At 47.5% G+C, this 70,853-nt stretch overlaps 2 protein-coding genes across 3 annotated transcripts; one reads left to right on the forward strand and one right to left on the reverse strand.

Annotated features, from left to right (window-relative positions):
* Positions 1-4,597: 4,597 nt before the first annotated feature.
* Aqp6 (aquaporin 6) lies at positions 4,598-8,964 on the forward strand. The gene is made up of 4 exons (XM_034517244.2): positions 4,598-5,483; positions 6,174-6,332; positions 6,571-6,651; positions 7,340-8,964. The coding sequence occupies exons 1-4, from the start codon at positions 5,091-5,093 to the stop codon at positions 7,535-7,537; spliced, it is 831 nt and encodes a 276-aa protein (XP_034373135.1). The 5' UTR covers positions 4,598-5,090; the 3' UTR covers positions 7,538-8,964.
* Positions 8,965-22,776: 13,812 nt separating this feature from the next.
* Racgap1 (Rac GTPase activating protein 1) lies at positions 22,777-53,373 on the reverse strand. Of its 2 annotated transcripts, none has more exons than XM_034517022.2 (17): positions 53,243-53,373; positions 43,634-43,731; positions 40,804-41,009; positions 39,465-39,601; positions 37,908-37,977; positions 36,213-36,266; positions 34,551-34,631; positions 34,232-34,349; positions 33,066-33,196; positions 30,875-31,039; positions 28,353-28,448; positions 28,071-28,269; positions 26,031-26,136; positions 25,756-25,888; positions 25,396-25,519; positions 24,402-24,507; positions 22,777-23,825 (listed from the first exon to the last, which is right to left on the reverse strand). In XM_034517022.2, exons 2-17 carry the CDS (start codon positions 43,725-43,727, stop codon positions 23,750-23,752), a joined length of 1,896 nt encoding a protein of 631 aa, XP_034372913.1. In that variant the 5' UTR covers positions 43,728-43,731; positions 53,243-53,373; the 3' UTR covers positions 22,777-23,749. The 2 variants fall into 2 exon arrangements, with proteins under 2 accessions (XP_034372913.1, XP_076768189.1); XM_076912074.1 differs by having other exon boundaries at positions 43,634-43,727; positions 53,243-53,359.
* Between the last annotated feature and the right edge of the window lie 17,480 nt (positions 53,374-70,853).

Below are 70,853 nucleotides of genomic sequence, written 5' to 3' on the forward strand. Positions count from 1 at the left end.
ACCTGCCCTGCCCTGCCGGCTGTAAAAAGCCAGGTCTAGCCAGCAGGGGGCAGACTCGTCCACCAAATCCATGCTCGACATTTGTCTGGGACTGGGCTCTAGCTGGGCAAGGATGGGGCTGTTAAGAACACAAGGGAGTCTCTTAAGGGCTTAGGTTCCCAAGGGCACCAGGGAGCAACCTCTCACCAGCACCCTCACCTCACTACCCAGAAGAAGGCTCAGAAGAGAACAAAGTCTCATTCCAGCTTTCAGACAACTCTGATTTGCATAGCCCACTCTAATGGACCCCCAAGGGATGTGTGACAGGGTGCACAGGGGACCTACAAGAGACAGGTCCTCAGCAGGGGTGGGGTATCTAGCCAGAGGGAGTTACCGTCAAGTCTGCAGCTTTCTGCAGGTGACATCTTCCTTGATGTTTGGGTGAGGATCCAACCAGGGCTTAGGGCTGGTAGGGTGCTGTGGTTGGGCTGTTTGGCCAGCAGGGGGCACTGCGAACCTGCATGTAATGGTTCATGGCCTGACAAAGGCCCATGCCATCACACACTTACACAAACACTAATCCTGCACGCCTCTGGGGCTCCAATCCGTGGCACTGGCTGTCAGCTGTGCTTAGGAAGATTATATCTTCCCTGTGTGTTCCCCTTCTCTCAGCAAGGGCATGATCATTCCAGGTGCGCAGAGCCACGGTCCTGGTGCCCCCAGCCCCCCACCCCCACCACTCACTCTCAAAGAGCCAGGCAAGGTGTTCTCCAGCACACCTGTGTGAAGCCATACCCAGGCACACGTGCTTAGTCAGCTCTCTGAGACACTTCTCTGGCTGAAGATGGGAGTGTAGGGAGAACTCAGACTCTCCATTTAAAGGCTGTCCCTCCTCCACAATCTACGCCTCCCTCCAGAAGCTAGCTGCCAGTTTCCATCAGGGCTGGTCGGACAAGACACTGAGATAGATGGGAGAGGGGGAGAGCTAGACGTGGGTAGTGGTGGGTAGAAGGGGGCTGGTTAGATGGTTGGGCTGGAGAAAGGATTTGGGGGAGGATCTGATCTCTGCTCAGCCCCCTCCCTGGTCAACAGTGAATGAGAGAATCTATCCGACCTAGCAGCCTGCCAGTGTTTGGTCGGAGTCAGGGAGGTAGTGAGAAGCTGTCTGAGCCCCTTCCTTCCCTTTGCTCTGTCTTTCAGGCCTCACCTCCCCAGGGCTGAGAAGGCTTCAGTGGAGGGTACACACAGAAGGAGCAGCAGGCAGCAGGGGTGGGGCTGGGACAAAAGGCTTCTGAGCTCTGAGCTTGGCACTAGAGTCAGGACCGTCTGGGCCCAGGAAGGTGCTGGTCGGGGCAGGAAAAAACAGGAACTAGGTGATGCCTGCCTGCCCGTAGGGGCTAAAAGACCTTGTCCCAGGCTAAGCAGGATCCAAGGAGGCTCTGTCCTATGTGATCTTGAAAGAAGCCGTCGCTGTGCTTAGAGCCTTTTGCCTCTGAAACCAGAGCAGGACTGCAGGTAGTACTTGGCCCTGACCTGCCACAGAGGTCAAGACCCCTCCCCTTCCGGCTAATATTCACTGCTGTGTCCTGGAGGTGAACCTGGTAGCATTTCTGACTAGAGGCACTTTCCAGGTGTCTGTTGCTGCTTCTTCCAACTCGTGGGGACAGAAGAACAATACCTGTTTTACCACCGAAGTGCTGAGATTACAGAAGCCAAGCAGTGGGTGAAGGGCGCGGTACACATGGCCACAGTCAACGTGCTCCTGTTTGTCTAACTCAAGCTTTCCACACAGGCACCACTGCTGCTGGAACATGTCCCAAGCCAGGCTAGGGGACTGTGGTAAATGCCCTTCCTTCTACTGGGCCCGACCCAGGTGAGGGCTGGGAAGCAGACCTTTGAGGTAGGCTGAGGGTGCCCCTCAGATGCCCTCATCTGTTACTCAAGTCTACTTTCTCTATGTAGTTCACTCTGATTCTGCTGGGGGGTGGGAGGGAACACAAGGCTTCAAAGGGGGAACTGCACTTGAGAACTGTCCTGAAGAAGACATAGGAGAAATGGCCCTTCCTGTGTGGGGGGCCTCAAAAGCTCATTTAGAGACACTGTGAGTGTTTGACCCTTGGTAGTAAACAGGTCAGGGTGGAGATTCAGGCAGGAGGAAATGATCTCTCCTGGCAGGTTGGACATAGATGTTCAGACTTGAACTTGAGGTAATGGGGGAGCCACTGAAGCTCTGGTGGGCAGCGGGGTGATGTGACCAGTGTGGCATTTTGGAAGGATCTCTGACAGAAGAGAAAGGCTACCTCTGTTTAGCACCATGGGCCCCTGGGTAGGGTACGAGCGACAGTTAAGCTGTCAGATGGGAGAAGGCTTGCTGATCACCTGGCTTTCTGCATAAGAGGGGAGGAACTCGGGGGGAGCAAGGAGTTTGGGCAGAGTGCAGAAGTTTGAAGGGTGGGGGAGACAGGCAGGGGGATGGCTCAGTGAGAGACATCTGCACCAAGCCTGACGGAAGACTTGAGTTCAATCCCTAGGATCCACATGGTAGAAGGAGAGAACTGACCCCTAAAAGCTGTCCTCTGAAACTAGATGTGCACATACTCATATACACACAATAAAATGAAAACTTAAATAATAATTTTTAAGAATGGAGAGAGTGGCCGGGTGGTGGTGACACATCCATTAGTCCCAGCACTTGGGAGGCAGAGGCAGGCAGATCTCTGAGTTCAAGACCAACCTGGTCTACCGAGTGAGTAACAGGACAGCCAGGGCTACATAGAGAGACCCTGTCTCAAAAAACAAACAAATTAACAAAAAGGGGAGAGAATCATCTGGGGCCAGCAGAACAGTGGAAAGATTACTTTGTCTCCTGATGAGGCCAGGGAAGGCTTGGCATGCCTGGCCCCAGCAGATTCAGCCGGGGGTTGGGGGGGTGGGGAAAGATGTATTTATTGTCCAGCATAAAAGAGTCTGGAACTGACTCTAATCTGATATGTCCCACCAATCCTGATTATCCAGCATTATATCAGTAAGAAGCTGGGGAGGTGGGAATGGCAGACACAGAGACCTCCCAATACGGCTGTGCCTGCCCTGCGTCCAGTCCCACCAGCTGGGCCTGGCAACACAGACCGGGCAGAGAGGTGTGGACAAGAATGAGAATGGGCAACGGAGGGGAAGAGGGGGGCAGCGGGGCACTGGCAAGAGCATGCTGTACCCAGTAAGAAACCAAGGGTTCCTCTGAGGAGAGGAAGGGGAATCCAGGACAGAGTGGGAGAGGGAGGGGTCTGACTGGGACTCGGATGGGGGACAGGAACAGTAGAGCCTGTGGTCCAGAAATGGATATTTCCCTTGAAGATGTCAGAGTGTTCAGTCCTATGAGGGGGCAGGAGGGCAGCCGTAGAAACAGCAGACAGGAATGAAACCAACCACACAGTCATCTGCTCTGTTACTGAGTCTCTCCTGTAGCCAGTCTCCGTGCAGGACACTATATATAGAACAAAATGTGATTCCTCCCCCTGAGGGCTGATCACCTCGTTTGGGAGACATAGTATCACCGTGGCGGGGATGTGTTGACTTGTATTTGTAATAGGTATGGCGACAACACACAGAGATGTCCTTAGGACAGAGCAGGTAGCACTGGAAGCTGTCCTCAAGGATGGGTTAGGAGGTCCAGGAAAAGAGTATAAAGGCTCTCCATGAAGAAGGGTGTGTGTGGGAGATGGCAGGATGCTCATCTCAGGATGTCAGGGGACAAAGGAAGAAGGTCAAGGGAGGCAGGAGGAATGGGACCCCACAGGACCTTGTCCTTCTGCCTCAGACCTCCAAGGAGGGTGGCTCAGCCTAGCAGAGACTGCAGCAGGGTGGCAGCCGGCTGAGTGCTGCATTTTTTAACATCATTCAGATTGCAGCATAGAGAACTGACTAGGGCAAAGTGGGGGCGGACAGGCTAAGGGCTGCAAGGTGTCAGGAGGAGGGCACAGCCTGGACCACAAGGGATTCAAAACCAGCAGGGTTAGACGTCTTCGTAGGAAAAGGGGGTCAAGGACGCTTCTTAGATGCCACCAATTGCACTGGAGAGAAGCGTGGGAGACAGGGAGGGTTACATTTTGAGACAGACTCTGTTTGAGAAGCCTGCAGTTAACCAGGTGCAGCCAGGGTTAGGGCAGGATGCAGGTATTGCTTGGGAAGTACCACAGTACCACGCCTCTGAGAAAACTGCATCTTCTACGGCTGGGGGCAAAGGCATGGGTGACACTTCAGGATGGACACAGCCATGTAAGTAGATAAAAGACATATAAGTAGATAATCCATCTGATCTAATAAATCACGGGGTGGGGGGTGCTCTGAGAGCAAGGCCCTGTGGGAGGCAGAGAGGCAGGAAGTGGGGGAAAGAACACAGGGGATCCCCACTGGAGGACGGTAGAGCTGTTCAGGGCCACATGCTGCAGCTGTCACAGTTTGAGCGTCCGTGTGACAAGCCCCAGCTCTGTGTTCCTTTCCACACAGCCAGGACCACATCCTCAATCAAGTTGACCGCTCGTAACTGCCGCCTGCAAGCGATGTTTTAGAGCGAATGGTAGAAAGAACTAATTTCACACCTATGCTTATGGGGCACAGAATATACCCCACCTATTTAGACAGAGAGGCTAGGCAGTTAGGACACAGGAGCCCCTGAAGCAGGCCTTGGACTTCGGCTTCTCAGTGATCTTGCTGTGTCTAAGCTGACGTTAGGGATCTGACTTCTACTCCCTAAGTCCCGAGCTCCCAGGCTAGACATTTTTGGCACCCAGTTCTAGGATGTTCCAGCTCAGTGCCCAGCTCAGACTTACTGACCTGGCCCCCTCATGTCAGGTGAGCTCAAGCTGGAGCAGACACGTGAACACTCTGGACCTCCCACCCCCAGACGCGCACAATACCATCAGCAGGGTCTCCGTCAGTTTGAGCAGCTTGCTCCTCAGGCTAGCAGTGTGCTGGAGGCACCTTAGCTGGGCTGGTGAGGCTGCCACAGAAAACGAGGCCAGTAGAGTAGGGGAGGGGTCAAGAGACCTGAGGGGAACAGAGAGAATCAGGGAGGAGAAGAAGAAGCAGACCTGCAGGCAAGCAGGTGACAAGACATGGAGACAGGGCTGTGTAACAGAGCTTACCTGCTGGTTGGCGGGCTTTGGACCGCCATCAGCAAGGCTCTTTTTGCTGAGTTCCTGGCCACAGGGCTGTACGTTTTCTTTGGTGTGGGCTCCGTCCTGCCCTGGCCTGTGGCACTTCCTTCTGTACTGCAGATTGCCATCACCTTCAACCTGGCCACAGCCACAGCTGTGCAGATCTCCTGGAAGACCAGCGGGGCCCACGCCAACCCTGCTGTGACTCTGGCCTACCTCGTGGGATCTCATATCTCTCTGCCTCGGGCTATGGCGTACATAGCTGCTCAGCTGGCCGGGGCCACAGTCGGGGCTGCTCTTCTTTATGGGGTAACTCCAGGAGGTGTCCGAGAGACCCTTGGGGTCAACGTGGTAGGTGCAAAGAGGCCCAGGCATGTAGCTAATGATAGGGTACCTGAGGGAGTCAGGTGGTCGAGGTGGGAGGCCAGACAGGAGGAAACAATGTAACTGTGCACCTAGAGCTGCTCGGAGCAGGTCCCGGGGTTCTAGAGGAATGGACTTAAGCATTCACCTAAGCGGAACAGAAATAGCAACACAGTGTGATAAACAGATGGGACGGAGAGAGGCTGTACGAAGAGGAGGGAATCAGAAGGACTGGACAACTGAGAGCTGGCAGAACAGAGCCAAAAAAGAGCTGGGCTTGAGAAAGGGAGAGGGCCCCCTTAACTGGCCTCGTACTTTTTCTCTCCATCCTGCCGGCTTCCCAGTTTCCTAGGCTGCTTCACATCCCTAATCATCTCTTCTCCATCCATCTGCTCCTACCGCTACCCGCAGCCCCTCCGTTCTTTCCTCAAGCTTTCTCCTTTACTTTGGTGGCACCCCCTGAACACCGAGCTCACTCAATGGCAGAGTGGGAGATGTGCTAGGCACTTGCACGGGGAGCAGCATCCGGATGTGATGTGAGCCAGCTACACACTTCACAGGCCTCCCTTAGATTCTGATGCGGTGTCAGCCCTGAGCAGAGGAGACTCGGAAAGACTAGGGAGTCTCACTGTCCTGTGCTCAGAGCCCAAGTCCACTCCGGTGCAATCCTCTCCAAAGGTCCACAACAGCACATCGACTGGCCAGGCGGTGGCCGTGGAGCTGGTTCTGACGCTGCAGCTGGTGCTCTGTGTTTTTGCTTCCACGGACAGACGGCAGACCATGGGGTCCCCAGCTGCCATGATTGGGATCTCTGTGGCACTGGGCCACCTCATTGGGGTAAGGGTCAAAAGGGGACACCTCGCATGTGAGCATACTAGAGCGCTTCCTGAAGAACCCTAAGGCCCTAAATAAAGCTCCTCGTGTCTTGTGGTTGAAGGCATGCCCTCTAATATGGGGTGTGTGTGTGTGTGTGTGTGTGTGTGTGTGTGTGTGTGATCTGAGCCAGGACAGTGGGGAATGTCCTCCTCCAGGCTGCCTCAAACCTCTCATTCTTTGTCCTACACTTCCTTACCAGATCTACTTCACTGGCTGTTCCATGAACCCAGCTCGATCCTTCGGCCCTGCTGTCATTGTTGGGAAGTTCGCAGTCCATTGGGTGAGGTCCTCTACTGGTAACCTTGAGGGTGTGTGTGTGGTGGTGGTGGTGGTGGTGGGGTTAGGCAGAACAAATAGAGATAGCAGGTTTTGCCATTAGGAAATCCACACAGAGTTGAATAAACCAGCTCCTACCCCCAGGCTATTTAAACCACCCAGGAGTGCAGATTTCCCTACGTTCAAAAAGCCAAGGTGAGCGTCCTGGCTTGCACTGAGTTTCAGCTCCAATAGCCTGCAGTATCCAGGGACTCACACAAAATGGGCCAGGGCAGAAACTGCAGCCTTGGCCCAGGCTTCTTGTTCTGGCTGTTTCCTTCTTCACTTTCTCCAGCTGGACCAAATTTCAAACTTGAATAAAGAAAAGACAAACAGAAATAGACCACACAGAAGCACAGACAGAAACAGCAATACAGTCAGAGCTAAACCAGGAGAGGTGAGAGGAAGACGCAGGAGTGGGTGAGGAGACTGGAGCCCAGCTTTAGCTTTGGCTGCACCCTCCAATGCCCGACTCCAGGGAAGTCAAGGTCCCCTCACCTTTGGGCTCATAGTTCTCAGGTCCTTGCCTTGTAGGCATTTGGTGAGTCTCTGGAGCTGGGGTTGAGGAAGCCAGACGCCAGTCACTGCTGGGGAAGCAGGCAGTTTCTGAAAACTACCTTGTGCTCACTGCCTGCCTACGTCTCTCTCCTCAGATCTTCTGGGTAGGACCGCTCACAGGGGCTGTCCTGGCTTCGCTGATCTACAACTTTATCTTGTTCCCCGATACCAAGACTGTAGCCCAGCGACTGGCCATCCTTGTGGGTACCACAAAGGTGGACAAAGTGGTAAACGTAGAGCCCCAGAAGAAAGAATCACAGACAAACTCAGAGGACACAGAAGTGAGCGTGTGACAGCCTCTGGCCCCTTGGGCTTCCAGGGCAGCTGCAGGTGGGCAGCACGCCTTGTATGGCCCAGTTTGAGGTGTCCCTGGTGTGTGGGATCAGGAGATTTAGCCACATGTCCTAACAGTAGGTACCAATCTTTATCCCTGGCCATTCATTCTCCTCTCTTGACCTTGTGTAGGCTGACCTTCCATTTGCAATGGCCCCCAACCCTGCCACCCCAGCGCTTGGCCTGGGAAATAGCTGAGCCTTAGGCACACCACCATGACTAGTTTCCACACTGATAGAAAGAATCTGGAGGTAAATCCATCCAGTTAACTTTCCAAGGCCTTCCTTGCCTTCCCTTTTTTCTTCTCCCTTCATTCAGTGTTTAAATTTAAATTTCTCCATGTGACGCATTTCGTCTGGCCATTTTTACTCATGCTTTGGCTTTGTAGATCCCCTCCCTGGATTCTCTCCCCAAACCTCCTGGCCACTCCCTGCTGGTCCTCACCTTACCCTCCCAAGGTCCTCCACTTCTGCTGTAATGTTGCTTTCGTGTTACATGTTTTCTGTTGTCCTCTCTCCCCAGTGCCCCCATTCCCTTCTGCCTAGTCACCCAGTCTACCCCAGTCCCCCGGCCCCTCTCCCTAGTCCCCCGTTTCCCCCACATGCCTTCTTCTCTCTCATGGCCTTTTCTGTTACCTAATGGCAAGAGCAAAGGGAGATAGAAATCACACAGCGGAACCCAGTGGGCACCCTAGGCCTCTGAATCTCTGTCTTGGAGAAAGGGGAATTGGGGCTCAAGTATCCATTCTGCTTGGATTCTGACGAGGGAGCTTCAGAACCCCCAAACTTTCCCCCTGAGAATTGGGGAATACCAGTCTTTGGGACAGCCTGAGCTTCTCCAAAGGTTTCTCTGTTCTAGGTGTGGTTTGGTGTTTCCCTGAGGACAAAGGTCACTCTTCCAAAAGGCCACTGGTCCTACCTCCCAGATGCTTAGGAAGGGCTCTACCTGGGACTAGGTGACACAGAGGAACCTTCTTACAGGAAGCCCCCATGCCCCCTTGTCCTCCCTCCACCCCCCACCATGCCTCACTCCCTCAACACCCTAGACCAGAAGCCTCTGAAATCTGATTTTCAGAATCATGACCCCAAAGAAACTGTTAAGTCCTGTTAAACAATGAGACCACAGAAGGACCCAGAAGGTGGAGATCACAGACTTAGTGTGTCTAAAAGGCCCTGGGAGTTGGATTGTTTTTGCTACATGGTGAAGGCCACTGTACATCTCTGCCAATCAAAGGAGGCCAAGGGGTAGTGGGGTGTCCACTCTGGATTTCAGCTTACCCACTGTAAAATGGGCACACTTCTCCCTCGGGGTGCTGTGGCATCGATGAGTTAGAGAACACTCTTGGGAATTAAATGCTGGTAGAACACTCCAATAAATTGTGATTATTGTTGCAGTTACTGTAATTATTGGGTTTGGATACAATTGCTGTTGGTAATGGGAGAGAGGAGGGGAGGGGAGGGGAATGCTTGAGAGGGAAGAGAGAGGGAGAGAGGGAGAGAGGGAGAGAGGGAGAGAGAGAGAGAGAGAGAGAGAGAGAGAGAGAGAGAGAGCAGAAAAGTAGACTGTTACGTTTCACTGGTCAGTTTACCTGGAGCCCTGCCCTCTTCTTTCTGAGGTCTACTGACCTGGGAGCTTTGTGGGGGTGGAGTGGGGAGGGGCCCTGGAATGAAGAAATAAGCCAATTCAAGTCAGTTCTCATCTCTATGGCACCCATCACCATGGTACCGTGAGATGCAGCAGCCAAACCCATAAAAAAAAAAAAAAAAGACAACTGCTAAAGTCCTTTTCCGAATTTTCCAGTGGCCAGGATGAGGGAGGGAGGGAGGGAGGGAGGGAGGGAGGGCTGCCAGTCTTTCAAGGGCAGGTTGATGGACCAGACTGCAACCTATGACTACTGCAGTGGCCGATGGCCGTGGCCTAGCATCTATGTTCTGCATTCTGTGATATCATTGGTACCAAGGATTATCCCTATCTCTCAAGCTGAGTCCTCATCATCCATCTTCACAATCTCGAAAAGCCCCAGGGCATCTTGCTTCTTGTGCCCTTTTATAAACAGGGACAGCGGTGTGTGTGTGTGTGTATGTGTGTGTCTGTGTCTGTGTGTCTGTGTGTATATGTGTGTGTATCTGTGTATGTGTATGTATGTGTGTATGTGTATGTGTGTATGTGTGTGTCTGTGTATGTGTCTCTCTGTGTGTCTGTATGTGTGTGTGTTTGTGTGTATGTGTGTATATGTTTGTGTATGTGTCTGTGTGTGTGTTTGTGTGTATGTGTGTATATGTTTGTGTATGTGTCTGTGTGTGTGTTTGTGTGTGTTTGTGTGTATGTGTGTGTATGTTTGTGTATGTGTGTGTGTATATGTCTCTTTGTGTGTCTGTGTGTATATGTATGTGTATATGCTTGTATGTGTCTGTGTGTGTGTCTCTTTGTGTCTGTGTGTATATATATGTGTGTGTATGTTTGTGTGCGTGTCTCTTTGTGTGTATGTGTGTGTATGTGTCTCTCTGTATGTCTGTGTGTTCATCTGTTTACAAACACATGATCGATTTGCCAAGGTCACTTGACCCCATCTCATAGACCCCTAAGGTGTCCCTAGCTCCCTCGATTAGAAATTTCTAAAATAGAGCTCCATGGGGTCTCAGACAAGCTGCAGCCACGGAAGGGGCAGGGGCTAGTGTTGTAGTGGGAAGCTCCTGCTGTAGGCTTTTAAGCCTCTTGACAAATTATCTCTGTGGCCCCAGAGCCAAGCACACCCTGGGTGCTCAATAAAAATCAGATGAATGAGTGACTGAGGCCGGGCAGCTGGGGAGGGAGACGAGGCAGTAATTGATCAAGAAGAAGAAAATCCAGAACTTGCAGCTCCAAATGAGCCAAAATGAGGGCAGCTGAGAAGCCTCTGCTTCCATGCAGGGCTGGGAAGAGGGCGGCAGCTCGGGTTTGTTTCTCCACCCACCACTCTGGAGGCATTGGCAATCCTGGAATTTAGGTGTGAGAGGCACAGAGGTCCTTGTGATCACAGACAGGCACTGGGAATCAGGAGTGTTAAACACACAGGTTTGTTCCTTCAAAGGGAGGGATGCAGCCAGGTGATGGTGGCACAGCCTCTGATCCCAGCACTCGGGAGGCAAAGGCAGGGGGATCTCTGAGTTAGAAGCCAGCTTGGTCTACAGAAGGCGTTCCAGGACAGCCAGGGCCACACAGAGAAACTCTGAATCAAACAAACAACAAACCAAACAAACAAAAAATATGATGCATAACCTGTTACATGCCTAAAGTGGAAGTGGTTAATGACCTGGTGACCTGGTGACCTTTGCAGTGGACGAGACCACACCAGCTCACCCTAGATCCTTATCATAAGCTTTATGGAACATGTCACATGTACTCTACAAAGAATTCCAACATAGTTACATCCTAAGCTTTGCGTGCACACAGGATTGACTTATCGTCGTCATCAGGGAAATTTTCACCAAATTGTGCTGTGCTTATATGGCTGCTACTCATGTCAGACTCAAAGTTTGACCCAACACCAGCTACTTAGTCACAGTTAACCAAACTGTCTTCTTGCCTCCCACAGACTGTTACTCTGCTGGACATGGTGGTCACAGAGATCCCCCAAAGGGACCCAGAACAGCAAGGGGGTGGTGGCTTGAGGGAGAGCTGGGGACCGTTTTTTTTTTTTCACTGATAGCTCTTTAGCACCCTCTGGGGAAGGACCAGAGGAGGGGCAGGCGGCCAGAGAAATGAGGAACTAGGAATCAGGTTAGAGCTGAAGAGTGTCAGAGGTTGGACAGGACGAGAAAGCGAAGGTTAGCCTCTCCTTCCCTGGAGACTTTCCTAGGATGACAGGCCATCTGTTTGGACAAGGGAAGAGTTGGCCTCCGGCGCTCCCGATCTCAGGGGCTCCAGCTGGAGAAGTAGGCTTCACCACCATCACCACCACATTCCCTGGGGCTGGCTGGGGACAAAGGGTCTGGGGAGGACAGAAACCCACCAGGCAGGCCCTCAGTGCGTGTGCCTCCTGTCTCTCATTTGTCAGGGGAAGTTTTTAATTAATGGTGTGTAATCTGATCTGGCCGTCTTCCTGCTGAGTACTGCTTTCAATCAGTGGGGCCATCTGCAGTGGCAATTCATAATTCTCTCGAGGGGGAGGGGGACTCAGGATGGGTGCCTTGGTGATTAATACAATTAGTCTTTTATGTTGATGATTGTCTTAGCGGGAGCAGATGATACAAGCCCAGAGCCCAGGCAGCTGCTTCCGATTGGCTGGCGGGAAGCCCCTTGACACCCCACCCCCACCCTGCCCCTACTGCTGGTCTTTAAGTTACAGTCCCAGGTATAAAGAGGACAGGCCTCATGGGACACATACTGTGCAAGGTGGGAGAGGCCAGAGAGGTGCCAGACACTGGGACACATTAGTCCGCAGGTCTGAGGAAAAATGGGGACCAAATCAGGGATTTACTTTCCAAGAAAATCGCTTTGCCTTAAGGAATTCTTCTGCCAAGGCTGAAGAAAAAGATAGGGCTGGCGTGTGGCTCTGCCTGCTGAGTGCTTGCCTAGCCAAGCGTGTCCAAAGCCCTAGGTTTGACCTCCAGCACCACATAAATGTGGTGTGGTGGCATGTGTCTGTAATCCTAGCACTTAGGAAATGGGGACTGGAGGTTAGAACGTTTACCTTACTCTATAGCCTGAGTTGGCCCTGAACCTGAAGAGAAATGTCCTCCTGCCTCAATCTCCCAAGGGACCGTAGGCTCTCAAGCTTTCTGGGTCATGGACTCATTTACTCATACGGAAAACTCAGTGAAGGGACAGCCAGGATAGCTTTGTGACACCTGTTGTTACCACATGTGACACAGAGTCGAATTCCATGGCTCCTATCACCACTGTGGGGGATGCCATTTCATCCATGAGAGCACGGCTGCTTCCTGTGTGGTTCCCGACTAAAGAAGACACCATCGCCTCCTTTCCATTCCCTGGGCTTAGCTGAGCCATGGAGTGGTGTGTGTGTGTGTGTGTCTGTATGCATGTGTGTGTCTGTGTGTGTGTGTCTGTATGCATGTGTGTGTCTCTGTGTGTCTGTATGCATGTGTGTGTCTGTGTGTGTGTGTCTGTATGCATGTGTGTGTCTCTGTGTGTCTGTATGCATATGTGTGTCTGTGTGTGTGTGTCTGTATGCATGTGTGTGTATGTGTGTGTGTGTCTGTATGCATGTGTGTGTGTGTCTGTATACATGCGTGTGTATGTGTGTGTCTCTGTGTGTCTCTGTGTGTGTGTGTCTGTGTGTGTGTCTGTATGCATGTGTGTGTCTGTCTGTGTGTGTGTCTGTATGCATGTGTGTGTATGTGTGTATCTGTGTGTGTATGTGTCTGTGTGTGTCTGTGTGTGTATGTGTGTGTCTGTGTGTGTATGTGTATGTGTGTGTCTGTATGCATGTGTGTGTATGTGTGTGTGTGTCTGTATGCATGTGTGTGTCTCTGTGTGTCTTTGTGTGTGTGTGTCTGTGTGTGTGTGTCTGTGTGTGTGTGTCTGTGTGTCTGTATGCATGTGTGTGTCTGTCTGTGTGTGTCTGTATGCATGTGTGTGTATGTGTGTCTCTGTGTGTGTGTGTCTGTGTGTGTGTGTCTGTATGCATGTGTGTGTATGTGTGTCTCTGTGTGTGTGTGTCTGTGTGTGTGTCTGTGTGTGTGTCTGTGTGTCTGTGTGTGTATGTGTCTGTGTGTCTGTGTGTGTCTGTGTGTGTGTCTCTGTGTGTGTCTGTGTGTGTATGTGTCTGTATGTGTGTCTGTGTGTATGTGTGTCTGTGTGTCTGTGTGTGCATGTGTGTGTGCGGCATGTGTGTTCCTGGAAGTGAACTCCAAAGGAAAGGTGACATGTCACACACAAGAAGAAAAATAAATAACAGTGACCTTCTCAGAGCAGAGAAGCAGACCACTGGAGAGATGGTGGCTAGGAAAGCTGGGAAAGCTAGGAAAGCTGGCTGGGAGGAGCATCAGGACTGAAGGTGCAGTAGTAACTAAGTGAGAAGGAGGGTTTTGAAGATTGGAACTTCATATGAAAGAAAACAACAGGAATCAAATGTGATGGTATATACCTATGGTCCCAGTACTCCAGAGACTGAGGCAGGGGGGTACTCATGAGCCAAAGGCCAGCTTGACCTCTTATCATCATATCTCAACACCCCCCCCACACACACACACACACTCATTTAATAAAAGAGCCATGGGGTGCCTCAGAGCTGGATGCGCTGTTCCTGGGCTGCTTGGTGGCCTGGAGGAACTGGAGATGGGAGGGAAGCTGGCCACGCAGTGGATGTCATCAGCACAGTCCCCACATATGCCTGCCATATTGAACCCCAGGCCTGCATGTGTACTGGCAAGGCCCAGGACAGACATCCAGACTCCAGGAGAGGGAAGCCTGTGAGAGCTCTGAGATTGGACGAGCCCCATCAAGACCCCAGAGTCTAGCCTTCTGCACCCTACAGAATTCCCTGAGCTGGCTTGCAATCCTAGCTTCTCAGTCTACGGTAGGCCTCAGCCAGTTTCCAGGATAGCCTAAAGCTGCTTGTAGCTACACCCAACCTCTCTGGGTCCTCATCAACTAGAAAAGTTAGCTTGGGGGTGGCCTCAGAAGAAACTCAAGGCACTCAATCCTGGGCTTCTACCCTGTGTCCTTGGGGTTGGGATTGTGTGTGTGTGTGTGGGTGTGTGTGTGACTAATCCTTCTTCCTTCACAGACAGCCCCTCCCCCAGCTAATTCCTACTCCATAAAATGACCTCGGTCTTCTGGGTTCCTAACTTTGTGAGGTGTGAAGTTTGCAGAAGATTTGAAGAGTGATTCAGAGAGCCATTTCCAAAACACCTCTTCCAGTCGGAGGTTCTGATAGGACGCTCTCCCATCAGCCAGGGACAAGGCTGTTTGTGTCAGTGTACAACTGGCTCAGATGAGGACTGTCCCTCCTGTTGACAGCTAGAGAAAAACCGCACCTAGATCAGGACAGTACAACATCAGCCGCAAGCACACACACACATCTAGTGGGGCACAGTCAGCACACATGAAGTCCCAGCCACTCTGGAGGCTGAGGCAGGAGAATCCCTTGAGCCGCACATGCCCTGAGTGGAGTCTGATCTCTTCCATGGTCCTACCTAATGGCCTGACTGCATTTTCAGTGGGATTACAAAGAGACCTTCCAGGCTTCAGAAACTTGCCTTGGGCTCCAGCAGTGAAGCCCAGCCTCTCCCTGCCAACAGTTAGTTGTATGTCTTCGCCCAGGACCGCTGCTTCTTGCTTCACTTCCTGTTGATTGTTACAGTCACAGTAATTTCTGGGGACCTTTTCCATTTGGGAATGTAATCTTTTGTTCAAAATATGTGGATGTTTCTTCTTTGTCTTCTCATTGCTCCGGTAGTGATTTTTTTTTTTTGTTTTCAAATTTATTTTTATGAATTTGAGTACAATGAAGCTGTCTTCAGACACCCCATAAGAGGGCATCGGATCCCATTACAGATGGTTGTGAGCCACCGTGTGGTTGCTGGGAATTGAACTCAGGTCCTCTGGAAGAGCAGTCAGTGCTCTTAACTGCTGAGCCATCTCTCCAGCCCCTGGTAGTGGTTTTTATAAAATAAAATACATTAAATTGCACAGAGTTGGATGGTTAATGAGTAAAGCACCAGTGATGTCAGACACAGATGGAGAGAGACAGACAGAACCAATATCAGATCCTGGTTTGAAGAATAGCATAGAGCAATATCCTTGCCATCTTAAACAAAGTCAAATATGACATGTTGATCAGGGTGCTTGCTAGTGACTTTGAACTCCTGCTGGGAGACTCCACGGGTGAGGAGAAAGGATTACCCACAGCACTGCCCCACCTGCTCTCCTCCATGGCTCAGAGCAACACTGGGGAGTAAAGGGGAAGAGAAAAACCAAGCTTGATAGATTTTTTTTTTTTAACCTACAACTTCGGGCCAGCTGCAGTGGTGTCAGAGAGAAAGGCAGAGAGGAGTTAAGAGCTAATCAAGGCAAAGCATCTAGCCAGCTGTGGCCACTCTGGGCAGCTATGGCAGGGGGTCAGCATAGCCAAGATCTGCAATCATGTCTCAAGGAGAGAGCCTCACAGGGAAGAGTCACACAGAGTCAGCAGAGCTGCGGAGACCAGGCACTGTCAGAGGGGGTTACGGGAGTCTGACGATGTTAATTAATAGACTGCAGTTAGTGGACAGAAAAAAAAAGAGAGAGAAATAAAAAATGGATTTCAGAGCACTGATTAGGGCCGATGAAGAAGTAAAGACTCTAAGGGAGAAGGCCAGAGATGGGCAGAGACCAGTATCCTAACTCTAGATATGAAACAGGGCCCAGACAGGCCACAGCCCAGCCCAGGATGGAGGTCTGTGATGTCAGAGACAAGAGCCATGTGCTGAATGGTCTCCACCTGGAAACAGCATCCAGGCCCCCAGCAGCTGATCTCCTTTCTCCCTGGATCCCAGCCTTACATCATCACTGTGGAGACTGTCAGCTCCCGGCTCTCCCTCCCCTACTCCCACCCACTCCACTCCTATTCTGCCCTGGCACTGAACACCTTTTTGCTAGATTATGTGAGCACCTGTCACAGAAAGGCCTTTTAAAACAAAATGATATTTTTAGTCTACTAATTGCAGGACATGTTCCCCTGACTCTAGTGTCTGTCCCGAGCTAGAGGATTCATTTTCTTCCCATCAGTTTTCCAAGTCACAGCTTTTCCTCTCCCTCTCTTGGTCTCATTTTGTGGTAGCACATAGCCCAGGCAGGTCTCAAACTTGTAATAATCCTCCTGCCTTGGCCTCCTCTCTGGAGCCATCCAGATGTACGTCAGTGGGAGAGGACTTCCTTGGGTATTCTGGACTTGACAAGCAAACTGGACAAAGATCATATGAACACTCCCAACGGCCTTTTCAGATACAATGCCTTGCCACCTCTAGACAATTTTGTGTCCATGACTGACCTTCATCACTGATCTCCGTTCAACAGTGTTTCTCCCCTTCTTGATTCTTTTTGCTCTGGGGATAATGACTGGGATACATCTCGATCCTGTATTACAAGCTGCCTGTCGGCTCCTTTGTGCTAAGGCATCTTGTAGATTCTTGGTGGCTCTGCTCTCCCTGGAGCAGCTATGCTCAAACAAGGGATGCCCTGGGGTTTTGCTTGTTAGTTAGTTCCAGGGCCTGAACCCCTGGGTTGAATCCCCAGTCTTCGCCGTAAGCATGCACCAACTCACTGTGTCTTAGTTACATTTCTATTGCTGTGAAGAGACCACCAACCAAGACCTAAACAACTCACAGAAGAGATCATATAACTTGTGGGTTTACGGTCTCAGGGCGTTGGTGTCTGACTACCATGGTAGGAAGCGTGGCAGCAGACAGACAGCTGCCGCACTTTAGTGGAAGCTGTATGCAGACAAGAGGATTCAAGAGACAGAGAGCTTGACAGGCTTCTGAAGCCCACCCCCAGTGACACACCCCCTTCAGCAAGGCCACACCTCCAAATCTTCCCAAACAGTTCCACCAACTGGTTGTATGGTCAAACATACAACCCGACGTGGGCCATTCTGTTTTGAACCACCACATACCAGAACTGTTTTAACGTGTTTTTGATCATGGTAAGGTGGCAGGTTAGTTACCCACTAACAGAACAGCTTATACTTCCAACCAAAACAACACTGAATGTAGGAATATATGGCATTATCTTATGAGCCAACCAGAAAAAAAAAAAGCATACATTGTAAAACTCCATTGATTATGAGGTGCCTCCAGTCTCCTAGGTATTAGCGAGGCATTTTAAAAGCACATCTTATAATCAATGAAATGATCGTTTCTCCTTCCAATCTTGGGTCTTTAAATCAAGGCTTAAATCAGGGAAGCCTCAAGTCGTCCTCTCAGAGGGATGGCTATCACCTCCCTGTCTTCTCACACTGCCCGTGTGTCGCGATGCCAGCTTTTAGGTTGTACAGACTATGCCTTGGAATCCTTTTCACAGAGGCAAGACACACATACGTCATGCCAGTCTGGGAGCTGTATTCTCTTTCACAGCAGATTATTTCCACATTATTGTCTGTAAACTTTCCTTCAGTGAGCACAAAGCCAGGACACCCAAAGAGAAAGGGGGAACACCGTAAACAGACAAGAATGGGGAGCACCCTCCACACTCGGAACTCCAAGCAGACAGCCGCACTGTTGCCACTTTGGTGGACAGAGCATGATACTGGGGTGGGATAGCCTAGCAGTCAGCAAAAGAATGGAGTCCTCCACTGCACAGAAGCCTGAGCCTTGCAGGAAATGGGCTGACCCGAAGCACCAGAGAACCAGAGAAGCTTCACTGTGGCCTCCCCTCCTCCGTTCCACTGATGGCCCATGGCAGCAGAGCTGACACCTACTCAGGGTTGGGTTGGATCAAGTTCAATGGAGGCCAGTGAGCTTCCCACCCTCCTAACTCCTGACTTGCCCTGTAGGCAGCTGTGCAGAGGTGAGGGAAGGGAGGTCTTGCTCTCTAGGCCCAGGGAGAAGCTTGAGAGCAGAGGAGCAAGGTTTGAGGGAGATGGGAAAGCAGTCCCTCCTCCCCCATTTATATGGTGGCAGGCATTGGGGTGGGGGTGGGAGGGTTGCAGAGTCGTCTCCTGGTCCTTAGGCACCTCAGCTAAGGGTATGCTGCTCTTCTGTGGTGGTGAGCCGTCAATCGGGTACTCTTTTCAAGGCACCCGGTGTGTTCTCATCGACATAGCAGCTCCTGGTCTAAAGTGTCAAGAGGGTGGCAGACTCTTCCACACTCAGCTCCTACAGTCTGGGTGTGTGCCTGGAGCTTAGGCCTTCTTGCACACCCGACCGAGCACGTCGGCTTATGCACTGGAGCCACTCTGTCCCTGTCACACGTCTGTCAAGTTTCCATCTGGTCTGTGCTGGAGCACACTGGAGCTCTCTGGAGCCAGCATGCTGCCTAGAGCATAGGAGACGATGTCCGGCTGGCAGGGCCTGTGCCAGCTCCACTATCTCGGCTGCCCCTGCCAAGCTCTGCATGACCTCCCTTCTCTCTTCACTCTTTAACATCGTTCTGGGGCCTCTTCAACCCTTGGGGAAGCTTTTCTAGTCTTTACCTTCACGTTTGTGCCTGTGCCAGAGTCTGAGTTTTCCCAGGAACTGGGGTGTGGGGCAGTTAAGGGGACAGCAGCCACTGTGGGCCAGAGAGCTTGGTTATCTAAGTCTACTTCATGGCACTGCTCAGCTCTGGCTCTCCCAGGACCACAGTTTTGAGACAATAATGGCCTAGCACTCTAACAATGTTAACCAGCCACTTCCCACCCCACCAGGTTATCTTTCCTGGAGCCTCCAAGCAGCACCATGAGAAGATGCAGAGATTAGTCCTCTAACCCATCGAAGACGGCTCCCTTAAGCCGCCGACCGACCGCGGGAGGTTCCCTGTTAAAGCAAAGCAGCTGGAAAGGGCTTAGCCTTTTAATGCCAGCAGCTGTATCTCCAATGTGGCTGCTCTGCTGAGGGGCTGGATGCTGTCCAGGAGCATCAGGCTTTTAGCCCTAGTCAGTGCACATTAGCCCAGGAGGGAAGAGCAGCCAGCTCCCTGGGAGGAAAGGCGGTGCTTTATTCAAGCACCCCTGCTCCTAAGCTTTGCTTTCCCAAGAAAACTCTCAGCCCCTTTGTATCTCTCTAGCTACTGCATACTGGATGGAGCATATCCTCTCACAGGCAGTGTCCCCTCTGTGGCAGGAACAACTCACCTAAGGACAAGGCCACTTGTTAGTTTTGACAACAGAAAGACTTTGGACCATTAACCACACTGACTCCTTGGGCTGGAGTCATTTCCCCTCTCTAAGGTGTAAGGAATTCCTCTGATCCCGGGTATGCAGACATGTGGACATAACTCCGTGGAGAGCACTGGGCCCCAGGGTTGATGAGGGGGAAGCTGAACAACCCTCAGAAAGCCCTGGCACAGCTCAGGCTGCTGAAGAGATCACTCGAAGACTTCTTACTCAGAGCCAGATGGTAAACATGAGTTGGAGTGAGAGCTAATGCCACTCAGAGGGAAAGTCAAAGAGCTAATCCCTTGACACGTTCCTCAAAGCTGGCTGATAGCTTGGCTCAGACTTGTCTGTCTTTGGCTTTGAGCTCCATGGCACAGACGCCATGCACGGGTGGCAACACAGAGTAACAACCTCACGTGCTCATACCTGTTCATTCTCCTCCTTCCATACAGAAAACTTCCCAGGACCACCAAGTCCTCTGTTCTGTTGAGCAATACCCCACCCAGCAGAAAGTCTGTCCTCAGTCCCCTGCCAGTAGTGTGGCTGCCCCCGTTCTTTCTGTGGCACGTCTTAGAATGCTGAACTGTATTCACAGTTTCTTCACTTAGAAAGCTGGGCATGGTAGCATCCTTTTGACTCAGGACTGAGATCTAGTCTCAGATAAGTTCTTATAATGATGGGAACATAAAACTCTGAAATGGGAATGATTGCTAACTGCTTCTTACCACAGGTGTTTTTTTGTTTTGTTTTGTTTTGTTTTTTGGGGGTTTTCTGTCTATTTAATATACAGGTGTTTGTCAGCAAGTGTCTGAGCACCACACAAACCAGGTGGATCCCCTGGAACAGGAGCTGCAAACAGTTGCAAACCCTTGTGTAGACACTGGGAATTGAACCTGGGTCCTCTGGAAGAACAGCCAGTTCTGTTAATCACTGAGCCATCTTTCCAGTCAGGCCTTTACTACAGAGGGATTTGGTTCGACTGGTACAGTGGCTGCCTAGCATGCATGCACATGAAACCCTGGGCTTGACCCCTACCACCACACACTGCTGTGGTGGTACACAGCTGTAATCCCAGCATTCTAGATGGGGAAGCAGAACAATTAGAAGTTCAAGATCATCCTCTGCTACTTTGTAAGTTTTGAGACTAGCATGGGCTATATGAGACCCTATCTCACAATCAAAAATAAATCAAACCCAAACAAACCAAACACCCCACTTCCAAGTATTAGTCTTCAAAGGTGGCCTTCTTTCCCATCCTACATGACAGGACAAAACTCTCACCCACTACAAGGTTATTCCTGGTGACATTGGCCGTCTTCCACCTGACTTCATGAATAGCAACCATCAACAAATACAGTTCTGAGAATTATGGTCTAATGAATTACATAAGACAGGGAGCTACTGGCCTAGTGCCTCTCCTCGTTTACAAAATATACTAGCTACAGGAAGTGTATTTTAAAAAATTACCAAGTTCTTCGGTTAAGTGGTCATTCTCCAAACCCTGTGTACACCAAAAGCATAATGCAATGGGCCCAGCTCTACAGGGTTACATTTTCTCTGCGCCCTGGTGATGGCTGAACCTGAATCATCACCAAGATCCTGTTAAATAAGGTATACTGGCTAAGGTCCTACTGTGTGAGGTGAGCTGACTCAAACGCTGAACCACAAGGTCATGCTCACTTCTCAAAGGTGGACTTCTACATCAGCTCTTTCTCATGCATGTTAAAAGCCCTAGGAAAAAAATAGAACATCACATCCCCAAATGTACATCGTATGTGCAGAATAATGTATGCGGCTATGTACGTATGCATGGGTACCAGAACCCCAAATAGGCACGCTGTATGTGCAGAATGATGTGAGAGCCTATGTGCACATAGGCATGAACAGAACTGCTGCTCCCAGTTGTGGTTTCACTCTGTGCAGTTTCAATTCCCCAGTCAACCGTGACCCAACAATACCAACTGGAAAATCCCACGAATAAACAAGTGCTAAATTTTAAGCCATCACCAAGCCTGGCTACAAAATTCATCTTCCTGAACAAGGAGAAATGGTTAAATGCCCACCGATAAACATAAAGCGTTGCTGTTGTATCAAGCCAGCTAATGCTTGTCCCGCTAAGTAAATACCACTGGGGAGTTGTGCATAAATTGACATTTAAGGTGTAGAGAGTCCCATTATCAGCCTTGGGATGGTGGTTCACGTCTACAATCCCAGCACTTGGAATGCTTAGGCAACACGACAGCCCTAAGTGCAGCCTACACTATGTACCGAGTGCCAGGGATATACTGAATCACTGCCCCCAAAATAAATAAAAATTCTTTTTTTTTTTTGCATCAAAGATAAAGAACATCAAAAGTGAAATAATTCTAGGCCAGTCTGGGCCAGAGAGAGACATGGTCTAAAACAAGAGAGATGAAGAGGCAGCTTGAGAAGTGTTATAAGCAAGAGATATTGGTCCAGCCACTTCAACACAGTGGATCTCTTTAATTAAAAAGGCCCTTGGTAGTTGAGCTGAGGGGCTGCTGAGGCTGAAAGCAGAGACCCTCCCTCTGCTACCATCAGAATCATCCCCACAGCTAAGGTCTCTTGGCTTAGCTCAAAACCTGAGCAACCGGTTGCCAGCAAGTGACACGCGGGGCTGTAACACGCGGGGCTGTTTCCTTTCTCATTAACGGGCCATCAATTCCTGCATAGGGTAGTCTTGCCTTCACTAACGTCACACAACTCATTTACTTCCTCCCCATTAGTGACTTCAAGTGTGCCTTGGAGAGACGCTACAGAACAGCAAATGTGGAGCCAGGCCAATGTGAAGCTTGCAAAGACACAAGAAAAGAGGTAACATCTAGGACAGAGTTAGAAAAAAGCCTAGCAGGCATGGGGGGGGGGGGGAGTCTGGGAGATGGGACCCATCTTCTGTCAATTTGCTGAGGCAGATGGGCCCTGCTGTGAGAGCTGCCCCCTCCTGGGAAAAAAGCCAGTAGGTTGCCTCCTCTCTCCACTGTTACATATTAAGCCTGCAACTGTTTGCGTTCAATCTTAGATCTATTCTGTTCACCATCTTCTGAGCTCCAAGTGCAGGTGCCCTCAGTTAATCATCCCAGCTCACTCCAGAGTCACTTCCAGCAGTGAAGGATGGTCCAGGCAGTCAGCCAGTGGCAATTTTTTTTCTTTAAATCTGCACCATTCTGATCCCTAAAGACTAGTTTAAAAAGTTTATTTTTATTATTTTTGCCTAAAATGCCTTCTTCAAACAAGAAGATAAGGAATGTAGGACTTCAGTTTAGAAAAGCAGACTGAGAAGAATAAAGTTCTCCAGGTTTACGTCAGGTTCAGCTGGGAGGTGCAAACCAAAAGACTCAAAACACTGCATGGGAAGGTATCTTCAGAAAGGACACTAAAGGACAAGAAAACCAACATCACTTTCATTCTGAAAAAGCTATTTATTTTTTTCCACATAATATTCCAAATACATGTTACAGATAAGGGTTAGTATGAATCACAAAACGTCCCAAGGAAGGAAGCCATTTTGAACACTGGAAAATGCTAACCAAAAAAGCCAATGTTCACATATATGTCTGTTTCACGGAAAAGTTCACCATCCAAAGTGCAAAGACAGAAGCAGCTAACTTTCTTCTTGCTATATGAAAATAGACAGTCTTCTCAACTGCTAGCTGACTTTTAAAACAGGCTCCACTGAACAAAGAACAAGGGGGTCAGTCATCAGAATGAACTCAGCTTTAGATCAATCTGGCTTTGACCCCAATCAACTGCAAAGTCCAGGCAGAGGCCAGCTAGAGACAGCACGGAGTGGAACCATAGCCTAGGGCACCTTCTACAACTCAGCTTAACTCAAATGGAAGTGAAACATCCTCAGATCGGTGCCTCAGCCTATCATCCCACTGCTGAGGGCTCCATGCCTTCCTCATGCTTCAGTCCCTGAAGGAAGAAGAGGAACTGGGTTCTGAGAAGGGGCCATCCTATGGCCTCTGTGCAGCTCTGTATCCTGTCCTGAAGCCTCTTGTCCTGAGATAGCTCAGGTGTACCTAGGAGGTACAGTTTCTGTCACTGTCTAAGCGACACCACAGGAAAGTCATTTCATGAGCAGTATTTGGCTTTAAGCCAAAGGGAACCCCCCCACCCCCACAAGAAGAGCCACGGCCAATCCCCATTTCCCTTCTGCCTTGGGAAAGATCTCCTATTTTAAAGCTCCCAACAACTAGTACAAGGTGCTAAGTCTCCAGGTGAGAGGGGCTAACATAGCAATCAAATTCTATGCACATTAAACTTTATTAAAACCTGGAAAACACTAAAAAGCAGTAATCACACAGGAGGGAGGCTGGAGAGCAAACAGCGTGTCTCCTGCAGGGAGTAGACTCAAACAGCAGAAACCGCTCTACTTGAGGTACGGAGCAGGAAAAAATTTGCCCTGTTGACCTAAGTTGGTGGCAGACTTGCTCTTGTTCCCAAATCTAAAAATAAATTAGAGAGGATGAATCAGAAAAGTGTTCTACAGGCTGGTGAGAAGGAAGAGAGGCCATCACTGCACACACCTGACTACCTGAGACCCCTCCCTAGAGCCTACAGAACAGTGGAAGGAAAGAACTGAAAAGCTCTTCTCCAAGTGGGTGCCCTGGTGCACACATATTACACATGCATATGAATTCTTTAAAAACATATTCTATAAAAAATACAGGATAAACAATTATGTCACTTGATATAAAGAACTAAACATGGGGACTGTCTAGGGAGCTGTTGTGTAAAGTGTTACCTACTACCCGGCAGGCCAGGTCACCGAGTCACCGCAGAGACCTTCATCTGATGGAGTTCCCGCTTCCACTTCAGTTGTTCTCATGTACTTTGTTAGATAAGGCCCTGGCTGCTCTGGGACTCATGGTGATTTTCCTGTCTCAGTCTCCCAAATGCTAGAACTGTTGGGACTCCAGGCATATACATCAATAAGCGCACACGCACATGCACACGCACACACGCGCATGCATGCACGCACGCACACACACGTGCACACGCACGCCTGCAGTTTTACATACCTGGGTGTGCTCTTGGAGAGGTTGTACAATCTCTGTGACAGGGAACTTGATAAAGGAGTCTTGACAAGCTGGAATTCAGGAGTGGTCACGGGCCCCAATAAGCTCACTTCAAATAAAATTGAGACATATTTTTAAGTGAATGGGGGAAAAAATGAGAATGGTTTGTGCTGACTGCCTCTGATCTGAACGTAGATGGTCTTAGCTGACTAGCCTCTGAAGGTCAGACACGCAGCAGGTCATTTCACAGGTCATTTTTCCCCTTGTTTTGTAACTCGCTCCTAAATCTTCTGAACTATCCAGGCAACTACTCAATACACAGCTGATACTCACTTCCGATTCAGACAATTCCCAAACTCCAAACTTGACACGTCTAATATCTGAACATTTGACTTTTACGTATACTACAAAAAACAAGACACTTTTCTTTAAAAGAAGCTTTTAATTATTCTGTCTATGTGGTGGGAATGAAACCATCAGACAGAAGCCTCCTGAGACACCTCCTGGGCAATGGCCCAACCCCTGAACCCACATCGTGGGAGGAGAAAACCAGTTCCCTCAAGTTGTCCTCTGACCTCCACAAATGCACATGGCATACGCACCCACACATAAAATAAATAAAATGTAGTAACCATTTTCTAAAATGAAACCAAATCAACATAGCACGCTAACAAACCTAATGCAGGACTTCAGCCTGGGGAGGGGACAGCGTCGCGCTGGATAGAGCTGTGTAGCTATGAAAAACTGACGAACTTTTCAAGTTGCTGGAGGCTGATTAGGAGTTGAGAGGGGACCTCACATAACCCAGAATGGCGCTGAACTCATGTGTAACTAGGACGACCTTCAACTCTTTGCCTCTGGCCTTCACTTCATACACGAGTTAGGGTTACAGGTGCTCATTACACACCCAGCCCAGAAATTCCAAACAGCTGGAAGCTCAGGGGAATGGGCCAACCGCCCAGCTCCAGAAGAAGCAGCAAACTTGGGGAGAGCTGACCTTTAACGTCTGGAGTCCGTGGTGTAGAGTTTCCATTGCCTCGCTGGCTGTCAATGTTCTCTTGGTCCACCATCATGAACTGATTCCAGTACTCCAGGGGCAGAGAGAGCAGGCGCTCTACCACCTAGAGGGCACAGGGTCAACCTTACTGCAGGTATCTGTTGTTGGTGTTTCTCAGTCTTACTCTGCAGCCCAGGCTTGCCTAGAATTTGAATTGTAGACCAGGCTGGGATGATCCTCCTGGCAGAGCCGGCCACTGCACGTGCTCACCACACAAGGCTTATTTCTGTCATTGTGCTATGTTAGTGCATTGTAAAGCTCAGACCTTCTGTATCTGTGTGTGCACACATGAACCCCTACCTTGAGCTGACGTTTGATGTCCTGGAACATTGTCACCGGATCTGGATTGGGCACCGTATGGGCAACTATTGTAGGGCCAAAGACTTTAGCTAGATTGGCAATATCCATCTTAGTGTTCGGACTCTGAGCCACTCTAAATAAAAGATTATATTAACATATTAGTCCTCTTTAAATATACACCAAAATATACATTCTATAAAATACAACTCACTGTCCACACTGTCTTCTCCATGGAAGCTTCTCTGGCTCACAGACTAAGTCTCTGCTGTACTAACCTCTGTAGGTGGATCATGAGGAAGGCCAGTGTGTCCCTGTTGGCCTGGGGCAGCTCACTGACAGTCTGGTACATGGCAGCTGTACTGTTGTCTTCATCTGTTATCTCTGTGACAACAAGAAAGCACTAAAGGTCCAGACTCTTCCCCTGGACCACAAAGGCCCACCTCTACACTGAGCTTCTGAAACTTCTGATGAGATTCATGACAACAACAGACTCCAGTTTCATTAACAGGCAGGACAGTCAGAACTTCCTAAAACTCACCACTGCAGTTAGAGGAAGCAGCTGACAACTCATTGCTGGGAAGACACACAACTGCAGTGATAAGCCACCAACAATCATTTGACATTTAAGGGCCTACTATGTACCACGTGCTATTTTAAGTGTGAGGATAACACAAACAAAAAAAGGCCTTGTTTCATGAAATAAACAATCTATTAAAAGAGCTGGTAGGAAAAGCAAAAACAAAACACACATAGGCAGTGTCCAAGAAACTGCACATGTGGAACACTAAAGCATGGGACCTGCTGCTTCTCACAAGGTGGTCAGAAAGGTGGGGTTAGGGTTAGTTTTTAAAACTGGGTCCCGGGTAGCCTACTCCAATCTCAAACTCACTATGTAGCTGAAGCTGGTCTCAAACATCCTGTCATCCTGCCCCTACTTCCCAAGTGCTGGGACGATCATGTCATATACCTGGCTTAGAAAACATGTTTCTAAGAACAAAATATATGAAGAAAAACTGGGGAGGAAGAAGAAGGAACAAACTACAGAGATATCTAGGGAGAAGCTGTTGGGGCTAAGACTTCGGCAAATACGAAGGACTGAGGTGGGTGTATGCTACAAAATCCAAGTCTCTGGGCTGGAAAGATGGCTTGTCACTTAAGAGCACTCACTGGCTGCTCTTGCAGAGGACCTGGGTTCAGTTCCAAGCTCCTGCATGGCAGCTCACAACTGCTTGTAACTCCAGCTGCAGGGGACCCAACACCCTCTTCAGGCCTTTGTAGGCCCTGTGTGCACATGGTACACAGACAGGCAAAACATCTATGTACATAAAATAAAAAGAAATCCAAGACTCCAGGATTAGAAAAGAAGAAGGAGGGGTATAAAGAAAATGGTGTTAGAGACAATAACCAGGAGCCAAGTCACACAGGTCTTTTCAACCATGTTAGACTGGAGTCAGTCTAAAAATGGCGGACAAGCTGGGTGGTGGTGGCGCATGACTTTAATCCCAGCACTCAGGAGGCAGAGGTAGGTGGATCTATGAGTTTGAAGCCGGCCCGGGCTACAAAATGAGTTCCAGGACAGCCAGGACTACACAGTGAAACCTCATCTTAAAAAAAACAAAAATTATAAAATAAAATTAAAAAAAAAAAAGAGACAAAAGGGCCACCAAGAAACTTAGTTTGAAAGGACCACACCAGCACCTGCACAAACACGATCACGTAAGGGCACAGGCAGAAACACAACAACCTGTTAGCAAGTTCTTACCATATTCCAAGGACCGACAAGTACCAGGGACTTGTGATAAGTACCAAATTTAAGGTATATTTATAGGCTAACAAGGTCTGTAGTGGAAAGAAAGGAATCAAAGCTGGTTCTGTTTTCAAAGGGATAACCTAAAACCCAACCAAGAACCAAGACCAACAAGGAACCCTGTAACATCTAATTTAGTTTAGTTCTTCCCCTCATTTTATGTGTACAGGTATGTTGCAGCCATTTATGTGGTGCCTGAGGAGGCAGAAGAGGGCAATAACCTGCGGGTCTCGGGTTACAGATAGTGTGACCCGCCCATTCAGAAGCTGCAAATCCAAAGCAGACTCTCTGGAAGAGAAGCCAGTGCTCAACCGCAGAGCATCTCTCAGCCCCTCTAGTTAAGGGAAGAAAAGGCATGATGGGGGCACGTACAGTTACTCTCCCACCCAACGGTGTGAACACCTACTACACTTCAGACACTGTATTAGGTAGTGGCAGAATTAGTAAACTATGTGAACACAGCTCAGCTCTGGAATCAGCTGATGCCACAATCAAGTTCTGCCCTTACCTGCTGCCTCCATGAAGGCTTTGCTTAGCCAAGAGGTCAGAAGGGGTTCTTTGAGGCTTCGAAGGAAGTCTTTCAGGAGGCTGCAGATGGCATGGATATCGTCCACTTTGCTGAGCAGGGGTACAGTCTTCACTTTAAGGAATTTCTCTTTCAGCTCTTTTACCGTCCGGTCACAGCCCGAGATCCTGTATAAGCCTGCCTGTTATAGAGACAGCACTTAGTGAGGAACTTCCAAATTACTAGACAGACAACAAACTCACCCTGTGAAGTGTTTCCTCTCACCTCAGTCAGGCCTCGCTGCTCAATCTCATTCACACAGCTGACAACAATAGCAGGTATCATGGGAGAAGTCTGAGACACAAAATCTGCCAGCATTCCCTGGAAGAAAGAACTTTATTATTTACACCATTGAAACCAAGAGAGGAAGACCTCATGCAAAGAGTTATCACTAATAACTAAGAAAATATATCAGGTTCTAAATTTCTATTCTATAAGTACATGTTAAACAGACTTGAGGGCTGAGAGATGGCTCAGAAGTTAAGAGCATGTGCTGTTTTCCAGAGGACCTGAGTTCATTTCCCAGCACCCACATCAAATGGCTGACAACCACCTATTTCATTCCAGCTCCAGGGGAATCTGACCTCTCTAGTCTCCAGAGATACCTGAGCTCATGTGCACAAAGCCTACCCCATGGATAGTTTAAATAGTAATAAAATTTTTGAAGACTCTTGGAGGAGTGAGGTGCAGCTCTATTACAGTGTAGGCCTGACATGCATGAGGCCCTGGTCTTGATCCCATGGTGACCAACGCGTGCTATTCCTGCACGCTGGAGATAGAAGCTGGAGACAGAAGCAGGAGGAAGAGTTTGAAGTCATCTACATATTAAGTCTGAGGCCACTCTAGACCACATGAGCAGCTGCCTCAAAACAGAAACAGAGAGCCTTAGTCACTTGTCCTCAATGAGCGTGTCTTCATGCTGTGGTTTATATATAACCAAATTTTTTCATGAGCAAGTAACAGTGCCACCAATGATGACTACTTCCTCTTCTCCTACTCAAGACAAGAGAAAGCAAGCAGTGCAGAGATTACAGCATGGGGGGTGGGGGGAGAGTGAGCAGTACAGAGATTACAGCATGGGGGGTGGGGGGAGAGTGAGCAGTACAGAGATTACAGCATGGGGGGTGGGGGGAGAGTGAGCAGTACAGAGATTACAGCATGGGGGGTGGGGGGAGAGTGAGCAGTGCAGAGATTACAGCATGGGGGTGGGGGGAGAGTGAGCAGTACAGAGATTACAGCATGGGGGGTGGGGGGAGAGTGAGCAGTACAGAGATTATAGCATGGGGGGTGGGGGGAGAGTGAGCAGTACAGAGATTACAGCATGGGGGGGTGGAGAGTGAGCAGTACAGAGATTACAGCATGGGGGGGAGGGGAGTGAGCAGTAAAGAGATTACAGCATGGGGGGAGAGCAGTACAGAGATTACAGCATGGGGGGGGGAGAGTGAGCAGTACAGAGATTACAGCATGGGGGGGAGTGAGCAGTACAGAGATTACAGCATGGGGGGGGGAAGTGAGCAGTACAGAGATTACAGCATGGGGGGAGAGAGAGCAGTACAGAGATTACAGCATGGGTTAGGTATGGCACAGCCACAGCTTTAACCCCACAGTGGAGAGGAGCTCCCTGAGTTTGGATCCTGAACTAGAGATCTTTGAGAACTGACCCCAGTATACCCCTTGCCTACTGAAGGTAACAAATCTTTTCCCACTTGTGTGTACTCAACAAGATGCAACCACTACTCAGCTGCATGTCAGCACCTAAAGCCAGTACAGATGCGTCAGGGCTGCTCTGTGATGTGGTCTGCACAGGGAAAAGCAGCCTAGAAAGGTCCACAGAGGAGAAGATGATGGACTTACGTTTGGAATAAGAGTATAGTCAAGATTACCTTCTGCACTTAATATAGACAACACACAAGTTGTACCTTAGCACAGAACAGCTTTGACACTGCCAGTTTCACATCTTCTTTCTAGTGTTAAGGAATTTCGGCTGGAGATGGAGACAGCTGAAGTAAGAGTCCTCGTGCAGAGGGACTGAGTTCAATTCCAGCACCCCTGTCACATGCCCCACAACTACCTGTAACTACAGCTGGAGAGGCCCTGGTACTCACATGCATATACACACATATATACATAGTAATAATTAAATTAATCTTTCAGTTTGTGGACTAGACCTAAATAAACTAATAAGTTTTATAAAATAAAACAGGCATAGTGGTAGAGGCCTTTGATCTCTGCACTTGTGAGGCAGAAGCAGGTGGATCTCTGAGTTTAAGGTAGCCTGGTCTACAGAGCAAGTTCCAGGACAGCCAGGGCTACACAGAGAAACCCTGTCTTGAAAAACCAAGATATTAATAACAATCAGAAGAAAGAGAATATAAGAATCCACTGGGCAGGACTAAGGGTGAGGTTGAAGATCTCATAAGACAAGAGTGGCCTTGAGCCAAGACTGTGGAGTTAAACGGGAGGAGGAACCAGGGGAGGCTCCGAGAATGCCTACTGTGCATGTGGCAAACCTCCCTAGGAGAGGAGAGGGTGGAGGAGGAGACGAGGAGGGACCTGCCATAGAAAGGTTATTAAATAGAAAAACCCAAACTAGATTCTGCTGAATGCCAACATTTTACTATTTCTATTCATTTTTCATGAGGGGAAATTCTATTTGAGATCAATAATTTTAAAATAAGAAACTGACACTCAGCCTTTTAACAACAACTAAAGCAGCAACTAAAGCAGTTGGTTGCCGTGAGTCCCACCTCTCCAATCTTAACTGGAGTTCCCACCAGGGGGGAAATGCAGGGAAGGGGACATCGTTCCCGACATTCTGGATGAGAGACCAAACGACAGTCTCGACACTTCAGAGACAGCTTGCCAAACTTGATCCGCTTTCCACATGGTACACAAGATTCAGGCTTAATAACCTAAAGATAAAACAGGGCAGAAGCATAGAATAATATGAATTACAGTTATTGTCAACCACATGCATTAAGTACACAGTATGTATGAAACAACATTTTAGGCCCATTACACATTTTAATGTAATTCCCACAAAAAAAATTATAAATAGGTCTTGTTTCTCCATTTTAATTAATAAGAGCAGTGGTCTGGTGAGCCTGGTGGCACATGCTTTAATTCAAATACCTAGGAGACAAAGGCAACTGGATCTCTGAGAACTCAGAACTAACCAAGGTTACAAAATGAAGCCCTATCTCAAAAAAGGAATTGAAAGAAGAGGAGAAAGAAGAAAAGAAAAAGAAAAAAGTCCAACTGCCAATCCCTCCTCAGTTAGGGGTAGAGGGGTGGGTCCTTATGAGCCCTCCCATGCTGCAGAAGGCACGAGAGTCGCTCTTCTCTGGAGGCTGCTGGGAAGTTCTTCATGCTCCAGTGCATGAACCCTCATAACCATGCATACATAGCAGCACTAAGTAGACTCAATTATTAAAAAATAGAAAGAAGACATGGTGGGGAGTAGTTCTGGGGGTGGTGGACGGGGTGAATATGATCTCCACAATACATGCATGTCTGAAATTTTCAAAGAACAGAGCATGTCATACTTTCAATAAGTGTTGACAAGATCTAGATAAGCTGAAACTCATACACTACTCAGCAATGTAAAATTCAGTAGCCACATGAGGGAAAGTCTAGAAAAACCTCAGAAATTTAAGCATAGTTACAATATGACCCAGTAATACCACTTCTGGATAGGCATATCCAACAGAAATGAAAATGTCTGCATGGCATTTGTGCACATATGTAGCCTTCTTCCCAGCAGATGAAGATGGGAAACCTAAAGCTCTACCCACTGATGGATGGATATATGGCATATGCTTTCCATACAGGGGAACATCATTCATCAAATAAAGAGAACTAAAACAAACAGGCTATAGAAGAGATGACTGACTGAGAGAGGCCGGACGCAAATGCACATGCCTCATGTATAGGAAATGTCTCACAGTAGACAGCCCATAGAGACACGCGTGGTGTCTGTGGTGGTAACCTATGGCTACTGGATGTTGGTGTGGCACAGGATGGTGAGGGAAATTCTATTAGGTTTAGAATTTCATTTTTGGGTGTTAAAAATGTTCTAAAATTGCTAATGTTGACAAATACCCAATTATATGACTATACTGAATGTCAATGAATTGTACATTTAAATGGATGAATAAAGCCAGGCAATGGTAGCTCACAACTATAATTCCAGCATGGAAGAGGCCAATGAAGCTAGAAAGATAACTCAGAGACTAAGAGCATTTATTGTTCTTGCAATGGACACAAGTTCAATTCCCAGCACCCACATTGGGCAGCTCACAATTGCCTATAGTTCTCACTTCAAATGATCTGACACCCTACATTAAGATCAGTAATATCATGCAAGGTAAGTTGAAAGAAATTGAAAAGGGGGGACTGGAGAGATGGTTCAGCAGTTAAAGAGCACCAATGCTCTCCCAAAAGTACTGTGGGTAAAGGCACCTGCCAACCAAGCCTAATGGCCTGAGTTCAGTCACATGATGCATGTGATGGAGGAGAACCAACCAAGGCATTTGCACGCCCCACACTCAGCAAGGGGCATGGAAAATAGTAATTTCTTTTAATAAGATTAGTATATGTGATTGTATGTAAAAATCAGCTCAATAAAGTCAGGTGCAGTTGTGCACCCATTTAATCCCAGCACCCAGGTGGAGGCAGGTAAATCTCAAGTTCAAGGCCAGACTGGTACAGATCAAATTTCAATAGAGTCAGGAATGCACAGAAAAACCCTCTCTTGAAAAAAACAAAACAAGCTAAACAAAAAGAAACAATGCCCCCAGCCCCCGCCCCCAATAAAAAGGAGAGGTGATAAGGTGCTGTAATCCCAGCACTGAGAGGCCAACGCTGGCTACAGTGAACGAACCTGTCTCCAAAACCACACCAATTGCCTCAGAGGAACTGAAGCCATGTCAGACTTACCGTCTTTGAGACAAAGTCGTGCAAGCGCATGCCTCCATTATTCTGAGGTGTGCCCAGATTGTCTGTCTCGGTTCTTGGCTCCAGTGGCCTGCTGTTCAGAGCGGAGTCACTGTTCACAGGTTGTAAAGGTCCTAGAAAACAAGCAAATTTAAACTTTGCCGTAAAAATGTTCATCCTTACGAATTTTAATCTCATTTAGTTTTCTCCTTTTAACTTCACTTTTTTTATTTTATTTTATTTTATTTTTGGTTTTTCAAGACAGGGTTTCTCTGTATAACCCTGGCTGTCCTGGAACTCACTCTGTAGACCAGGCTGGCCTCTAACTCCCAAGTGCTGGGATTAAAGGCGTGCGCCACCACCGTCCGGCCTTAACTTTACTTTTAATATAACTGGTAGTAGTAAATACACAGAAGCATACGCACATACGCACATACGCACGCACGCACGCACGCACGCACGCACGCACGTGCAAGCACACACACATGTCCAAGAAGAGTTACAATTCTCCACTAGCAGTGCACGCAGCCTGATCAGCACTCAGGAGCAAAGGCCAGGCAGACGCCTCTCAGGGCAGCATCCGGCAGGCAGTGAGAACCTCCCAACCAGCACACCCTTGTCTTAAGAGGCCTCTCAGAAACCAATTCTCAATTTTAACCAGTGTTTTATTTATTTATATCTGGTTTTGGTAGCCAAAGCTAGCCTCAAATATATGATTGATCTGCCCGGCTCAGAATCTACGTGGTCAACTCACTTTTGGGTACAAGATGTCATGCCTGGCTTTCCTTTTTTCATTTTTTTCCATCTTTTAAAAATTTTTTGAGACTTTTATTATTTGTGTCTATGAGTGTTTGAATGAATATGTGCACCACAGGTGTAGTGTAGTGCTGGAGGAGAGCAGAAGGGTGTGTCAGATCCCTTAGGTCTGGAGCCTTAGGTAAGCCACTCTCTGGGCTGGGTGCTAGGAACTAAACCTATGTCTTCTATAAGAGCAGCTGGTTTTTGGTTTCACCATGTATGCAGAAAAGGACTGGTCTTGAAGTCAATATGAAGCCTAGGCTACCCACCAACTCCCTGCCTCAGCTTCCAAGTGATCAGATTATAGCCTCGTGCCACCACGGCCAGCTCTGTGGTGATAAGGATGACATGCAGCTATAAGTCCATCAGACCTGATTTCCCTCGACTCCTGGTCCAAGATGGCAACGTCTCAATAGTAGACACAGCTTCAATGGGTCCACCATCACTGGGAACAGTCACTGTAGTTTTTGCAACTATTGATTCATTTGCCTGAAACAAAAGCCATCACACTTAGCTGACAGTTCTTACTCAAAGTCCACTCACATAGACAATAAAGGATCTTACAACATAGAACAATTCTTTAACTTCCCTCAAATAACACTGTAGTAATACTGACTGCGACCACACTGTGCAGAGCCACTAGCCCCTGGTATGTTTAGGACCCCAGTTCTCTGGCCCCGACTCTCTTACCTGGTCTACTGTAGAACCAATGGAACATGTTTTCTTCACGGGCCCAGGAGGGCCATCAACGAACTGTCTGCTGCTGGAGCGCTGGAGAGAGTAAGAGCAAAACCTCAGTGTCAAGTAGAACTGAAACCCAGAAAACACAGTTGTTGATAATCCTATCAGACAACTACATGCAAGTTCTAAGAACCTGGGCTACAATAAGGAACAATGCACTCCTTCTCATGGCCTGTTTGTTAAACACAAAAATGCTTTCAGAGCTACAGGAAAAAAAGAGACAAGCTTTTGAGACAGAATCAGAAAAAGTAGAACTATAATCCTATCTAAGGACATGAAGTCTTTGGAAACACATCAAACACGATAAGCACGTCAGCACAATAGATCTCCAGATCCCGTTAGACACACACTGCTCCTGAATCATGTATTAGAGAACAGCATTCTTGCATAAAAATTCACATGACAACTCAAAACAAACGCAAATATATTCTTTCTTACTATATGAAGATGTAGCCCAGACCCAAAAAATAAAGTAGAATCTTGCCTTGAGTCACTACTTCAAGCAGCGTCACTATGGCCCCTACAGGACTGGTGAGACGGCTCCATGGGCAAAGGTGCTTACTGTGTAAGCCTGAGAACCTGAGTTCAATTCCCAGAAGCCACAGGGGCTTGGAGAGGAGCAGCCTACATGCACTGAGGTAAGTATGCATGTGCCTGCACTCACACGGCCACATCACACACTCAATAGTAATAATTTTAAAGTTAAAAAAGTACTGCTGCAGTAGCATCAATTCATCTGCATGCTGTGCCTGTTTTGAACTGGGGTCTCTGGATACAGTCCTGGCTACCCTGGAACTTGCTCTGAAGACTAGGCTGCACTCCAATTCACAGAGATCCACCTGCCTCTGCCTAGATTAAAAGCAGGCACCACCATCACTGACCTACATTTGGGTGGTTTATGTTTAATAATAATGTCTAGAGATGTATCAGTTTTGCATCCAAATTTCCCAAAAAAGAAAAACTATTACCAATGGGAATTTCTGCTGGTTGGTTTTTCTCTTCATGTTTATGTTGATATTATGTGTATGAGTATTAACCCACATGCATGTGTACACACCACACAAATATGACGACAACCCACATGCATGCGTGCACACCACACGCATATGACTACAGCCCACGCAGGCTACTAAAGGCAGACATTTGTGAGTCGCCATGTGGGCACTCCATCCAGGTCCTCTACAAGCATCAAGTGTTGCTAACTGCAAGTCATCTCTCAGGCCTGTTGTACTTTATTATTATTTTTTTTAATAGGATATCACAATGTAGTTCAACTTGGTCTCATGTTAACAAGTAGCCCAGGCTGGCCTCATTTATGATCTTCCTGACTTGGCCTTCTTAGTGTTAGGACCACAGTATGGGACATGATGTCAGGCAAAAAAACCACTCTTATTTTTTTATAAAATATAAAACTTCTGAGCCTGATGGCAAAGGCTTACATTCCAGCCACCTGGATGGCTGAGGCAGAAAGATCACAATCAAAGCTTGCTTACACAGGAGTTAAGGACATCTTGGCACTTAGTGACGAGATACAGTGAGTGTACTTTCCAAGTATGTGTGGGTCCGTGCATTCAAGCTCCACTGGGGGAGAGGTAACAAGAACATACATACCCTCTTTTCTCGTTTCTTCATTTTGAAATTCCTCACCAAAGAAGAATCCCAGTCCTGTTGGCAATTAGACCATGTTAATCTCTTCCTTTGGTTAGGTCACTCATAAATCCTATGCAAATAAATTTACAGCAAACAAGTCAGAATACCTAACTTAGAGCCCAGAAGAGGGAAATTAAGAAGGTCTCTGGCATTTGTTTCAAAGCTGCAGTTAAGTTAACAGGCTTCCTTCAAATATTGAAGCAACAGTAACAGAATCAGGAAGCAATGCCACAGGGACAGGGAAGGTCAGAGAGCCAGCTCCTGTCGTGATCATGTCAGGAGCCTCAGTCTTTACTGCTCATTATTTCTCTAATTAGTTTTAGAACTTAGAGAATAGAAGACAGTGTACTGACCATGTTAGATGTGACTCTTTCCTCAAGTGACTGTCACTGTCAGCTATGTCACTTAAAAAGTCAGCCTAACTTATATAATCCTCAGTGCCCTCTTCCTTGGTCCTAAGAGCAAGTTTACCTTGAATGCTTTTTACCACAGTCTAGTTTCACTTCCGTTATTGTAATCACTGGCATTCAGTTTAGTATCTACCCATAATTCCCTTACTCCTGGTTACCCCCAAAACACAGTTCCTAGAAACATCGAGAACAACAAACAATGGCTCCAGAGGACTGCACTTCCCAATTCACGGTCAAGTAATCTCAGGATGGGTTGATCAGCTCCAATTTTAACAGTTAACAGAGCAGAGGTTTTCCTCAGAACTCACCTGATGTTTGATTATATACCCAAGACCTGGCCTATATCATTCCTTATTTCAGAAGGTGGCTGCCCAATATTTATAACCTTAAAATGGACAGCTGCTTCTCTGGTTGAACAAGCAAAAACACTCCTAGGCCTGTAGTAAGTACTTGCTACCTGCTTTTGCATCAAAAAACCAAATACTAACAATTTCCCATGCTTTGTTTTGTTTGCAAGGTTTCAGCCTTCCACAGAAATGATAAATTACCAGTGGAGTACCAGTCTCCTCAACATTAAAGACTAAAATTTCAATAGGTATATAAAATATCACCTTTTTTATACAGAAATTCCACAAGTCTGCTGCCCACAAAAGGTACTGAGTCTAGACACAGCGAACCATTGTATAATCCAAGAAGAGTACTCAGCTCAGAAATGTGAATCACACCCTGGATGAGGTTACGGGCTGTGGTTTCCTTCTAACAGATGTGAGGGGTGGCTACGCCTTCCTTAAGAACCAGACTAATTTGGAAATAAGACACAAATCTACTCACCTCAGCAGCAGCAAACAAGCCTTTCCTGTGTCTACATAGCAAGCTCCAGGACAGCCACACCTACTACATGAGACCCTATCCCAAAAATTTAAAGGAAAACACCTTGCCTGGTCAATCTTGCTAATTTCTGGGGCTTTAACAAGTCAAGATATAATCAGTTACTACAGGTTCCTCCCAGAAACTCTTCAGAGACCTTCAACCTCAAAGCAAATCTTGAATTTCACATTCTTACTCCAGAAATATTTAAGTCAGTATTTTATAGCATGTGTGGATTTATATTTTAAATTACTAGCTCAGAATCTGTAACAAATCAACTAATACGACTCTCATAAAGGATGGCCAGGACAGGGCAGAGATGCTCCTGTGGGAGCACATTAACAAAAGTGGAGAACTAAAGAAATCAAATGTTTATTACCAGTGACTCATCAGTCTTGTCAAAGCTGATATCTGATAAAATGGAACCAGATTCATCAATCGTTGACAGTCTGGATTAAAAACAGTAACAGTGTTAGACACAAAACACCATAAAACATAAAAGCTACCAGCACCTGAAAGTCCCACTGGTCAGATAATATGAGCAAGCGAGCGGGGGAGTGGGGGAGTGAGTAGGTGGGTGGGTGGGCGGGCGGGCTCACAGACCAGCACAACCGAAGCCTAAGCCACAGGGAGCTGGTCTCCATGGCCTCCATGGAGCAGCGGAAGTGCAGACCAGCTCAGAGGGTATTGCAGCCAGGCCATGGGGCTTTTCTTGCTGGGTATGTACTACAAGGATGCAGGCTAAGGTTCAATTTAATTCCAATCGTGTCTGTTGCTACCTACAAGTGAGTATTAGCCAGCATTGGGCTTTTGAGCTTTGTTGTTGTTTTGTTTTATCTGCGACAAGGCCTCTAGTCTAGGCTGACCATGAACTTCCTTTGTCACAGGAGATGATTTTCAACTTCCCTAATGCTGGGATCACAAATGTATAACTCCAGGCCCAGTTTGTAAGGGGCTGGGAACTGAGACTCTGTTATCTGGGCCTACCCCAAGCCCCAGCACTAGCTTTTGAAGACATTAAGCTCAAGATGGAGACAGGGGTCCATGCAAGTAATTGCATGATTTCAATGTTCAGGCAGAGGATCAGTTCGAGGCCAGCCTGACATATGAAAGATGCTGCCTCAAAATACAGGCTGAGTTGGGGGTCGGGTGGGGGCTGAGAGATGCTCAGTGATTAAGAGCATATACTATTCTTCCAGGATTGGATGAAGTTCATTTCTTGGCAGCTTTAATATCCTACTGCTCTCGTTCTAGGAACTCAGTACCTTCTTCTGGTTCTCACGGGCACCCTGCACACATGGCTTACCCTCACAGATAAGTACTCATTCATATGAGCTGGGCAGAGTGGCACCACAGCTCCAACCCCAGCATTCGTGAGGAGGAGGACAATGAAAGGCCATACCCTAAGGCCCTATCTTACAAAACCAAACAAAGTAAGGTTCCCCATGGACCAACCAGCCTACAAAACGAGTAACTCCAATGGTATAAGCCGCTTCCTATTTATTGTGCTGGAAGTATTAAATCCAAAGCCTGACTGAAACTGTTTTAGTGACACTGTGGAACCAAAATGATTGTCTGGCCTTAGCTCCCAGCAGCCACAAGAGCTCTCCAGAGAACAAACAAGGCAAGTTTTGCTGAGCAGGCACTTGTACCTTCTCGGTCCTTAGTTATTGATGTGTAATTTAACACCAACATCAAAATTGTACCCACAGTGAAACAACATAAGGAAAGCTTAAAAAACAATGAAAGCAAATGGGGGGGTGGGCTTTTTGATCCTCCTCCTCCTCTTCCTCCTCTTCTTCCTCCTCCACCTCCCCTACGGCTCTTTCTGCTTGTTCAGCACACATCCCAGAAGCAGTGTATTTAAGAGGTCAGATAACGGGACTTCTGACAGCTGTGCTGCATGTGATCAGATAACAACAGATGCAGTCCCCACCTATTGTTCCCAGCGTTGCCACTGGATGCTTGGCCTCGGTTGAGAAAAGCCAGAGCTGATTTTTGTTCCTCACTTAGCTGAATACTGCCAGATGTGTCACACATGAGTATATCTCGAATCAGCTGAATCTGTTGTTCCTACAGACCAAAGCAGAGTTAAAACATCATAACCAGCCAGAGAAAATAGCTTCACCTCAAATTTATGGGATAGGCAGAAGACATTAAAATACATTATGCAAATGGGCCTTCAGGAAGGCATTACAACAACAGAATATTAATTCACATCAAGCCCAGACTGTGGCCGGCTTCTGGTGAGTAAAAGCCACCCCTACAGAACAGGGGGATCTCCCCTATGACACCTCTAGATTAAACTGCTAATCCAAGGAGAGTAACACAGAATGAGAGATTCAGAGTAAGCTTCACAGGGCAAAAATACTTAAAGTGTTGTCTTTATCAGAACAATTATTGGCTTCTTTTGTTGATCAGAGAAGGCAGTCACGTGTTTCTCTACATGACAAAACAAATGCATCAAAACAGACACAAAGCTGTAATGCAGACAGTCGGGGCTTCCTGAGGCATCTACACTGAGCCACGATGGATTAGTTCCACTGCACCATGACCCACCCTGACACATCGAGACAACAGTGCTGGGTTCCAGTCACACTGCTCAGCGGACATCACTACATCCAGCCCTTAACCCTGGACTAGAGAGCCGTGATGACAAAGGGCCAGTGCCACCAATTCATAAAAGGAGGACAATGTACTTCAAATTTATAATAAACAATATAGGTTGGGCATGGTGGATGCACCTCTAAACCCATTATTCAGGAAGTAGAGGGAGAAGGATCACCCCTGAGTTTAAAGCCATCAGGGATTATATGAATCCTATCTCAAAAGACACATATACACACCCCTACAGAATAGCAAATAAGTTGTATTAGATAAGTATTCTAGAATTTCCTTTTTATTCTCATTTTAATTCTAAAACAAACAAACAAACAAACAAAAACGTAGTGCTAGATGGAGTCCAGGGCTCTGTGCAAGCCAGGCAAATATTTTACCAACTGCACTACATCTTTAGCTGCTTTGTTTTAATTCCTTAAACTCTCATTTGAAACCTGTCTAGTGAAAAACAGTTTCAAGCCTAAAGGAGAAAATAAATTTTAATTTCAAACTAAAAAACAGAAGTCACAGGCTTCAGTTTCATCTCTAAACACAGGCAAGATGTCAAATGAGCTCTTTATGGAGAAGCAGAAACTGGTCTATATGTTACGTGGAAACATTCTCAGACAATGTCTTCCCACCCCTATTGCCAGTCTGATATACAAAGCAATACACACCAGCTTTGCGCATTCTGCCTCAGCTCTCTGTCTTCGTTTGATCTCCACATCCACTTGATTCCGGGCATGCTTCAGCTTAATGTCCAGAGTGCTCCGCCCAGTCTCTGCTTTCAGCAACAGATCTTTGACTTTCTCCAGCTCCTGGTTGATTCTTTGATATTTCTTTCGGAAGTCCTCGAAGTCCTTCACAACCTGGATGAATTCAACTGAGGACAGGTAAAAACGTCAACAAGCCAAGTAGCAAAGACACAGCTGGTCAAATAATAGGGCCTACAGTTACTTCATCCCAGGGAACAAGGCCCAGCCTCCACTTTGGACAACAGCGGAGTAGAAAGCAGTTCCTCATCCAAGAGGCTATGTACTTTTGGCCTAACCAGGGCATCTGCTATGGAATATGTGACTCATTAGTCACCTGGCTCCAGAGGTCACCAATGCTGAAAGCTCCTGAACAGAAGGCAATCAAAGAGGGATACCTTTGGGATAGCTGTCACACACCAGGACAGTCACATAAAACAAAAAAAACCCTCCTCCTTCACAGTCACATATTGGTGAGCCAGAGTTAAACGGCAAATTCAGGTGTAACTGCTTGAATATGCTCTGGTAGATGTGGACTAATATTATAGATATCTAAGGCCTATAACTCCACTCAGTGATAATTACACACATATTGATCAGGAAGTAAAGAGCCAGTGCTTTGCTGTTTAACATGCCCTGAAGGGTAAGTGAGCACTCCAGCGTAAGAGCAGAAATGATAGCACTGGCTCTTGGAAAGTCACTGGTGGCAGAATGGGGACTCTGTGCAAACGTCTGAGTAGACAGCACTCCTAAGCAGCATGAAGCACCTCAAAGCAAGACACCGGCAGCATTCACTTTATCTCCTGCAGTTGGCAAAGACTGTCCTAGAGTGTTTATGCAACTGCCTTACAACTCCTGAATGAACCTCAGCCTATCTCTGAGCATCAGTCTCCACCAACACCATACAGGATGACACTGAGCGACATCCACATGAAGCTACCAGATTTATGGGAATTTTAGGTAGTGAAGGCATTTTTCCTATACAAATTTAGACCATGTACAGAAATATACAACATACAAGCAATTTTAATGTGACTAAACTTCCAACTTAGTATACAAACTCATTCAAAAGAAACTGAGCCAGGTCCATGGTGGCACACACCTTTAATCCCAGCATTCGGGAGGTAGAGGCAGGCAAATCTCTGAGTTTGAGGACAGTCTGGTCTACAAAGTGAGTTCCAGGACAGCCAGGGTGACACAGAGAAACCCTGTCTCGAAAAACCAGAAAGAAAGAAAGAAAGAAAGAAAGAAAGAAAGAAAGAAAGAAAGAAAGACAGACAGAAAGAAAGAGAGAAAAAGGAAAAAAGAAAGAAGGAGGGAGGGACAGGACAGCCAAGGCTATACAGAAAAACCCTGTCTCGAAAAACAAAACAAAACAAAAACAAAACAAAAAAAAAAAAACAAAAAAAAAAAAAAGAAGAAGAAGGAGGAGGGGGGGGGGGGGGAGGGAGGGAGGGAGGGAGGGAGGAAGGGGAAAGGGTGGGTGGGCCATAAGGGAATGTACATTAGCAGCAGATTAATTTTAGCAAAATAAGATAGAATGAAAGTTATCTTAGGCAAAGTAAGTATCAAGCATCAAAAATTAGGGCTAGAGAGATGGCTCAGTGGTTAAGAGCACTGGCTGCTCTTCCAGAGTCCTAAGTTCAATTTCCAGCACCTACATGGCAGCTCACAACTGTCTGTAACTCCATTCTCAGGGGATCCAACATCCTTACACAGACATGTACGCAGTCAAAACACCAATACACATAAAAGTTTTTTAAAAATTAAAAAAAAAAAAAAGACAAAAAATTACAGCCAAGTATGGTGGTGCATACCTTTAGTCTCAGCACTTGGGGATTGAGGTAGAGTCACCCAGATCTCTGTACATTCAAAGCCAGCCTGATCTGATCTATACGGAAAGTTCCAGGACAGCCAAGATTGGGAGACTGAGGCAGGGAGAACAGAGCTTTTTAAGGTAAGCCTGGGCTACTTAGTGAACTGGAGCCCTGCCTGTATGATACGACGAAGAACAGAGCTGCATGAGGTGGCTTTGTGCTTGTAGTCAGGAGGCTGAGGCAAGAGGACTTGACTTCAACTGTCTGGGCTACATCTGAGAAATCCAGATTTTTCCCACTTCATGGAATACACCATGAAGAAATTGATAATTTCTAAGAAATTGGTAATTAGCCGGACGGTGGTGGCACACGCCTTTAATCCCAGCACTTGGGAGGCAGAGGCAGGCAGATTTCTGAGTTCGAGGCCAGCCTGGTCTACCTAGTGAGTTCCAGGACAGCCAGGGCTACACAGAGAAACCCTAGAAACCCTGTCTCAAAAAACCAAAAAAAAAAAAAAAAAAGAAAAAGAAATTGGTAATTAAAAGACACCCATAAAGAAGAGAGAGAGAACGAGCACGAGCTAATTAGGTAAAGTTCATTAAAATCATGAACAATAGTTCAGAGTAGAGTGACCTGAGTGAGCATCCTAGCACACATATTGGGTGCTCACAACATGCAGTAACTGCAGCTCCAGGGGCTCCCCTGTGCTCTTCTGGCTTCCATGGGCACCCAACACACAGAACACACCGCAATTGCCTTTTGGCTTTGGCCATAAGTCGCCATCATTTTTTTTTTTTTTAGGGAACCCGAAAGCACACCAGCTTTCAGATTTCAACACACTTCAGCATTATAAAAACCAGACCTGCTGGGCTTCCTTTTCACTTTGTCTCCCCCATGCTCCCTCCCCCTCCTCCACAGCCCAGCTCAGAATGACTTACTGGTTTCATTTCCTTCATTGATAATCTCCAACTGGCGCTCAAGCTGCTCAAACTGCTCAAACAGAGTCCAGAAATTCACCATTGTAGTCTCCATCTTTCTGCCAAGAAATCAAATAGATACTAAGGAAGCTGCTTTCTCCCCTTACAAAAGATTCAACATCAATCTAGTAAATCCATCTCTCTCTCTCTCTCTCTCTCTCTCTCTCTCTCTCTCTCTCTCTCTCTCTCTCATTTAAGGCATCTGCCTATTAAAGGTATGTGTCATCACCAGTTTGCTTATTTTTTAAGACAATGTCTTACTGTGTTGCCCAGGCTGCCCTTGAATCTCCCAATCTCCTTGCCTCAGCCTTCCATATGCTGAGATTACAAGCAAATGCAGATCAAAGCTACAATAAAAGACTCACTTATGAAGCCAGGTTGTGGTGGCAAACACCTTTAGATTTAGTCTTGAGACGCAAAGGCAGGTAGATTTGAGTTTGGGGCCAGCCTGGTCTACAGAGTGAGTTCCAAGAGACAGAGAAATCCTGTCTTGAACCAAAACCAAAGATTCACTTATAAACTAGAAAATCACTGGAAACCACTGAGGACATCTGCCTTCCCTGTCTACTTCTATGCAAGTCCCTTACTCCTCACAAAGATGCTGGTGCTAACTGCCTTCGGTAGGAATGAGCATGTCAGTGGATTATAATACCACAAAATTTGCTTCTTCAAATCTAACTTAACATTCTTTTGTTACTTTAATCTTTCAGACTTTGAAAACCTATAATGTAACTTAAAATGTTTATTTTTAATTTCACTTCTGGCTAATATCCTGTCACAACTGTCTCTTCAAAGGCAGGACATGGTCAGCACATTTCTCACCAATGGCACAGGTGACATCACACAGTGATTAAGTAGGGAAACTGCCAGCTCAGCAGCACAAGAATTATTTCTGTAGTGCGGGCTCTCTGTTGGACTGCATGCAGGGACTGTGTCTAATAAATTTATACTAAGTATAGGCAAAAGATTATGTTATACCACTCTGGCATCAGAGAGACAATACACCACCTTCACAGCGACAAGGGCAAAGGGAAAACCATTTGTAGTGTGCTCTGTACAGGGAATTTCAGGCTTTGTGCTTCCTTCCAAAGACCTGATAAATATTACATTAAAAACTCAGGCCTTCCAAGCAGCTTTGCACCAAACAGACTCCAATCAGAAATGGATTAGGAAAAAGTTCATTTAGTGGTCAAGAAAGACATTTACTGAATATGACAAAAATTATCAAGAAAAAAAGAGTCAAATTTCACTCAAAAATAAAATATTCTTAGAAACACATTAGAGGATTCTCATGCTTTTCTCACCCCCATACTCTGTCTAGGTCACCAGTTTATCTAAAAATGGTTTCAGAGCTCTATTTTGAATTTTTAGTAATTTTGTAAATGTTTGTAAGACTGTACTGCAAGCTATGACACTAAGAAATGGAAAAAGGAAAAGAAACAAAGAATTAAACTCCACAAAGAACAAAGGAATGTGTGAGCATAAAAATATTTTGTATTAAACACTACAGAAATATTCATTTGTAGTTACGAAACAACGGCTATAATAGCAAATAAAATGAAATAAATTCTACCAGTTCCAAGCTTGTCTGCAGTGTAACCTGAACAGGGGTGGAACCATGCTCTTCAAATGGCAACGGATCTGGTTCCAGGCAACTAAGCACTGCATCAGAGAGTGAGAGTGGTGTTAAGGCCGGCAGGAAGACACTTGGAAGGAAGGCACAAGGTCCACAGACTTAACAAACCCACAAGCAGGTGCTGCAGGGCAGCACACTCAGCATCGATTCACACAACCATCTCCTCTGGTGCCAGTAAACACGGAGGCTACTAGCTAGCAGCTTCAACACGGGGTATTGATCTCTTCTACCTCAAAATCCTAAGTGAACCCTGCTTCTGCCTCAACACTGTAAATGTGTCCTGCAGTTCAGAACAAGAAAACTTCTGCTAAGGGACTCAGACAAGCAGTTTCTGTGGCAACCATGAAACTGGGGGAAGGGGCTTTTCTTGTTTTTGAGATCTGGCCTGCAACCCAGAGATCTGCCTGTTTCTGGAATTAAAGGTGTACACCACCACAGCAGGCAAAAACGTATTTTCAAGCAGGCTACCACTGGTACTGTGTACTAAAAAGTACTAGAGATAAAAGCAGGATGGTCACAAGCTCCAGGCCGGGGGGTGGGGGGGTGGGGAGTATAATGACAAGACCTCATCTCAAAACCACCACCAAAAATGTGTCTTAAATGACAGTAAGACCTGACCCTCTCTGCTGTGCCCTCCACAATGCATGCTGAAGCTGAACCCCCTCTGAAGCAGAACTGAGATGTCAAGGGACTGGGGTGCCCTGGGAAAGGGGCCTAAAGGACTCGGTGGCCCTGTTGCTCTTCTGCCACAGGAGATCACAAAAAGGCGTCACCACAGAGACAAAGGAAATCCTGACCAAGCATCTCATGGCACTTTCATCTTGGACTTTCTAAACTTTAAAGAGAGAGCTCCACCCATGTTATACTTGCTGTAGGAGCATGAGGACCCAAGTCTGATCCTCAGCCCACGGCTCAGAGGATAGGGACCCTCCTGCAAAGCTTAACAACGCTACCACACACAGAATGAAAAAGAAAACAGACTCTTAAGCTGGGCAGGTGATGTATACTTATGATTTTAGCCCTGGGGAAGCAACAGAAGGATCCTTAGAGCACACGACCAGGTCTCAGTGAGACTCCATCTCAAAAGACAAGACACTGGGCAGGTGTGGTGACATGACTTCCCCTCTGTCATTTAATCCCAGCACTGGGAAGGCAGAGGCAGTCAGGTCTCTGTGAGTTAAAGCCAGCCTGGATACACATAGTAAGACCTTATCTCAAACAAGGCAAAAAGCCTACGGTGGACAGCTTCCCAAGGAACACTACTGGACGCTGACCTGGTATCTGTGTACACACACAAAATAAATGTCTGTTCTTCATACATAAAGACCCAGTTTAAGGTATTTCATTACGGCTGCAGAAATAAAAACAGAATCCCCACTTTCCCTCGGCTTCTTTAGCTCACTATCACTCTGCTCTCCGCTTACTCAAGGGTTGGTTTACTGTGGTTCTGTGGTTTGGTTTTGAGGAAAAGGCTGTTTCGAGACAGCCCAGGCTGGCTTTGAACCCATTGCATTCCTACATCAGCCTCCCAACTGCTGACATTATAAGGCATGAGCCACACTGCCCAGCTAAAGAAAGCAGTAATCTCTTGAAAACAAACCTGATTCCAAAACCACAGATTTACACGATACACTGCACCATAGGAGCTGTCATATAGTCTCACACTGGTCTCTGTGATGGCTATGTACCTAGGAGATGGTTATTTTAAATCCTAATGCTCTATTGTAAGCAGAGAGGCAATTCTTAGCTCCTGTCAGTTCCTCAGGTTTACCAGCAGTCCAGGTATCCGTCCTAGTGCCAAACATTACCTAAATTAATCCCTCAAATTCTCTGAATTCATCCAACTACGCTACTCAGCCGCTACCCAGGCTCTGACAGCTAATCACACCAGTCCCTCTCTAGAGCTGTCTCTCTAACTAAACTGCTGTGGTTCTCAAGGCACTTCTCTGACACCATTCTCCCTTCTCCTGCATGCACATCAACTGTCCTGCTGACTTTCTCCCTTCTCCTGCATGCACACCAACTGTCCTGCTGACTTTCTCCCTTCTCCTGCATGCACACCAACTGTCCTGCTGACTTTCTCCCTTCTCCTGCATGCAAATGTCCTGCTGACTTCCTCCCTTCTCCTGCATGCACAACTGTCCTGCTGACTTTCTCCCTTCTCCTGCATGCACACCAACTGTCCTGCTGACTTCCCCCCTTCTCCTTCATGCACACCAACTGTCCTATTGACTCCCGGGTGATACTGTTAGTTCGTTAGACAGAGTCTCATTATGTAGCCTAACTTACTCTATAGACCACCCTGGCCTTGAACTCAAGATACAACTACCTCTGTCTCCTGAGTGGTAGGACTAAAGGTGTACACCACCAGGCCTGGCTCTGACTCCCATTTTTTATCTCCCTATTTTTATTATCCTTCTAATCATTCAGTTCCAAATTTCAGAAATATCTATGGTTTCTTCCTTTTTTTGTGGATTTTTCTCATATATGGGTCAGAGCCTCCTCATCCCACACAATTGTCACCACTCAGTTGGATTGACTTACTGCCTGAACTGTCTGTCCTTCCTGCCTCCAACATCCCCCAGCCAATCCCCCATAGTCTATCAGGTGCTATTCAGACACACAGGTTTAACTTTACTAAATTTGAGGACAGAAATCTTGCATTTGCAGCCATGGTGTTAAAATACACAAGCACATAGTATTTAATGTGGTGCCTAGACACAAATAGACACACACAATACTTCTGTCACACCACCTCAGCATCATTATGAATAGAGGCTGGCCAGTGAAGCCTAGGACCCTATCCATGCAGATGGATTTACTTTTGGTCAGTAACTTCTGAGACCATCTATAGAGTAGAAAGGACACTACCTGCCTCACAAGAGAATGCAAATGTAGGTGAAAATGTTATAATGTAAACAGGAGTGGGTCTCGGTGTGGTTCCAGGTCTGATAGCTGTTAATTAGATTCTGGAAGAGTGATTCACAACTCTGGTAATTTCCTCTAAGTTGTCTAGACTGTCTCCACATGAGGCTCCACTAAATTCAGAAGCACAGACTATTTTTTAAAATACTACTACATAATGTTTAATATATGCCTTTGCTGTGAATTGAGTAGTAAACTTGACATTTCACATTTTTTCCTCATGTGAATCTAATTAACTAAGCTGCCATTTTACAGACAACTTAAAGGTTCAGAAACCTGAAATGACTAAACACTGAGTGCCCTGTGACACCTAGGTGTCTGTTTTCTTTCCACCCTAACATACTAAAATGTTAAAAAGCACTGTAGTATATATGCTGCAGATTTTCTCAGACACCTGCAAATCCTAACAGTCACATAAAGCACAGCCACGTGTGAATACAGACGTCAGCTAGGACCAGACCAAAATGACTGCAAACTTCTGTCAAACGAGCTGCTCTTGTTGAAGCTCTTGCTTCTGAGGAAAGCTGGTTTTCCCTCCTTTAATATAGGTTTGCTTAGGAGAATCAAAACTTGGTTTAGTAAAATATACTCCTCTTTATATGCTGGGGCTCGTATAGTCTTACTAACATCTACAGAAGTGACTCTCAGGAATTATTTATGGATGACAAACCCACCCCACTGCATCACTACTGACTCTCAAATCATTGTGCGGGGAGGTGAAACTCACTCAGCCTTTTCAGTGTCGGTTAGAATGGCTTTAATTTTCCTGCTGGGCCACATTTTCATCCCCCCTCCCCTTTATTATTTAGCAGCGCGGCTAGGAGATGTGATGTGAGAGGAAACAGAAGCCTTCACGCTGCCGAGCACTGCTCTCAGCTGTGTGCAGTTGTCACTTGCCAAGCAGAGGCTGCTGCCTTTGGACAACACTGCAAAGGCCCCTGTGAGCACAGGATTTGTTTATAGAGCACTTTAAACAAAAGGTGCCCAAAGTCTCAGCTGCTGTTGATGGGGAGCCCCAGAGGTGGAGAAGTCACTGTGTTACGTTCCCCATCTGTGAGTGTTCCTAAGGGAGCAATTTGGCAACACCAGGAGAACGACTCTCAGCTTGCTATGATTGCTTTGAGCCCCAATTTAATTTCAATCACCCAGGAAAGAGACAGACAGTCCTTCAAAACAACAGACTATTACAGATCTTACTGCAGGGTATCCTGGGAAAAGCATCTACACTCGTCTACAAACAACATTATTAAGAAAACTATATATCAGGTTTTTTAGCTGCATCAAGAGTGTTACATAGCATAAGACAAAGCAATGACAGATTGCTTGATTTTTTTTTTCTAGCAAAGTATTTTAATGAAAAACATTATTATAGACATTGCTGTTCTGGAGATTCCCAAGACATTAACAGTATAGGTTTCCTGCAGCCACAGACAAATACTCCCAAAGACAAGCTCAGACTAAGGTGCTTCCATTCAAAAGCACTTGAGAACAATTCACTTCCCTAAATGTCTGGCTTCTGCTCTGTATCAGAGGCTCCATCCAACTGACAGAAGAAATTCCACTGTGAGCCCAAACATTCCTATGAGCAAATCAATTGCAGTAAGAGTAAACAGAATGTTCCCAGCTCACCATGAGTGAAGACCAGAGGGAGGGAGGGAAACCTGGGTGTGATAGGTAAGTTCAGCATACCGCTGCTGTCTCCTGCGAGGCCTACCCAAAGTCTGTCTTAGCAATCACTGAAGCCTTTTCCTAATGACTGCAACTCAGGCAGACATAAAACACTGTCTCACAATGTGAACGAATGTTGGGGGTTGGAGAAAAGAACAACCTTTAAACTGTGCAACACAAACCTCAGGGCCCTCACCCACCCTTTCCCATCACTCTCCATCAGAGCTCCACAGCAGGGCACACAGTGTTGAGTGCTAGCATCTTGTGTCCACTAAGCAAGCACTAAAGAGCTGGTGGGCTACCACTGGTCTAGTCACTCTCCTTGGACTCAGGTTTTCAGTTTCCCTCTGCTGCAGCAGTCGCTAGCATGAGAGGTCCCCATCTCATCCAGTCCCTATCTCCCCAACCCTGGGAACTTACTTCTCAGTGAAGTGTCTACCAAACACACTATTTTAAATTCAGCCTTTTCCGTAACTCCTGGTTTGTTCTGCTCAGTCCCCACCTAATATGTTTACTTAGTTTACTGTCTGGAAAGCAAGGACTCTGCAGAGCCCCTGGTATCTAGAGCAGTGCCTAGTGCTCGGTAGGTGACCTGACACTCATGAATGAATGAACCGCCTCATGGCAGTTCTCTTCCTCAGGTTCAAGGTGAGTCCTTGCAACAGGTTTTTTATTAATGTAGCATAGTACAAAAACCTTATTGGGAGCCGGGCGGTGGTGGCGCACGCCTTTAATCCCAGCACTTGGGAGGCAGAGGCAGGCTGATTTCTGAGTTCAAGGCCAGCCTGGTCTACAGAGTGAATTCCAGGACAGCCAGGGCTATACAGAGAAACCCTGTCTCAAAAACAAAACAAAAACTAAAAGAAAAAACAAGCAAACAAACAAAAAAAAAACCCTTATTGGGTGGGGGTTGCTGTCGAGATGGCTCAGCAGTTAAGGACACTGGCTGCTGTTTCAGAGGACCAAGAGTTCAATTCCCAGCACCCACATGGCAGCTCACAACTGTCTGTAACTCCATTCTCAGGGGATCTGACACTCTCACACAGATATACATTCAGTCAAATTACCAAACGTTCATAAAATTAAAATATATATATATATATAAAGAACCTGCTACATGCCCCACATAAGGAGATAAAGACTATATATATATATATATATATATATATATATATATATATATATGGCTTTTGCTAAATACTGCCAGAGATTTTCTAAAACTGTAGTAACTGACCATGGTGTGTACCTCTGTAAGCCCAGCTACTTGGTAGCTGAAGCAGGGGAATCCTGATTGGAAGACAGCCAAGATAATATAGGAAGACTATATTGAACTGAAATTTTTGTCAGCTGAAATTCCCATGGGAAAAAAGCCAATGTTAATAATTCTATAAAGCTATCTCAAAAAACAAAAACAGGGGGATGGAGAGATGGCTCAGTGGTTAAGAGCATGGACTGCCCTTCCAGAGGTCCTGAGTTCAATTCCCAGCAACCACATGGTGGCTCATAACCATCTTTAATGAGATCTAGTGTCCTCTTATGGTCTTTGGGAACATATGTAGGAGACTGCTGTATAAATAATGAATAAATAAATCTAAAAAAAAAAAAAAAAGAATCAAAAAACTATAATGCTAAGATTAGAGCTTGTGTATTTGTGGAGAGTTAGAATGTCTCAGATCTGCAGCCGAATTATCTGAGTGATCTTTAGCACCACCAACACACCAGCTACCTCCTTTTGACTATCAGATGAAATTTTGCCCTGAATTAATTACCTTTCCCCCAGGGAATGGTGGCACACACCTTGAATCCCAGTGCTTGGGAGACACAGAGGAAAGGCAGATCTCTGAGTTCCTGGACAGACAGACAGGGCTGTTACACAAAAAAACCCTGTCTCAGAATAGAAAAAAACAGGAACAAACAAACAAACAAAACTACCTTTCATCAGCCCAGAAGCTAAGCTGGCCAGCAGACAGCACTGAGTCTCACACAGCACAGGAGTCCCTCCCCGTCTTCACTGCACCCCAGCAGCCTGACATGCAGCCTCCTCAGTCAACAGTTTTTAAGGGTTAGTAGAAGACAGTCTTACTTGAATTTACATGTACAGTTGTGCTGGCCTGTAGCTTAGCTGATACCATGTCTGCCTAGCATGGCAAGCCCCTGGTTTCTGTCCTCAACACAGCAAATACTGACAAAGGATCACATGTGTCATCTCCAAATTATCCTGTAATGTCTGTAATCCCAGCACTCCAGGGACAGGAGGATTACAAATTCAAGGTTACCCTTGGCTACAAGAGGCCAGCCTGGGCTACATAAGACACTGTCACACGTACACAGAGTCCAGTTTATTTAAGATTGATAGAACTTTAAAAGATAAACAGTGGCCGGGCAGTGGTGGCGCACGCCTTTAATCCCAGCACTTGGGAGGCAGAGGCAGGCGGATTTCTGAGTTCGAGGCCAGCCTGGTCTACAGAGTGAGTTCCAGGACAGCCCGGGCTATACAGAGAAACCCTGTCTCGAAAAACAAAAAAAAAAAAAAAAAAAAAAAAAAAAAGAACAGTGACTCCAATAACCCTCCAATACACTATTGGGAGTGCTGCAGCCAGTCTCTCCCTCTTTTTCTTTCTTCTTGAGGCACAAAACAAAGCTCTCATCCCTAGGGAAATGAGTGTTCCTTCCTGAGCCAAATTAAGTGATCCTGACTCGTGAACGTGAATCCAGGTTACCTAAATACCATGTTGTGATAGAATCATCCTAAGTTTTATAGTTAAGAACAAACAGTCATAAATAAATCAAGGGACGCTAAAACACTTTGGTGGGAGCTTCAGGAGGGTTTCTGATGCTTGCCAGATTACAGTCTTAGCTTTTCTGTTGGTGGAAGCTGTTAATATAAACTAATACATCCCAAAGGGCTTCACATGCTAATCACAGAACGGTAGGTAGGTCAGTGACAGAGTTGGGCAGTAAATTATTAAAAGGGGGGGGAGGGCTGAAAACCACCCTAGATAGGCTCCGAGTTTGCCACATCCCCACTCTCCACAACTAGGGGTGTTCTAATTAGCCGTGCGGGAGACAGCCTCGAAGGCAGAGGCTCTCCGCTTGAGGCAGCCAGGTTCTTCAAACACCTGACTTCTCCTTCCGAAGAGACTGTTCCTCGGAAAAGGGCAAGATGGGGGTCTCCCCGGCCACTCCCACGCCAAGACCACCTTGAGGGAACCACACCCGCACCGTCGGGCCACGCCTCAAAAGGACGCCCCGGACCTGGCACACAGCGCCGCGCCGAGAGCAGCCCCCTCCCGCCGCCTCTCCCTCCTCCCGCCGCCCGCTCGCGGCCTCGACCGGCTTACCGAGGCTCCTGGCCCCGCGCACACGCAACCCCGTTCGGCCCGCGGCGCTCACTCTCCGGCCGCCGCGCCCCAGGAGAGATGCTGTCCACCAGCTGCGTGCCTCACTAACGGTAGTGTGAAACCGCGCCGCCAGATCCGGTTCAAAATCGCGCCCCAGCCAATCACAGAGGAGATCATACTCTCGACGACGCATGTGTCAGGGCCAGGGGGCGGGCGCAAAACAAAATGAGCATGCGCGTCACATTAGCAAGACGCCGAAAGGCGGCCATTTTGACTAAGGGCACACTTTTGCTGGGTAGTGCACCGGTGTTTCGTGGCCCGTCTAGGACTCCCGCTCCAGGCTCCGGCTCGGCTCCCTTTCTTGCAATTATTCTAATGACCTGTTGACTAATTGCATAGTATTCTTGCCTCCCTGTTTCCCCAGGCAGGCAAATAGAACTCTTGGAAACTAATAACTGAATAGTTTCGGGTCTCACTATAGAAGAGGAAGAATTCCAGGAGACAGAGCAGCAATCATTTTAACCATATTTACTGAGCTATAATTATCCCTCCATTCATTCACGCATTCATTCAGACTTCTATTTGATGCACAGTAAGTATGCCAACTTCATAGCAAGCACTCTGCTAGGAATCAGGGGAAAAAACACGGATCATGTGGGCTCTGCTTTCCAGTAGCTATGAATGGGAAAGACAGCTCAAGAAAACAAACAGAAATGCAAAATGAAGTGTTACAATTCCATTTAATAAATGGCACTTAAAATTTGGCATTGTATTGGTACAGAGGCTTTGAAACTTTTAAAGATCTGGACCCAACATCAGAAATTAAATTTACATTCAACAGCGAACTCAGCTTAATCTACTAGTGTACTCCCTATGTTTCTGGTTTGTTGTTGTTGTTGTTGTTATTTTGTTAATTCTCTGTGTCGGAGTCCCTTTCTTCCTGAATTTACTAATTACTGAGTATGGCTACCACCAACTTGACAAAATACTAGCTAGCCAGAGCTTACTAGAAACAGTGAGCCAGGCACATGCCTTTAATCCCTGCGCAGCAGAGGCAGACAGATGTCTGTAAATTCAAGGCCAGCCTGGTCTGCCTCAGTAGTCTAACCACCAAGGAACTGTGCCCTTCCTTGAGTGCTTTACAACTGTGGTATTTTAAGGCAGTTCTATGTGGGCCTGGTGGCACACACCCATAACCCCAGCACTTAGGGAGTGGAGGCTGAGAGACCAAGACCAGCCTCTAAGCAGATCTAACCATGGCTCTTCCTTGCGGAAAACCATTAATCATTTCACCTCTCCTTTAAAAAAAAAAAAAAAAAAAAAAAAAAAAAAACAGGGTTTTAATGGCTCCCCTACCTTCCTAAGCTAAGCTTCCCTGCTCCCTAGGCTGCCCTTCCCGACTCCCTCCTGCTCACAGTCCGGAAGTGCACTAAGCTACTCCTAGCATCCAGAGCTTTGCCCTTGCTGTTCCACCTGCTCCAAACACTCTTCCAGCCCTTCCCCAACGTCCTTTGACTAAGTCCTATCTGTCCTTTGGGCAGCTTGAATTTTTTTTTAACTGCTTTCTTCAAAGGAGTCTTTTGCTATAAGCACTAGCTCTCCCCCCCCCCCCCCCCCCCCGTGAGTTACCTCATCTTTTTCTGATTCTTCTAGCTACTTTTATATGGCCTTCTGCGTTCTAACTGTGCTTTGGCTCAGCCGTCTATAAGTGGAAATACTGTCTCTTGGTCTTGCAGAGGAATACTCACACGTCCTTGTAAAATTAAGCACATGTCCCAGTACAAAGTAAGTGCTCAGTACATGTCTCTCACCTTGCTGGCCACACCATCAGCTTCAGAAAAACCGCAGTAGGACTCCTTTGATTTACTGCTACATTTGGCATGGTAGGCAGCCCCAATAAAAGTGCGGGTGAGTTGAGCTCTACTGGCTGGAGGCAGTATTCCACCCCACCACCCAATCTACGCGTTCCAAAAGATGCTGGGGACTGTGGAGCTGGAACAGGATGGAGACACTGTCCTCCTACACCTCCACCTGAACCCAGGAGCCAAGCACCATCTCACCCAGCCCCTTTTGCCTGCTGCACCAGACTGCTGCTGAGAAAAAAAATGCTATGTGTGTGTGTGTGTGTGTGTGTGTGTGTGTGTGTGTGTGTGTTTGCAGGTACCGAATGGGGGTAGAGGTGTTAAAATCCTTCCGTCTCCAAACTGAGTTCTGTCCATAGGGAGTATGCTGGGCTCCACTTGAATCCGGAAAAGCAAAGGCTCCGATTCCAGGAAGCCTAGGGTTCGATCCTAGCTTTGCCACTTACGGGAGGCGCTGGCTTTTAACCTGGTTCTTCGGTGTCAGGCCTCTGGAGACGCAGTGGTTTCGAGTGCCCGGATGCAGGTGGAGGCTGGCTAAGTCTGTGTAAGAGGGCTTCAGTGTGCCGGAATGCGCCGTCGTGGGGCGAGTCATTCCTGTTGGAGCACGAACACTAGGACCCTTGCCCGCAGCTTCACCCCTCCCTGCCCGAGAGCCTGAGACAGAGGCGTTGTCACCCTTGTCACCCGACTCACTGGGCGCTTTTGTCTTTTCACCTTGCCTGCCCCACCCTGCTGTGTCTTCCAGTTCCTTCTCTGCTCTCAGCCTCTTTCTAGAAATACAAATTGAACCTCTTCTACTCAAGGGCCTCGGCACCACCATTCCCCGCACCCGAGCCCCCCAGTCTGGCTGTGAGCTCTCCTGCCCAAGGAAGGGGTTCACCTTGCACACATATGGTGGCGAGGGTGGAGGCCTGGGGCCAAACAGCACCAAGCTGAAGACTCTGTTCTGGGCTGGCGAACTAAGGCAGATATGCTGAGATTGATGTCCGAAGCGTGGGCAGATTCCAACCCAGCAGGCAGAAACTGAAGCAAGCAGACATGTGGAGAGAAATGGGGAATCCATGCAGTGTAACTGAGATGCAAGGCCCTGGAAGTCTGGGGACAAGACTGGAAATGATTTTCACCGAGTGATGTGAGACACCTTAATACCAGGTCAAACTAGTTAAGCGTACTTCCTGGGATTCCCTGATTAAATAACTGTGATGTTATCAAATAAATGATAAAGGCTGTTGGAGGGATGAGATCAAACTATTTACAAAACTCAGCACAGAGCTAGGCACACACTGTGCTCCAAGAATATTAGCTGGTGTTTTGGTTTGGTTTAACACAGTTTTACGTAATTCGGGTTGTCCTTGAACTTACCAGGAAGCCAAGAATAATTTACCCCACCCCATCTTATGCCTTGCTGGGCATGGACCCCAGGGGCCTCGGCAAAGAAGCATTGTATGGAATGAGCTACAACCCTGCTCCGGCTATCACATATTACTTTGTATCTCCATGCCTTCCTTTGTCTGATCGGACTCCAGAGACACAGAGCCTCTCTAAGTCTATCTCAGCTATCTTCAGATAGAGTATCAAGAAAGGTATGGCAGCCTTTAATCCCAGCACTTGAGAGGCAAAGGCAAGTGAATCTCTGTGAGTTCCAGGCCAGCCTGATCCAGTTCCAGAATAGCCAGAACTACATAACAGAAAAACAATGGTACAAGGGGGTGAGAGAGGGACAGATCTGAGAGAAGAGAAAAAAGGAAGGATGGGAAATAGAAGGCTGTGTAACAAGGCAGGGAAGCCTTTCTGCAGGTGAATAACACGCTTGCCTGGCAATAAGAGGCAGCAGTTTATAGCCAGAGGGACCCACCCCCTCCCTGCTCTCTGCTGAACTCTGCAGGTTCTGATCCAGCCCAGCCAGTACATCAAGGGTTTCTTTTGGAAGGGGCAGAGGACTTTATAGAGAGAATTTGGTGTGTATCCATTTATACATATCCCACCCCACAGAAGCTGAGGCCCTACCTATTCCAGAGAACTAACAGAATGCAAAAAGCAATCCATTTCAACCTAAAGATCCATAAAAAGATGGACAGGACGCTACACTTCCCTGAGCAAACAGTTATTCACGCACACACACAAGCTCAGGATTAATTGTAGCAGAACAGATGAAAACTCTAGACCTATCCGCAACCACCCCACCTCCAGTTTCTCAACATAGCCTATGACACGGCTTGCCCCTCTCTGCTCTGGAGTTGTTACCACACCTCTGTCTATGACCACATCTTGCTCACCTGCTCTTGCTGTCTCATACACCACCAGCACCCCACTTCTGCTTCCTCTGAGCTACAAGTGTCTCCCCACAATCATTCTGACTAGCCCCCACACCTTGGGGTTTGTTACTGTTTGTTTTGTTTGGTTTGGATTTTTTTTTTTTTTTTTTTTTTTTTGAGACAGGGTCTTACTGTGTACTCCTGGATGAACTGGAACTTATTCTGCAGATCCTGCAGGCCTCAAACTTAAATAGATCCACTTGCCTCTGCCTCCCAAGTGCCAGGATTAAAGGTGTGCACCACCACACCCAGCCCAGCTCCCTGTTGCCTCTCTCCACTCTTTATCAGGGCTTCAGATACCATCTTTATCTCCCAGGCTATCTGCCCTCAAGACTGTCTCATCCTCTTGCACATCTGACCCTCATAGAATGCCGCACTGTGTTTTGCCAGCTATGGGTTTCTCAGCAGAGACCAGGAGAGACAGACAAAGGAGAGACAGACAAAGGAGGGACAGACAAATACATGTATTTGGCCAGCTTCCCTGGCAGCAAAGGGCAGTGGCACAGACAGGCCTGCAGGAATACCATCCCTTACACACACACACACACACACACACACACACACACACACACACCATGCAATGCTCTGCAGAAGTCCGTGGCCCTGCAGTCTCATGCTTTGCTTCCTCATTCCCTACCATGAATCCACAGGGAGACCCTTGGGTTGAGGGACAGGCTTTCCCTAGGGCCCCCCACCCCTCACACGTCTAGGAACTTTGAGCACTTGATGGAGGAGGACATGTCAAGTCTGGAGTCGCTGCAGCTACCCCACTGGCAGCCTAACCCTCCCCACTCTCCCACCTCTTTCTGTCTGTTCCTTCCTCCACCCCTCCCACCTCTGTGAAGCCTTCAAGGCTGGGAGGGAGGTCAGAATGGAGCCCATCCTGGCAAAATGAGAAAAGATTACAGCAATACATTTACTGTCAATGGCAATAAGGCTGCCTGAGCAGGGGAGGAGGAATATTTGATTCCGGGCTCTCCAGGGGTCTTGCTAGAACACTGGCAGCCTGCAGCCTCAGGCCTGGGCCTGGCAGTGTGAAGGGCTGGTCCCAGCCAGCTGGGGACCCCGGGGTCCCAATTCTTTCATCTGCACATCGACCCCATTCTCTGCAGTTACCCGCAGGGTTCCAGCTCCCTCCTCCTTTCTTCTCTCCTTTGCCAAACTTGTTTCCCCAAAGCAGTTTTTCTACCTGGTACAGGATGATGAAGCAGAAAGAACACAGCTCTAGGGGCTGGAGGGGAACCTGGGATCCCAACCTCCAGTTGTCTCTCAGCCCAGGACAGTACTGAGCCTCTTTAAGCCATGGGACCATGTAAATAGAAGATACATAGATAACATTTGTCATCCAGAGACCTGGGGTCAGCAAAGCGCTTGCTGCCTCCACCTTCATTCTCATCTTTCATTGGTTCATCTGTAAAATGGGACTGAAGAAAATAAGGATCTGGGGCTGGAGAGATGTCTCAGTGGTTAATTAAGAGCACTGGCTGCTCTTCCAGAGGTCCTGAGTTCAATTCCCAGCAACCACATGGTGGCTCACAACCATTTGTAATGGGATCCAATGACCTCTTCTGGTGTGTGTACTCATTCATCAGAGAGAGAGAGAGAGAGAGAGAGAGAGAGAGAGAGAGAGAGAGAGAGAGAAATAAAATCAAAAAAGGAAAAGAAAAATGAGGATCTGTGTGAGCTTTGGTGGAGCCCCGATTCTGGCCCAGTCTCCTATATTTTCCTCAGTGACACAGTCTCTGAGGAAAGGATACTGAAACTTGGCCTTTTCTCTGTCAAACAGTCCTATGCTGAGAGGGGTGCCTGTCACAGATCCTGACATTCCAGAGAAAGAGGAATCTGGTCACCTATGCCTGCTTCCTTCTCGAGTCCACAGAGGACTAACACCTTCTTCAGTCATCCTGATTCATCCGGAATGAGACAACTTCCACCCAGCCTCCAGCGACAGAGGAAGTGCTGGGCTAAGGGAACAGGATCAAGATTTTTTTTTCCTTTAATTTTTATTTTTTTTTATTATTTATTTATTTATTTATTTATTTTGGTTTTTCGAGACAGGGTTTCTCTGTGTATCCCTGGCTGTCCTGGAATTCTCTCTGTAGACCAGGCTGGCCTCAAACTCAGAAATCTGCCTGCCTCTGCCTCCCAAGTGCTGGGATTAAAGGTGTGTGCCACCACTGCCCGGCTTTCCTTCAATTTTTAAAAGAAGATTTATGTTATGTTATGTTATGTATTGAAGTGTTTTGCTTGCATGCATGATTATGCATATTATGCATGTATGCAGTGCATGAAGAAGCCAAAAGAGGGAATCTGAGAATCTGGAACTGGAGTCACAGAAGGTTATGAGCTGTCCTGTGGGTCCTAGGTGCGGGAACCAAGTCATCTACAAGAGCAACAGACTCCTAACCACTGAGTTGAACTGTCTCTCCAGCACCAAAGATCAGGATTTTTGTTTGTTTGTGTTTTCAAGACAGAGTTTGTGTAGACTCAAATTCAAAGAGACCCGCCTGCCTCTGCCTCCCAAGTGCTGGGATTAAAGGTGTGCCCCTTTCAGCCAAGATCAGAATTGCTTACCAGGCTACCATGAGTACCATGAGAAATTTAGAATTTCTCATACAATACCCAGACTGCACAACAGCCCCAGAGGAGGTTAAATTGACATCGATGCTAACCCTATGTGAGTCCATTGTTACCAGCTGGAAGAACTCAAGGCAGGATGGCCTGATCCTATCACTCCATGCAGCCTCCACTGACTGGGCCTCTGTACAGGCCTGTCCTCCATGGCTGAGCTGGAAAAGAGCCAATTTTTGCCGCCCACATCCTAATCCCATGCTGGAGGCTGAACTCAAGGCTTCATGCATACCAGACAAGTGCTCCACCACTGATCCACACCCTCAGCTCTCACCCCCATGAAAGAGCTGGCTCTCATGAACAGCACAGGGGCCTTTGGAAAGCCCAGAGTCTTGCACAGTTTATAAAGTGCTGTGTCTTCACAACTGCTTGGCGCCCCAGCCTCATTCCTCACGGCTCCCTCACATGCCCTTCCAGTTCTAGACTGAAGCATAAAGGAGACTAGCGCCTTCCCCTCCCCTTCTCCTGTGGTGGTCTCACTGATCCTCCAAGAACTGAGTAAAAACCTTCAAGCAGCCTTCATGGAGGTCCTGGCAACTTAACATAAGCTAAAGTCGCCTGGGAGGACGGGACCTCAACTAAGAAAAATACCCCTCCATAAGATTAGACTGCAGGCAGGCCTGTCAGGCATTTTCTTAATTAGTGGTTGATGAGGGAGGGCCCAGCCCATATGGATGGTGCCATCCTGAGGCTATAAGTTATATAGAATATAAAGAACCCTGGTGCTGGGTGCTATAAGAAAGCAGGTTGAGCAAACTGTGAGGAGCAAGTCAGTGAGCAGTACCCCTCCATTGCCTCTGCATCAGCTTCTGCCTCCAGATTCCTTTCCTGTTTTGAGTTCCTGTCCTGACTTCCTTTGATTAAATAGCAATATGGAAGTGTAAGCCAAAAAAAAACCTTCCTCTCCCAAAAACCCTTGCTTTTTTTTCATGGTGTTTTGTCACAGCAATAGAAACCCCAAGTAAGACATACCCTGATCTAGAGGCAATAAGTATGTTTTTTCTTTATATACTCTTTATGTTTTAGGAAGGTGTCCTGACTCCTCAATTACAGTCCCCAACTAACAGCTGAATATATCTCCCACCTCTGCCATCCTGGGGCTTGAGGAGGGCCTTGCACCTACTGGGAACTAGAAGGCTTTTGCAGCTGGTAGTGAGGGGTTTTGTGATATTAAGTGACATGGGCTGGGCAGTGGTGGCACATGCCTTTAATCCCAGCACTTGAGAGGCAGAGGCAGGTGGATTTCTGAGTTCAAGGCCAGCCTGGTCTGCAGAGTGAATTCCAAGACAGCCAGGATTACACAGAGAAACCCTGTCTCGAAAAACAAAAAAAAAAAAAAAAAAAAAAAAAAAAAAGTGACAAGGATTTGAAGGTGGCAACAGAGCTGGATGTCTATCACTACATAAGAGATTCCACTCAGAACCCAGCTGCTCAAGACAATACACATTCACCATCTCGGTTTCCACAGGCCAGGTCTTCAGATGACCTAAGCTGATGATGTCTCTGGCTCATGTCTCTCACAGGTCAGGTTTGAAGGTGACAACAGGGGCTACAGTTTCATCTGTTACTGCCTCCACTGGATGATTGTCTGCACCCAACTCACAAACATAATTACTGACAGTATCCAGTTCCTCTTAGCCTTTGGGACCATGCTAGGGGAAGGCCTGGGGCTGCCCTCCATGGGAGCCCCTCCAGGACCACTGCTGTCATGGCAGCTGTTTCTCCTCAATGCAAGCAAAAGCGCTACCAAAAGGGAAACCTTGGTGGTTTGGGAGACTAGTCTGTTCATCTACCCATCTGTTTGAGACAGCCTGGGCCAGCTTCAGATTCTCTATGTAGCTGGAGCTGGCTTTGAACTCCTGAACCTTCTGCCTCCACTTCCATAGTGCTATTACAAGCATGCACTACCACACTCTTAAAGTTTAATCTTAAAGTTTAATCTTAAAGTTGGCTAAGTGGCCAAAGAAAGAGCTTGACACCAAGCCTGACGACCTGAGTTCAAGCCCTAGAATCTATGAAAGCATAGGAGAACTAATTCCTGAGAGTAGTCGTCTGACCACACACACACACACACACACACACTTGCACACATGCACACACACACAAGCGCACTATATATATACACATATACACACACACACACACACACACACACACATATACACACATATACATGTAAAAGTACTTTAAGTAGAAATGAGTTGTTAATTACAACCCATACCCAAAGGGACAGGATTGCAGTGGGGTCACTGGGAGCCATGTTAGAGGATGCCTACCATCGTGGTAATTGCGATGACCATGACCCAAAGGAAAGTGGAGCTAATGGTATTGATTGTACCGGGATGGCAGGCTATCTGGTAGTGAAAGTGCTGGTGTCCATATTACAGTTGAAAAAATGCTTCCTCCAGACTGGGTCTGAGCAGGCTCTACTATCCTCCAGCCCACGTGACTTCACAGTCCGTCCCGTCCCAAGAGGCCATCTAACCCATTACTCCTCCTGCCAACCGCCCCTACGCTAAGCTTCTCGTCTCCTTTAGGCAATTAATGAGCTAAGTAACAATCAAATGGAGAGCAATTACCACCAGCAGACAGAGGGGGGAGGATAACATGGCTAAAGGCCCGGGACAGACAGAGGGATGCTGCACTTAAGACCTGTTTGTGGCTCCGTCCAGCTCCATGGTTACCTCCCTACCCTACACGGAACCCTCACACCCTTGGCCTCCAGCAAACATATCCCTGTGGACATACCTTACCCCATCATCATATTCCCTTCCTCCATCTTCCCACAGGCTTTAAGCCTGAGCTCAGGGGAGCCATGGGCTGGGCCTCTAATCCCACCCACTTCTATCTCCTGATACTTTAAACTCCCAATACCACCCGGTTCCTGGAGAAGCCCGTGAGTGGACTCATCGTTGCCAAAGCCTCACCACTAAATCCATCCTCAACTAACACCCCAATGCCAGCATTTTAAAGCTCAACAAACAAACAAAAAACCCTCCTCACATAGGAGCAGGTTGTCAGACAGCTAGGTTATGGAGTCTTTGTGCAGTCAGGTCTCCACATTGAGTGACAGGTAAAAGATGTCAGATTTGGGGAGAGCCTATGGCTCCAAACATGTGACTTCTGCTCTCAATCCTTAGCACCTGTCTGGCTTGGTTCATTTTTTTCCAGTAATGAGAGTTAAACCTAGGATGCCTGACATGCAAGCAAGTGCTCTATCACTGAGCAAAGGTTCCAGCACTTGGTTCTCTGAGACAGGGTATTGCAGTATAACCCAGGCAGGTTTTGAATTCCCTTCGTATCCTAGGCTAACCTTAAACATGTGATTCTCCTGCTTCCGCATCCCAAATCCTGGTATCGAAAGCATTCGGCACCACGCCTGGGTAAGTTCCTGCTGGTCCTAAGCTCCTGCAATGCCACCTCTCAGAATCTCAGGAAAGGCTGGAGATTGAGCAGGAGGCAGAGGCTGTGCCAGAAGACTGAGGGCCATATGGCACAGTTTCTTCTGTTCACCAAGAAGAGTCAACCACAGGCTGGAGAGAAGGCTCAGCGGTTAAGAACACTGACCGCCCTTCCAGAGGTCCTGAGTTCAATTCCCAGCAACTACATGGTGGCTCACAACCATCTGTAATAGGGTCTGGTGCCCTCTTCTGGTGTGTCTGAAGAGAACAATGGTGGTGTACTCATATACATAAACTAAATTATAAATTTTTTTTTTTGTTTCTTTGAGACAGGGTTTCTCTGTGTAGCCCTGGCTGTCCTAGAACTCACTCTGTAGACCAGGCTGGCCTCGAACTCAGAGATCCGCCTGCCTCTGCCTCCCAAGTGCTGGGATTAAAGGTGTGTGCCACCTCTGCCCGGCAATAATAAATCTTTAAAAAAAAAAAAAAAAAAAAAAAAAAAAAAGAGTCAGCCTGGTCACAGAGGGACCCTTAGTCCTGTGCATCCTAGGAACCAAAAGTCATCCTCACCTTTCCCTTTCCGTCTTGCATCGTTTTGGGTCCCAAGTACATAGCTTTAGTCCCCGGCTCCTCTACGGTCTGCATCAAAACATCCTGTGACCCTCTACCTCTTTTATTCCCCTGTCTCTTTTCATAGCCATATTGCCCCACGTAGTTCAGGCTGGACCGTTTCTCCTGGCCTTCATAACACAGCACTGTTTCCTGTCCCCACCCCCTTGGTCTCTATGACCCCTCCTGGTTCGGCTTCATCTCTTCAGCCAACCAGTGCCACTTGTCCTTCAGCCCCCTTCGCCTCACCTGTCTTCTTCCACCACATTTGTAAAAACCCTGTGTGGTTTTATTCTCAGCCATTTCATAATCGTAACTTAGTAACAAAAAGAGAGAGAGAAGGAAAAAAAAGGATTTAGTGGCGCTTGTAAGGTACAAAAGGCCTCACCTGTTCTTCGTTGATTCTGTGAGGCAAATATTATCCTCCAGTTGCCAGAAGTCAATTTTGTCTTCTGGACTTTCTAAAAACTGTCTAAAAAAAAAAAACCACCCTCTCCTTTTTTTTTTTTTTTTTTTTTTTTTTTTTTTTATTTCCATCGCCTCTGCCCTAATTTAAGCCCTTAATACCTCATCTTAGAAACCTGCTTCGGCGCCCTGGCTGACAATGCTGGAGGTCTTAGCAGCTGATGAGAAGGAAAGGCTGAAGTCCCAGTTAACCAATTGACCAAGGGCTTTCAGCTTAACCAGACCAGGCCCGGTTCAGAACAGTGCTATCCGGTGGGCTGCGCTGTAAAGATAAGGCCTCAGGACCAGAAGCATAGGGGGAGTGGGGAGGGGGAAGATTAGGGTCATACACAAAAATATCAAAGCCTGTGATTGGCCTGACTGGAAAGAGAACAGTTCCTGATGAGGTAGGGGAAGGGGTGCCTAATGAATCCCAGAAGAATTCCTCAGAGGTCCCCCACCTTTGGGGTTTGTGCACCCACTAAATTTCCTTCTACCTAGTCCCCTCCAATAGTCAGCCTGTGGGAGAAGGTAAAGCTTCACCCTCGAGTTTAAGATAGGAAAATCCCATGTGGTGGTGGTGGTGGTGGTGGTGAGCAAAACAAAACAGTAGGAACAAAGAGAATAGTGGTAGAAATACCACACAAAGGCACGTAAGTGCTCGATGCTGGTTTTGTAATGGATGTTTTGTCTGCCTTTAATGATGTTTAAGGCTTCCGAGGAAAACTGATGGATTCATGAAGAGCTTGATTTCATTTGCAATCAATGTTTAAATATTTAGAGAAAAGAAATTTGCTAATTGCAGAAGTTTTTTGGTCTATTGGTTGTGTGAGTAGTATGAGACTATTTAGAGGAATGCTAACCGTCGAATAAAGATAAATACATTGAACATCAAAATACAAAAATACCTTTCTTTCCCATGCCTGAAAGTGCATGAGTCATTAAATAATTTATTGCCCCGATCTCTGTATCTTCCATCAATTCGAATTCACCTCTGAGGCTTTCTCATCTATGTACAGTGAGATAACATCGATTCTCAGCCTTTTAGCTAAGGTGGAGTGTAAAATGTCTAGGGTTTAGTGAGATAATCTCCTCCATAACATTTAGAAATGCCCAGCACACAAATGTTCAGGATTATTGACTATCTTTACCTACTCACAGGTACCATTTTGACCATGCCACTCCCTGCTCACAACCCCTCAATTGACACCCTGCACCCCAAGGCTGATCTAAGTTCCTCTACTTGACCTCAGCCCTTGACCCACTAAAGAGATGAAACTACTATGTCTTCACCCTGACATCTCCCGTCATCATTTTTTTTTTCAGACTAAAATGCCTTGCCTCGATCTCTCGCCATTATTACCAATTCAGACTAATAATTAAAGTGCATCTCAAACACCACATTCTAGAATGCTTTCCTGGTTCTCACCCAACTCTCCTCCCCCGCTCCGCCCCCCCCCCCTTCGTGGTTTTTTCCTCGCATCACATTCTTTCTTTCAACGAATCAGCTACCCAGCAGGTGTCAGTCTTCTCTCCTAGGTGGTCAGCTCCTTGAAGGCAAGACTCACTTCTGACTGTGGGAAGCTCCGAGCTGCTTGCCCTCGCCCCTACATGGAGAGTGCTCAGCTAACAGGTGCTGGGTTCCTCTAGCTCTGGGTAGTCATGTCTCATAAACAGATGTAACAGAAACCCTCGTTGTCCTATGCAGACCATGGAAACCCCCAAAATGAAAGAAGCCAGAAGTGGGCACGTGCCAGGGTCCACCGGGCAGATGGCAAGTAGCTGGTAGAACCAGATTCTAAGAGCATGTGGCGCTGTGTCTGCTCAGACCAACAACATTCCCCAGTCAGTCAATGTTTTTTTAGACTCTTAGTTTCTTTAGACTGATGTTAGGCAGCAATCAGTATTGCTGTTAGCTTCCAAAGAGGTGTGTGCCCATGTGCCCCGAAGCTCTAGGTGTCACATACGTGTGCACACGCGTGTTCCACGTGGGCAGAGAGTTCCAGCTCGCCACAAGGCAGCCTTATGTGTGACGAGGCTGAGAGGGCCACCCTACACCCTGTTTCCAAACAGCTCCCCTTTCTGCGCCAGCGCTGCTGCCTCTGCCGTCTGTTTGCCCCTCGCCTCCTCCTCCCTCTGTTGGGGCTGCCGCCGATGATGAAATTTGGCTTGCAACACCCTCTTCCTCCGGTTCCTGCAGGCCTGGGAGAGGATTAAGCCGCTGGAGTCTGAAATCGGAAAGATCCCAGCTTCTGCTCCCCAGCACCTCCCCTCGCCCTCTCCCCCTCCCCGCCCATGCAAAACCAGAAAATTAATCTCCCCTTCTGCCTGTGATATGGAGGGCTGCATTACAAGCTGGGCGTCGAGATAAAGCGGAGAGCCGAGGGACGCCAGCCCAGCACTGGGGCCCCCGGGTGGGGCCGGCCGGGGAGATAAGGGCCTCCCAGCCCTATGAATTATTCACCGCCTCTGCCTCCTCCGGCTCGCTGGCCGCCCTGGGCGCTGAGATTGCGCCTTCCACAGGCGCCGGTTAGGGTGGGAGGGGCCCCGCTGGGAAGGGCAGCGGACTGGAGAAGTCCTGCTAGGTGGTAAAGGATTGTGCTTGGCTTGGAACAGCTCCGAGACCCCAGCGCCCTAAGGACTAACTGATGGAAGGAAAGGAAAACGTGCACACGCGCGCGCACACACATATACACACGCACGCGCGCACACATACACGCCGACATACACACACACTGCCTAACCCAGCCAGGACTCCTGGAGAATGCTCTTCATTTATGCAATTCCTTAAATGCTGTTTTGTCAGCTGCTCCGAGCAGGTTCACTCCAGGTCTCTGCATCCCACAGGCAGAGATGCATTCTCTCCCCCAGGGATACCCTGGATACTGTGCCCCCTGCTGCAGGCCAGCAAGTGAAGGACTTGAGCATGCATGCCTAGGCCCACCTCATCCAGAGTACTCTCTTTTCTGTAACTCAAGGCAACTCCTGCTTACTCTGGGACACCCGATGTGAAGCAGGCACTAGAGGACCCGTTCCCAAGCAGCTGTAGTGCCCACCGCAGAGAAGGCCGGGTGGACGGGAACTCAGGTAAAAAAATAAACCAGGGAGGTTTCTGGGAGTAAAAAAAGCCCCTGGCACCAAGGACCTTCTGTTTCCCTCCAGCTCTCACCCCTAGAAGACCCAGACTTTCCAGTCAGGGAAAGGACACAGGCCTGTCTCAATGACTCCAGGTCTCCTCACCTACCCTCTCCGTTAATCTGCCCTTTTAATCTCCACCTCACCCCTCCTTCTTAATGATCTTTCCCTTGAAAAGCTGTGACGTCAGAAAATGACATGTTGACACATAAGTCAGAATGTGTGGTAGGAAAGAGGTGGCCATCTTCCAGCCCCTACCCCAGTTTGGAGGGAGGGACAGGGAAAGAAAGGTTCAAGCTGTGCCTGCACTGACAAGGGCAACAGCGCGGGGCAAATCACCTCCACCTCCTGCCCCATATCCCACTTGCTCCATGCACTGGCACAAATAAGAGCCCTTGAGCAGACCAGAGATCCAGGAGTCAGAAAGGCCTGAGGAGGATGTTCCAGGACTGCAGGGGCAGACACTGGAACCTGGCAGGCAACCATGAAGTTGCTGACTCCTGGGGCCAATGTGAAGCCCATTCATCAGATCCAAATTCAAGCAGGACAGGAACTGGTAAGGTGGAAGAGGAGCAGAGAGGAGCATGGGAGGAGGAAGAGTAGGCCGGGCCTTGACAACAAAGAAGGCAGTGGCTCTGATAGCAGAGGAGAGGAATGTGGTCGGAAGTGAGCAGAGCATGAGTTAGAACGCTGAAGGTGGCAGAGAAGCATCGGACAATCGGAGCATCTGGACCATAAGACCCAGCCAGCAGGGGAAGAAGGGATGGTCATGGGTGGGGGCACAGAGGGGTGAAGGAGTTGCAGAGATGGGTCCCTAGCCCCTTCCCTGCTGCCTGCTAATTAACTTCTTAATCGTCTCTGCATTTGCTGAGCTGGCAAAGGAAGCGGATGTAGACAGATTGGGGCGTGCGTGATTTCACGCACGGGGGAGCGAGAAGAGCTGCCTTGGAGTCCCGGGGGGCCTCGCCCCCCTCGCCCTCCCCTCTTCCTCACCCATCTCTGAAAGGCTGGAGGGTGCTTCTATACACACACAGCAGATGGGGCCATATGCAAGGAAAGTGTCCATGGGGAATCTGCCCCCATCAGCCTTACAAGGATGGTGCTTGGTACTACTGTTAGCCAGGCACTCGTCCCATCAGCCTAGGCATTAGCTGCACTTTATAGTTTATGGAGAAAAGAGGACCCAGGTAGACTAAATTTCTTGTCCAGGACCACACAGCACTGGTGTTGCAGATGCATCTAGGACTGAGGCTCGGGTCAGCAAAATGTCAAAACCTGGGTGGATAGGCCCAGAGAAGCAGACAGGAGCCTCTGGTTCCCTCAAATGTCTTCTAAGCAAGGCCTTGGCACCACCAACTTCCTGCTGTACAAGACCCTATCAGGATAACTACCTCTCTGCAGCACCCCCAAACCCACTCCCCGAGCCTTTCACAGGTGACCTTTGTTCTAGAATCACTCATCAACAAACTCTGCTTTGATGCTGAGAGGTCTTGAGGCAAGGACTGTTCTTGCTCACTGCATCCCAGGTGTGGCACAGGGGAGGCTGCCGGAGATGTTTGCTGCAGTGTAGTGCCAGGAGAGAGTGGCACCTGTGCAGGGTTGTATCTCCCCTCAGTCAACAGCAAACAACAGACTGAGGAATTTAAGTTAGGTGTGAAAACTGAGCTCCAGAGGCTAGGGATTGTTGTCTTGATTCAGAGATACTGGTTCTGAGGAGACATAGAGGTCTTAAGAAGCCAGGGTAGAGCTGAAGAACGGCCCAATAGCTCAAAGCCTTGGCTGCTCTGCAGAGGATTCAGCTTCAGTTCTCAGCACCCACATATTGACTTGTAACTATATATATATATATATATATATATATATATATATATATATATATATTCCAGTTCAGGAGATCTAGCGCCCCCTCTGGCTTCCACAGGCACCAAGCACTCACGTGATACACAGACATACATGCAAGCAAAACAACCATATACATAAAAGAAATAATAATTTAAAAAAAAGTTTGACCAGCCAGGCAGGCATGGTGGCTTATATCTCTAATCCCAGCACTCAGGAGGCAGAGGCAAGCAGATCTCTTTGAGTTTGAGACCTGCATGGTCTACCCAGTAAGTTCTAGACCAACCAGGGGGCCACGGTGAGATTGTCTCAAAACAAAACGTTTGGAGATCTGAGCTCCACCCACTGAGTGTGAGGTTTATTTGATCTACATTAACCCCTTTGGGTCCATTTGAAAGACTTACCCATGCCTTTAATCCCAGCACTTGGGAGGCAGAGGCAGGTGGATTTCTGAGTTTGAGGCCAGCCTGGTCTACAGAGTGAGTTCCAGGACAGCCAGGGCTACACAGAGAAACCCTGTCTCGAAAAACAAAACAAGAAAGAAAGAAAGAAAGAAAGAAAGACTTACCCAACCCTCCGAATTAGAAACTATCATCTTGAAGTCTGTCCTGATATGGCTATTCCAGTGTTTTTTAAGTTCCAGATCTAAATCAGAACGCCAGTAATATTTGTTATTGAGGATTTACTAACACAGATCAATGTAGTATGCATTTTCCATCAGTAATTCATATAATCCTTGAAAAACAAGGTGAAATAAATACAACCTTCATCATACAGACAAGAAGACTGAAGCTGAGAACGGTCAAAGGTTTTGCCGGTGGTGGTATTGAGTGGTATTGGACTTGGAGCCCAGATACCTGATTCATGCCTTTTCTCTTCCTCCAGACTCCTCCTGTGGCTGTTCATTGGCCTCAATCAGTCTTCGCCTGCCTCCACCTCACCTCATCACCTTCCCTCCACCCCCGCTGCTCCCTGCTCCCTCGGTAACATCCCAGGTGATTGAAGCAATTTGCAGCCATTAGAAGAGGCTCCACGTGTCGCTCAGCTTGTGAGGGTTGCAAAGTGGAGGAATTACAGATGTTCCAAGATGGTCCTCCCCTCCCCCGAGGACACTGGAGAGCCTAGCACCAGACTAGACCCAGGGCTAGAATCATCACTTAAACCCAGTTTGCGACCCTCTTAGGGTAATTCCTAGTCTCACATGCCGCCTCCCCCATCGCCCTTTGAGTGGAGTTTATGTATCTGGGAGAGTGCTGTCACCTAGTGGCTACCCAGGGCCATGACAGCCCACCAGCACCTCTTGTGCCGCTGGACAGCTCCCCAGCCTGAATGCAAGATTCTATCTTTATTTTGGCAGCTTGGCGCTCTGGTAATG

Source organism: Arvicanthis niloticus, chromosome 13 (assembly GCF_011762505.2).
Source record: "Arvicanthis niloticus isolate mArvNil1 chromosome 13, mArvNil1.pat.X, whole genome shotgun sequence".
Taxonomy (NCBI): Eukaryota; Metazoa; Chordata; class Mammalia; order Rodentia; family Muridae; genus Arvicanthis; species Arvicanthis niloticus.

Excerpts from the sequence above, each read along its gene's own strand:
- Aqp6 (XM_034517244.2), top strand. The coding sequence starts at position 5,091 with ATGGAGACAGGGCTGTGTAACAGAGCTTACCTGCTGGTTGGCGGGCTT. Across the intron at positions 5,484-6,173 it reads AGACCCTTGGGGTCAACGTG|GTCCACAACAGCACATCGAC; the intron begins GTAGGTGCAAAG and ends TCCTCTCCAAAG. Across the intron at positions 6,652-7,339 it reads GGAAGTTCGCAGTCCATTGG|ATCTTCTGGGTAGGACCGCT; the intron begins GTGAGGTCCTCT and ends CTCTCTCCTCAG.
- Racgap1 (XM_034517022.2), bottom strand. The coding sequence starts at position 43,727 with ATGGAGACTACAATGGTGAATTTCTGGACTCTGTTTGAGCAGTTTGAG. Across the intron at positions 36,267-37,907 it reads ACAAGACTGATGAGTCACTG|GACTGGGATTCTTCTTTGGT; the intron begins GTAATAAACATT and ends AATTGCCAACAG. Across the intron at positions 31,040-33,065 it reads ACGACTTTGTCTCAAAGACG|GTTATTAAGCCTGAATCTTG; the intron begins GTAAGTCTGACA and ends TTTTATCTTTAG.